Source organism: Pantherophis guttatus, chromosome 2, assembly GCF_059756535.1.
Source record: "Pantherophis guttatus breed Tessera chromosome 2, ASM5975653v1, whole genome shotgun sequence".
NCBI classification, from domain to species: Eukaryota; Metazoa; Chordata; class Lepidosauria; order Squamata; family Colubridae; genus Pantherophis; species Pantherophis guttatus.
The window spans coordinates 88582185-88654273 of NC_142064.1; the positions used below are offsets into that span (position 1 = coordinate 88582185).

The 72089-nt window shown below is 38.3% G+C and overlaps 1 long non-coding RNA gene across 1 annotated transcript; it reads left to right on the forward strand.

The window, feature by feature from the left end:
• Positions 1–7539: 7539 nt before the first annotated feature.
• Positions 7540–50889, forward strand: LOC117662007 (uncharacterized). The gene is made up of 6 exons (XR_015732301.1): positions 7540–7575; positions 22513–22581; positions 34586–34714; positions 35758–35906; positions 41141–41209; positions 50535–50889. It is a non-coding gene; the product is annotated as an uncharacterized LOC117662007 (long non-coding RNA).
• The last annotated feature ends 21200 nt before the right edge of the window (positions 50890–72089 follow it).

Consider the following 72089-nt stretch of genomic DNA (forward strand, 5'->3'; position numbering starts at 1 on the left):
ATCCAATATAGAAACCATTGTAACTATTTCTGTGCCAGAGGCCTACAGAATCTTCTACACTCATTCAGCCTTTGTTGGCTTCTGCAGGTGATAGACCCAAGATGATGTCAGATTTTGTGAGTATGGATTTTCTTAGGGCCCATGCTCCATCGATACTGGAGGGAACTTTATCTCAGAATAGTTTTTGATTCTACTTAGATGCATTTGGAGCAGACAACGCTTCTAAGAAATGTCAAAATGCCATTTCGCTACAGTACGCGGGGGAAGAGGCTTCAGATGTTTATGTTACAGGCCCTGAAGATATTGAATATATTCTTTTGAAGTTTAGGATATATTGCACTCCCCACTGAAATGCTGTGTTTGAACCTTTTATTATTTATTTCTTTAGTTAATTTATCTAGCTGCCCAACTGAAACAAACAAAATGTTAAAAAGTTATGATCTTGATGTAGTTACTTACCAAGCCCGTCTAAATTATATCAAAGTAGCCAAAATATCTTTACAATCCCCAAGGCATGTCACAACTTTTGAGCACCCCTCAATGTTTGGAAATTGAAAGTTTAAAAATTTGACATGCCCTATGTGCCCATCTCACCTCTGGGCGGCTTGCAATTAAAATATAAACAGGAACAGGAATAAAAAAATAAAACAGCTGAACAGACAATATTAAGCCTTAAAAAGAGTTAAACTATTAAAAGCCATACAGTACAATCACCAGGAAAGCACAGCCATTCAGTAACCGTAAGTTATTTCAAGGGCTCCGCACCTAAATTCCCAGGCCAGTTTGCATAGCCAGCTCTTGTGGCCTTTCTGTTATTTATTACTATTATTATTATTTCAGACATACTGTTGAGAGTTTGGCTTGTGATAATGACTCATGTAAGAGAGCAGACCGTATTTAGGGTACTAGATGATCAAATAAAGGAAAAGGAAGCTTGACCTTACTTTGGAAAAATAAAACCCTATTGACATATGTCGTGCAGCAGAACTAACTAAAGCACAATTTACAGGCCGTGGCAGTTACTTCATGACTTGTATACAGTATATGCTGCAAAAAAGGGATATCATAAAGCCCCAGTATGTGTGTCTGAAACGGAATTTAACATCTAAAGAGAAATACAACTCATGTCCTTTGGATGGAACAGTGCATCAGCCTTGGTGTTGTCCTTCATTTGGAATGGCTTATGGCATGAGAAATTGTTTTGTTAAAATGTATAGAAATCAGATTTCAACTGTGCGTAAAGAACAAAAGAACCACCAAGTTCATGACTGAGTTTGGGGAATCGGTGCAACACCCCTATTCATGCTGTAGGACATTTGTGCTGATGTGATTATAAAAGGATTAGGAGTGAAATTTAAATTGGAGATTGGGACAGAGATAAATGTCTCGCAATTCAAAAAGTCTTGTCAACTTTTAGGCAAGAACACACTAACTAAGACCAGTGTCTTATAGATATTGAAGAACCCCTATTCAGCGCTTAAGAACCATTCTTTCAGAATGTCAGGCTGCAAAGAAAAAACAAAATTGTTGTTTCATGGTACAGATTATTCATCAGTTCCAATATTGAGATGTGCAGCCTGAAAACTTTTACATCTTGTTCAGGAGATTGATACAATGAATATAGCCAAACCATTAAATCAATATCAATTAATTGTTGTTTATTTTGATATAAATATAATAAGTCCTATTTTTGAGGTCCTGGGTGAACTTGAAGGATCTCACTGTATTCACATTGATCTGGAAGTTATTCCTGTTATACATATTTGTAGAAAGGTTCCATTTGTTATATTGGATAGAGTAAAAGACACTATCTTATATGGAAAAAGTGGGAATAATATTGAGAATCATAGGACTCACAGACTGGGTTAGTATCATGTTTGGATTCTCATGATCTCATGAACTAGATAAGGCTGTATGTAAATAGAATTATACCATTTCTATGAGGTTGGGGTCATTTGGCAGGAATGATGGTATTTATCCTTGATAAGAAGGATGGATATTGGCAGGTAAAATTAGATGAAGAGACTTCATGGCTATGCACATTAATACCTCCTTGGGGAAGGTTTTGTTTCCATCATTTTCCATTTGAGCTAAAGTCTTCTAGTGAAGCATTTCAACAAAAACAACAAAAATGAGGAAATATTTGGCCATATAAATGGGATATATATGATAGCTGATGGTATGTTTATTGCAGCAAAGATTCCCAAAGAGCATGATCGGATTTTCCATCAGGTAATGAAGACTGTGTGTGGTAAAAATATTCAGCTTAATAGACTTAAGATCCAATTTAAGGTAGTCTCTGTTAAATATATGGGCCATATACTGATTGCTGTAGGCCTGATGATGAGAAAATGAAATCCGTAAGAGGCATGGCATTCCCACAAGATAGATAAAATGGTCCTTATATTTCTTGACTCAGTACAATATTTGTTCCAATATATTCCCAGAAAGGCAAAAATAGCAGCACCTTTGTGGGGTTTGTTGCAGGGGGGGAGTGTTTCAAGGGCTTCCAGACCATCAAAAGGCTTTTGATGTTGTTAAACAATGGTTGAGTCAGGAAGTAATCTTTCAGTATTTTGATATAAGCATATCAGTCTTTGTGCAAACTGATGCATCAAAGGATGGTCTTGGTCAGAGGTGGGCAACTATGGCAACTTCCATGAGCCAGCATGGAATTCTGGGAGTTGAAGTTCACAGGTCATAAAGTTGCCATAGTTGCCCATCCCTGATCTTTGAACATGTTTCTTCCAAGAGAACAGGGCCAGGCTTGATGCATCTGGATTCACTGAGATCTGTCACTGGAGTAAGCATTGACTCAATTGAAGTGGTGTTACTTACTTAGTAAAATGGCCAATGAACTGGTTTTACTGACAGTAATTAGCGGGCAACCAACCACTCAAAGAGCTCTGCTCCAAATAGACATGAAAAATGTAGTTCAGAAGAGAAGCAGAGAAACACAGGTTCAGATCCCTTTGAAACGGAGCCAGAAAATAATAGAAGGCAGTGTCATCTGTTTTTACTCTTCAGTCAAAAACAGTTGCCTGCCATTTTGGTGAAGGGGCAATTGGGCAAAGAGGAAGGGCCTGTTTGGTATTGTTCTCTGATGTTTAAAATTGTTTCCCTTTTTAAAACTTCTTTCTTTGAGAGGAAGGAAAACTCCTACCAGACAATGGCTGTGTCAACTGTTGCTGTTCTCTGCCTGCTGAGCAATCACATTTTTTTAAAAAAAATTCTTGTTTCTATCAGTTTTTCTCTCCAGAGGTATTTTATTGACAATGTTACTTTTTCATATTTTTCAGGAGCTTTAGCAATAAATAACTTCATCTTTAAAGAGGTAGTCAGATGGAACAGCCGTCTGAAACTTGTTCTGTAATTTTTTATCATATTGCTTCCCCGGGCACTAGGGAAATAGTACAATGCAAGAGAGCGCAACATTGAAAGATGAGCCAAAAGGCAGAAGAGAGATGTTATTTTCTATTTATGTTCTTGCATCTTAGATTGGATCAAGGCAAATATTTTCTACTGCTATTTTTTCCTTTCCTGATCAAATCAAATCAGGGCAGTCTCAAACCAGCTATAAACAGGAACCAGTTACTCTATTAGCAAGCCCCAGAACTCCTAAATATAGCAGCAAATGGTCATCCAATCCTACAACTTCGCATTGTACTCTCATTTTCAATTTAAACTTACTCTTTTCTGTAATAATATTTCACTTCTCTTTCTCTGAACTCTGAGAAAACTTTTTAAAATGTTTTTTTAAGGTGAGTTGCATTTATTTTGGATTTCCTCAAAGTACTATGTTTTGAATTGATACAACTGATTTAATGAATAATTTAATGGGGCACTCCCATTAAAATGGCATCCAAGTGAATGTTATATAAATATGTGTACAAAAATTCAATCAAAAGTGATTCTGGCATTTATTCATCCATATTACAACAGCTGCAAGAATGGCACTTGCCCAACATTGGAAAAATGTAAATACACCATCAGATCAATTTATAATAAACAAGATATTGAATTGTGCCGAACTGGACAAATTAACATATATCCTAAGAGACAAAAAAGAATCCATCTATTACAGCAATTGGGAACGCTGGTATTTATGGTTAAGGAAGAGGACAAATATAGAATAAATAACAGTATTAAATATATATTTAATTATAATGAGATAGCGTTTAGTAATAGTCAACGCTAATTGAACAAAAGGATTTACTGGGATGTAACTATGAATAATTTGGGGGTTCGATACGACCCCCGGTTTGTCCTTCTCTGTGGTTGTCTTTATGTGTTGTTTTGTATACCCATATATAACTTATATTTGTTCAAAAATTACACTATATGTTTTTTTATCTGTAAATAATTAATAAAGATCTATTTAAAAAAAAGTGATTCTGCATATTCTGTAAATTTGATTGAATTTTTGTACACATATTTATATAACATTCACTTGGATGCCATTTTAATGGAGAAATATACAAGATCAATATTTCCCTTTTGGGCAGGAGACTTTTTGGAAGCATGAAAAAAAGCCTTCACTTTTAGTCAGTTGCAGACTCCAGGCCTCACTGGATTTGTTTAAGGGCTGTATGTGGTTTAGGCTTTGGAAGCTTCCAAACTCCATTTTAATTGGATACTGAGCAAAGTCAAATAAGTAATTAATGGGGGAATGGGATAACTTTTTCTATTGGATGAATAAATAGTGAAGAAATCAGATCTAAATTGCAGGGATTTCTTGGCAAGGTTTGAAAGACTAGTATTTTCCATTTCTATGCCAGCAACATTTTAAGTCTGAGTGATTCAGCAGATATATTTTTTAATGATGCAAGGATAATTCTAACATAAATTTAATTTTGTTAATGCAATTTTTTTTAACTCCTCTTTCATATGAAGGAAGGCAGTGAGGACACCTTAGCTTAACGCTCGAACAAGCTACTTATTAGAAATTGTTCTTGACACTTCCCCCCCCGCTTCCTTTTTTCTTGATTCAAATTGGAGGATATGAATTATTGCAAATGATGCCTTTATCAAATAGGCTCAGAAATAAATACGAGATTCAGAAAACATTTGTCAATTTTGCTCCCTGAATAATTGAGGTCTTGGCAGGCTTAGGCTGAATCTATCCTCAGACCTTTGTTCTGAGAAGAGAAGTTTTGCAGACTGTTTAGAAAGAAAAGTTATCTTCTGCTGTGGATTCCAGGCAAACTAGAAGTCCCTGAAGGAGGAATCTTTCATGTCCTTCTAACCTCATAGAATCAAGCTCTAGGACACCATTAGAAGAGATTAAAGATCAAGAAGAGAAAGACTTGTCAAAAATCTATTTTATAGCTGAGGATAGATTTGAACATAAATCTCTCCTATTGTAGATTAACAACATATTCCATATTCTTAATACATTCCATATTCTGACATTGTCTACAGAGTCAAAAAATTTAAGCCAAACTTTTCTAAGTGAACAATTTGTGTACTGATTCAATAAAATGTACGTAGGTTCTCTTGCATCTCCTTTCCATATATGCTGTCCATTTTTTAAAGCTCATTTCCCTCTATTATATTTCTTTCATGATTATATTGGTATCATATCTTAACTAAATTTTTCCTGAGATTACTCTGATCTTCCTAAAGCTTGTTATTTTTCTCCACTTAAAGGTATTCTTGAGTGAGGTAATTTCGTCCTTTCTTATTTGAAATCTTGGGTATATCTAAATGTGTAATTCCCTCACCTACTTTTCAACATCTTTCCACCCATTACATCAATTTTCTATCCTGCTCCCATCCCAGTAAGTATGCCATGCAAACACTAAAAGGATACTTACATTCATTTTATCTCAGGGAGACACATTTTTCAGACAGAGGCCTCTATCAGGGAGACATATTGGGAAATGTATTCCACCATTAGAAACAGAAAAGATTTGGGTGGAACAAGGGCATCAGTAAACTACTTTAAATTTAAAGTAGATTTAAATTTAAATAATACAACTCCTCCTTGCTTAGCATGAACATACTTATTTTTCTGCTCTACCATAGCAAACATTCAGAAGCAACTTCTGGGAAGGATGGAGTCACATCCAATCCTTTGGACAGAAGATGTGGCCAAGATTCCACACATTTCATGTCTGCTGTAACAAATGTTTGTATTTGTGTTTTAATAGTGAATTTACCTCCCCCCCCCCTAAGAAATGTGCCTCTTTTCTTACTATGTACTCTCTCATCTGATGACAAGGTGAGGTCCTTTGAACATATCTTGCAAACAAACCTGGAATGGTGGATGAAAGCTCTAGTTCACTGAATGTAGGCATTTGTTTTCAACGCAAGTTACAGTTGTCCAAATACAAGGAAAAGCAGTGCCTAACCTTTTTGCAGTTCCCTCAGTCTGCTTTCCTGAGAATAAATATCCCAATTACCGCAAAGGAGGTCAATTCTATAAGAAAATTTTCTCATCATGAAAAAGTCTCATCCTTTTCTGAGGGACTCTACCCCAGAAGTGGGTTTCAGCAGGTTCTGACTAGTTCTGGAGAACTAGTAGCAGAAATTTTCAGTAGTTCGGAGAACTGGTAGTAAAAATTCTGACTGGCCCCACCCCCATCTATTCTCTGTTTCCCAAGTCCCAGCTGCTCAGGAGGAAATGGAGATTTTACAGTATCCTTCCCCTGCCATGCCCACAAAGCAAGGGTGAAATGCTCCCGGTTCGGGCCAGATTGCCCGATCGGTGGTGGCGGCTAGCGATGGTGGCGGGTAGTTCGGAGAACTGGTAGCAAAAATTCCTGCCCCCCCCACCATGCCCAGCTGAGCCGCAGGATCATCAGAGGCTTTTTTTTTTTAACTTTTAAAAGCATTTTTTCCTCTTCTGACGAAAAAATGCTTTTAAAAGTAAAAAAAAGCCTCTGATGATCCCGCGGCTCAGCTGGGATAGTCAGAGGCTTTTCAAAGCATTTTTTTTCTGCAACCTCTTGGCCGAAGAGGTGGTAAAAAAAATGCTTTGAAAAATCTCTGATGATCCCAGCTGAGTTGCCTGATTGTCAGAGAGGTATTTTTAAAAAAGCCTCTCAGACAATCCTAGCTGAGTTGCCTGATCGGCAGAGAGGTATTTTTTAAAATGCTTCTCTGACGATCCCAGCTGAGTTTCCTGATCGGCAGAGGCTTTTCAAAGTATTAGAAAAAAATGCTTTGAAAAGTTAAAAAAAAAAAAAGTTAGCCATGCCCACCCAATCACATTACCCCCCCCACAAGCCACGCCCACAGAACCAGTAGTAACAAATTTTACATTTCACCCCTGCCACAAAGCCACGCCCACAGAACTGGTAGTAAAAAATTTTGAAACCCACCACTGGCCTACTCCCTCCAGTCCCCCCCTTCCAGTTTTCCTTTCATATTATTGATATTATTTGTCAAGGACCCAGCCAGCAAAGCTGGAAGAAAGACTTTCAGATGTAATAGTATTCATTAAGTACAGATTCCGTGTTCCAATTAAGTAACTGCTCTCTTTTCTCTGCTCTGATTATTCCCTCCTGATTCTTTGCAGGTAAAACCTTGGTTTTCTATAGAAATGTGAAATATTGGTTTTCTACAGAATGTGTAAGTTGCCATTTAGCTACTAGATCATATGGATATTAACCTCAAAAAAGAAAGTTAACTTAAATAAGCAAGCTCTACCTTAAACAGATGTGTATAGCTTAATGCCAGGCTACCTATAAGATTTAATTTCTCCAGTAAAGTCAACCCTACCATTATATGTGTCAGGAGTGTAAGAAGCCCCCGCCCCCCAGAGAATGAAATATTTTGGGGAATAGTAAAAGAGACGGAATATTATATTTGGAGAAATGAAGAAATGGAGAAACATGCTCTTAAAGGCAGAAAGCAGCTCCAGTCTCCCTGCATAGTGAAACAGCCTCCAGAAGATGCTTGAAGTCTTTAGAGATGGATATTTTGTGCCCATTAAGAAAGACTGGTCCAATCTATTCAAAAACAAAACACCTTCAGCTCCAGTTTATGGGATTAAGAAAACCAGGACATCAAAGGATTAATCCACAACCATTAGAATAACAAAAGACACAAGGCTCAATACATTGCACAACCCCCTAACAGCATCTCTATACAAATCCATGTACTCATCAAAGCAATTTGTCAGCTGTCCCAGAACTACATGCTGTTGTTGGTTCTGCTCATCAATAAAATTCTTTCCTTGCAGCCAGTCAGCCTCCATTTTATTTCCAGCACCTTTCTCCCAGCTTGGAACTAGACTGGATTTTTCATCCAACAGGAGAAACTGACATTTGGGAAGTTAGGGGGAGCATCACTTGCTTTTTTTTGGTATGGGTGCCAGTTCTTTGAAATGGCCTCCATTTGAGGTTAGATTTATTCCTACCTTGGCTACCTTTGGGAAGAGGCTGATGACCAAGTTTTTCTGGAGGGCATTTAGATCGTGGTGCTTTTGTATTTGGCATTTTATGCTTTATAATTTTTCTATTTTTTTCTGTACGTTTGTAGTTTCATGATTTGTTTGTATTGGGGCTTCTTTGTGTTTGTAAGCTGTTGGCAATGCTAGATTGCAGTGGGGAAAAACATAATTATTTTACTTGCTACTATTAAATAAGTAAGTAAAAAAGTAAAGTTGCTGGAGAAATTTACCTTCTATTCTATGTCTGACACTCCTGCTCTCCCTTGATAGATCTATCTGCTATGGTATTTTGTTCTTGGACTAATCAAACCCAGTCTTTTTGTGAAGGAGGTAGATTGCGAATCCATAACTTTCATGCCACATGTAATCAAGTTGAAGCATGATGGTGTGATTAGGGAGAATGTATCATCAATGATTTAATGGGGACATCACTCTCTACATCTTATAAAGGGCAGCATGATCGTATCATTTTTTAAGAACCATAAGTATCTTGTTGAATTCTTAACATTTCTATTAATCATGAACATTTCTCTCTATTTGGTTCCAGGAATTTTGTTCCACAGAATTGTCTTTATTAGTAATAGACTTTTTGTTAGGAAAGCATAAACTGCTAGGTTGCTAGTCTGTGCATTACTAGATTGAGATTAGATAACGAGGTTGTTGGATTAATCCAGATTAGTGATGAAAAAAATGATCATGTGATATTATAGCGCTACGCTCCGCAACATGTTCTTTTTACTATGAAGTAATTATTTTCCGGTTTTGTTTTTAAAGTAGTATGTAAAATGTCATTATCAGCCTGATGGAAGGCTAAACAAGGAAATCTTTGGTTGCACTCCCCTTGACTCTAGAGCAGCGGTGTCAAACTGGTGGCCCACAGGCCAGATGTGTCACATGCAGGCCACGCCCACCCCAGGTCCATGAATGGGGAAAGCACTGCGAAACGTCATGTGATGGCAACCTGATGCAGCGAGTTTGACACCTGTGCTCTAGAGCTTTTATCTAGTACAGGGGTGGGCAAATGTGGCTCTTTTGCAATCTGTGGACTTCAACTCCCAGAATTCCTGAGACAGCTTGACAGGTTGTAAAAGGGCCACATTTGCCCACCCCTGATCTAGTAGCAATAGTGCTTAGATTTATATACCACTTCATAGTGCTTTACAGCTAAGTGGTTTACAGAGTTAGCATATTGCCCCCCTCCCCAACAATCTGGATCTTTGTTTTACCGATCTTGGTAGAATGGAAGGCTGAGCCAACGTGTGCCGGTCAGGCTCAAACTGCTGGCAATGGGCAGAGTCAGCCTGCAATACTGCATTCTAACCATTGCACCACCAGGGGCTCTTAGTAATTCCCTTTACCTGCAGAAATTGAACTCTAATAATGTATGATGATAGAAGCAACAGAAAACTATAAATATGTAACAATATTTAGTTCATGTGTCTGGAATCTACACAGCTAAGGAGTTTTAGACATTACAGTTCTGACACATCTGAAAGTTGTCGGGAGTAGGGAAAACTGGAACCGTAATACTTTAGTGGCACCAAGTGGCCCCTGTTATACTGTTTGTCCGTCTAACTGAGACAGTTGTCATTCCTTTTATAGATTCAAATGTCTGGCAAGGTTGCCCATGAGGTTGCCAAAAATCAGACACAAAAGCAGAACACAGTCAAAGTGATGATATTATTTTCTTTTTGCTTTTGGCTTGTTTCCAACAAAGCAACAGATGAAACTGTTTTTCCCCTTTTCTTGAGTCATTTTTTAAATTATAGTACATCTTAGCAAGGCACTTTCAAGTATCCTTCAACAGAACATTGGATTTTGTCTCCTAGAGCTATCCAAAGTATACACCACCAGGAATAGCTTATTTAGTGGCTGCTTATGTTTTTTGCCAGGTTTAGGAGCTGGCAAAAATCTTTTACAGGTAGTCCTCAACTTACGACTGACTGTTTAATGGTCGTTTGAAGTTCAAACAGCCTTGGAAGGGTATTTTACAGCCTGTAAATCAATTATGGCCATTGTAAGATATCATAACCCCACTTAACCTGTTGCAGCATCCCCACAGTCATGGGACCACGATTTCTGATGTTTTGTGCTAGTTTCTGCAATCACAACTTGAACTAAATCTCATCAAATTGGAGTGATAAAACAGAATTAGCTTTTGTTATATACATTTCTTTACAAATCGCATATTTAAAACAGGTACTCCTTGTTTAATATGCTTGAAATTATGATGGTACTGAATAAGGAGTACTTATAATAAGTCCTTGTAATTACAAATGTTGCAGCATCCATGGTGGTGCAGTGGTTAGAATACAGTACTGCAGAGCTAACTCACTGCTCACTCCAGGAGTTCAATTCTGAGAAGCTCAAGGTTGACTCAGCCTTCCATCGTTCCAAGGTCAGAAAAATGAGGACCCAGATTGTTGGGGACGCTATGCTGACTCTGTAGAGAGGGCTGTAAAGCACTGTGAAGTATATAAGTCTAGGTGCTATTGCTATCCCCATGGACAAATGATTCTGATTTAGGTGTCTGGTGATTGGCTCACAACTATGACATTACAGACTCCTGAAATTACATGATCACCATTTGTGACGTTCAGTGCTGAGTTCTGACAAGCAAAGTCAATGGAGAAGCTGGCAGGTGTGGAACAGGGGTGGGTTCTACTTACCTTTACTACTGGTTTGCAACAGGGCTGCGCGCAGAAGCTTCCTGATGACATCGGGGTCTGTGGGCGGGTCAGTGGGCGTGTCAGTGGGCGGAGCCTCCTGCCGGTTTTATTTCTGGTTCTTGCAAACTGGTCTGAACCAGGGGCAAACCACCACTGGTGTGGAATTCAGCTAATGATGCCAAACTGGGACTGCCAGAACTGCCACTGTAAATCAGTGCAATCACGCGATGCACCATGTTGCTTAGTGACAGAATTCCCAGTCCCACTTACCATTGGCAAACAAAGACTACCTGTATATCCCAAATCTCTAATGCATGCTGCATAAAATTATTGTTTATATGCCACCTTGTCAAAGGTTCTCGTTTATTACAGTAAAGAAAGAGTTCATTTCAAAGCTGATGAATTGGTGAGACATCAAATCAAAGAGATAGCTCAGTAACAGGAAAATGGCCCAGCATTTTTGGCCTTGTGTCACCTGTTTATTATTCCAAGGAATGAATGGTTCCTTGTGAAGTCATACTCAGTTTGGAACCACTACTCAGAATAAGGAATAGATGGTTAACCTTTAGGAAATGGCATCAATGCCTCTGGCATTTAGGTATCTTAGTAGGATACAATATTTGTTTGAGACCAAGATTTCCTGTTTTGATGGATTGTGTTTTTGTACATTAGGTAGAAATAGAAGGATCTCAATCTACTACAGTCTGAAACTAGGACTAGGAGGACAGAAATCAGTGCAGGATGGCACATCTTTCCTGAGTGTTTCCTACTAAACTAATACAAAAGGCTCTGTGGGAGTAGTCTATCACTGGCAATTTTCTAATGTGACAGATCCTAAATAAAGCATTTAGGGTAGAATAGACTGTTGTGCTAAACCAGGGGTGTCAAACTTGATTTCATTGAGGGCCACATCAGGGTTGGGTTTTGACCTTGGGGGGGTTAGGATGGGCGTGACTAGCTCAATGTCACTCATGTTGGGGGCGCCGGTGGCGGCCTGAGTGCTCTGCCAGTGAAAATGGGTTTTCGGCTGCGACAGCCTCCTGTAACCCTCTGCTAGCAAAAATGGAGTTTGGGAGAGGCACCGTGGGCTGGTCCTTTGCTATTTCCAGGGTGGCGCCGTGGGCCAGATTTAAGCACCCTGTGGGCTGGCCCATGGCCCTTGAGTTTGACACCCCTCTGCTAAACCAAAATTGTTCTCCCCTTGATATACCAATAGACCCTGGACTGAGTGTGAAACTAATATAGTGAAATCTCTCTTTTTTGCCAAATAATATACTGCTCTAGAAATTTTAGATCCTATTTAAATGAGAAGTAGGGTGGGGGCTATATGGATCTCTGGGGCAATGCTGTTCCAGAGGGCAGGTGCTACGCTAGACAAGCCCCTCTTCCTGGATCCGATCAGATGACACTGTTTAATTAATTGGAATAAAGCAAGTCAACAGGCTCAGACTTAACCCAGACAAGACCGAGTGGCTGTGGATATTGCCTCCTAAAGACTATGTCGATTGTCCATCATTGGTTCTGGGGGGGGAGGGGAGAAATTGTCCCCCTCAGAACAGGCTCGCAATTTGGGTGTCCTCCTAGACTCACAGCTAAGATTAGAGCAACATCTGACAGCTGTGGCTAATGGGGGCCTTTGCATAGGTTCGCCTGGTGCACCAATTGCGATCCTACTTGGATCAGGAAGCTCTCCTCACAGTCACTCATGCCCTTGTCACCTCACGGTTAGATTATTGCAACACACTCTACATGGGGCTACCCTTGAAAAGTGTTTAGAGACTACAGTTGGTCCATAACGCAGCCACGCGAGCTGTTGTGGGTGCACCTAGGTACACCCACATTACACCAATTCTCCGCGAGCTGCACTGGCTCTGGTCACAATTCAAGGTGATGGTTATTACCTTTAAAGCCCTACATGGCTCAGGGCCAGGTTATCTTCGAGACCGCCTTTTACCACATAGCTCATAGAGTCAAGAAACGCAACTATATTCTATTTTAAATCAAGTGTCAGTTGCTGTATACATATTGGCCTCCTTTTGGAAGACTTTTTTTTACATATCAATCTGATATGTATCTTTGTCTAGGACTGCTCCCATTTTGTTGTTATTATAACCCTGGACGAAGCAAAAATGGATTATATTTTCAGAGAGGTCTGCATTCTTCTGTAGTGGTAGATTTGTTCTTATATATGCTACTGCTGAATTTATCATTGTGCCATCTGAAATGAATAAGAATTTAAATTGCACTGTAAGAGGGAAGGAGGAGTGTTTTAAATCTGTGGAATTTCCATGTTCCTAAAGTTTACTGTTTTTTGTTTGTTGGTTTGTGTGGTTTCATTGTACCACGGAATATACTTCTGCAAAAAATACTTTTGCTTTCAAGGTTTTTATTTTAGTAAATAGATTCTACATCTTTGACAGATTAAATGTTAGGTATAGTTTTATCTTCAGGAAAGATTTGATCTCGCGTGTTGCACTTTCATAGTGAAAGGAAGATAAATAAGCATTAAACCTTTTACTGAACTACAGAAAATGAACATTTTAAGGGTCAGCCTTAATAATTATAATGTGCTTAGTGAACCAATATTTAATGTACTGTATATGGTTCAATAAAGAGCTCTGAATTAGTTAAAAGTCATATCGTATAATAATGGAACATAAGACAACATAACAACAATCAAAAGCTTCTTTTCTGTCACTGAAAGGATTTAAAATGATTATTCATTTGGAAATTATTTTTCTAGGGGCATGAATTTTGATTTTAGGAAATTTAGTGTAGTTTATTATTTAACTAATCATTCTTTATGTGTTTAGCTCAAATAAATCAAGACCCCTCTCTTTACAGCAAAATTCCAAACTAGATGGAGATAGTTAAACAGGAAAATGAAAAGATGCAGGAAAGACAAATACTATTTATATATTAAAATTATTATTTTTTAAACAAAGAGTTAAGTGGAACAGAACTTTAAGCTAGTCAAAGAAAGTCTTTGAATCAGAACAAAAGACAGCATGATAGAGAGAAAGCCCTCCCTACAATTAACTGCCGTTAACAAAATATCTACAGAATGCTACTTAGTCATATTATGCATATATAAATACAAAAGTTTTTTGTGAATTCAAATTATTCATCTATTCCCATTTGGGAGGTTCTGCTTATTTTTGACATTTATATCCCATCATCGGGTATTCCTAAGCAGCCCTTCAGGGACTTGACAGTACATAAAAGAATCAATAAGAAAGCTGATAAAATGCATCTCATTAACCCAAAGAACAAAACAAAAACAAAACAATAGGATGAAATGAAGTAAGATCTCTGTCTGATTCAGGAAAACTAATTAAAGTCTCAAAACACTAAGAAATTAGAAAAGTCTCTGTCAGATGTAAATGCCTTATTCTCCAATGTGTAAATAATGTATATATGGATCATCAGAGGTTAACTTATTCTTTGGACTTTAATGTATTCATAACTTACCACTCCCATTCCTAGCTCCACCCCTTGTATATATAAGGAGCCACCCTCACCATTCTCGCCGCTTCTACCTTGAATATTCAGTGAATATAGAATGCCTATCATAATTAAAAAGAAATATATTTAAAGCTTTAACTTCTATTATCTTTATTGAGTCTGATCCTGGAAATATTGCAACAAGCTGGTAGCAGAGGATGGTTAATTGACTCAATAAGTAATTAAAAATGTCCAAGAAAGATAGGCTCAACACCAGGGCCTACAGCAAAGAAATAGAAACTGATCAAGAGATGATCAACGAATACACCAATGCGATTTCGAGAGAATCCGAAGAATACACCACTGAAGAAGAAGAACTAATGAGTGAAAATAATGACCAGAAAGAAATCGAAATAGAAAATAACGAACTCAGGTCAGAGATATTAAAGATACTAAAAAGCCAAAAGAATGATGAAAGTCTCATCGCGGACCTCCAGGAGATGCTGAAGAACAGCGGAGCAGCGAGAGAGAAAAACGTCATTAAAGAAAAACCCAAAGATCAAAAAATCGTAAGTGAGATGACTACTGAGAAAATAGTTGTTAAAAAGAAAAGATGTGATCCCGCGCGAAATTTTGAATGGCAGCCATCTTGGTTTCAACGAACTTCAAAAGAGAATGGAGCAGAGCCAATCAAAACGCTCAGTTCAAAATTTCTGGCGCGAAAAACACTATCAGACGAAGAAAGTGAGAAAGAAGTCTCAAACTCTTCAGATGATCCAAAATCAGAAAGTGAAGACGATTTAACAAAATCTCAAGTAAAATCAGCAATGAAAACGCTTTTTGCTGCTTTTGGGCCAAGACTGAAAATTACCAAGACATCTACGAAGAAGCAAGAAATCAAACCGGCGACTCAAGACCTGCACGCTCCCATCCTGACTTCGAAAGCGACGACGCCCGAGCCCAGAGAGCCATGCCGATTTCGCCCTACACCACAGACAAAATCGAATACCAACGCACACAAAAAGAAGAAAAGAACCGTCACCACCACCAGAACCCCAAAAACCGAGCCAGAGACCGACTCATCTGAGGAGGAGCGGATCGAGAGAGCTGAAAGGGAGAGAACCTTCCACGACGCCACCAAAGAAGAAATGAACAACGCGCATGTGCGAAACTACGTAGACGACCCAGAAGGACTTGAACTGGCCAGAGAACCGCGCAGACTCATTGCAAGCATCCCAATGCCGTTCTGTAATTTCCTGCACTTGAGAGATCACGGACTGCCCCAGGTTGTAAGTAATGGACAGAATAATGTAGGTAACTTACCCAGTGACTTCCCAAAACTTAGAATTGATGGCATTAATTTACAAGAGTGGTATCAACAGCTTCAGGTTATTTTCATGAAAGAAAATTTACTATTCTTTATAACTAGCCCTCCAAGAAGACCTTGGACTTTAAAAATAGATTGTTTACATCATAGAGCATTTTTCATAATAATATCTAGCGTGTCTCCTGCAATGTATCATAGCATCAAACCAAACCTAACTGTATCAGAAATAATTCAATGCATGTTTAATCTATTTCACAGCGATAGCGTAGCTACAACCACAAGAATGTCTAAGGATTTCTTTTCCTCTAGAGTAAAACCAGGGGTTTCTATAAGTGAGCATTTGATAAATCTAAACAAAATAAGAGCTGAGCTACAATTGAGGGGGGAAGTGATTTCAGATCAAACAATGAAAAGTGTTATTATCAATTCACTTGATCCATCATGGGATAGATTTATGTCACACTTAGATACCATTAATTTGGGATATTTATCCATAGAAAGTCTATCTAACAAATTGATAGCAGAAGACAATTCAAGAAAAAATCGATCCAGTAACCAAACAGACCACAAACCTTTTAGGAAAGTAGTCTTTCAAGATAAACATAATGAGGCCTTTAGATGCTACAATTGTGGATCCAGGGAACATAGTAGAAGAGACTGCCCCAAAGTCTCAAGAGAGAGACATAGACCAGAATATAGGAGCAAATATAATTACAGACAATCTTCCACAGATAGACACAAATATAGAAGCCCACCAAATTACAAAGAAGGTAGAGGGGGTAGAGAAAATTCAAAAGAGAGGAAATCTGGGTCACTGAATGGGCTAAATAAGCAAGACAGCACCAGAACACAGCAGGATGAGAATAACAATTGGCTTATTGATTCTGGTGCAACAAATCACACCACCAACAACAAAAGTATATTATCTTCATTTATAGAAGATAAGTTTGTGATAAAGGTAGCTAATCAAGAAAAGGTTCAAGTACTAGGCAAAGGAAATGTGACCTTGCCTGGTCTAGGGAAAATAGAGGGGGTATTATTAATCCCAGAAATACCTCACAACATACTAAGTGCCATAAAATTAAGCAGAGAATCTGATATCAATATAGTTTTCTCAAAGGGGAAAGCAACTATAGAAAAGAACAAAACAAATGTAGGTACTGTAATGATAAAAGGAGGTCTACCCTATCTGATAACTAAAGAAAGATGTTTACATAACATTGATTCAAATATGGAAGATTGTATTGAAGCAGATGATGAAAATGTCAGTAACAGTGACAATGATGAGTGTAGAATAACTCATGATCACAAAAACACATACAAGGAAAAGAAACCAAAAATAGGTAAACCAATTCATGATGAGTGTGCTCACATCTTACACAGGAAGTTAGGACATGCAAGCTTTCCTGTAGTACAAAAAATGACTGAACACGCAGAAGGTGTCAAAATAAAAAATTGTGAAAATTATTTGGAATGCTCAGTATGTAAGTCCACCAAACTAAAAACCAGTCCCAGACCAAAAAAATCTAACAGATCAACTAACAATATTTTTGATTTGGTACATATGGACTTAGTTGGTCCATTAAGTCCCTCAATTACCTATAGAAAACGTTACTTCCTAACAATAGTGGATGACTACAGCCGATATGGTTTTGTTTACACATTAAAGCACAAGGATGAAACATTTCAGAAATTTAAGGAATTCTACAAACGTATAGAAACACAACATAATATCAGAATAAAGCAAATTATGACAGATAGGGGATGTGAGTTCATGTCTAAAGAATTCTCCCAATGGTTAAAGGATAGAGGAATGTTACATTTCACGTCCAATCCTTTTTCTGCATTTCAAAATGGAGTTGCAGAGAGGAAAAATTCCACACTACAAACCATGATTAGGTGCACATTAGAGGATGCTGGTTTAGGCAAACAATTTTGGTCAGAGGCATTACATTATTCGAATTACACTCAAAATAGAACCTGGTCCAGTATTGTGAATAAGACACCATATGAGGTGATGTACAATAGAAAACCCAAATTATCACACATGCACATATTTGGAGTCACTGCAGACGTACACATACCTAAACAATTGAGGAGAAAGGGAGAAAACGTATCCAGGAGATTAAGATTCATGGGATACGAAACTGGAACCAAAGGGTACAGATTTATTGATAGTAATAACAAATTTATAGTATCCAGAACAGCTGTGTTCCATGAACAGGCCAATTGGTCAAAATTGCACCTTAATGAAATATTTCCTAATAAATGTAAAGATACGATATCTTGCGAGGAAGGAACAACAGAAAATCAAAATATTAACAAAAGTAAGAACAAAACCAAAACTTGGACTAATAGTCAGCATAAAATAAAGACAGACACATTAACAAAAAAGGAAGCTAGATATTTGCATGATAACCATAGCAAGCCTGAAAGAACTATTAGAAACAATAGAAACCAAATACCAAATAAATACAAAGATTACATAATGCATATGAATGGAGAACAAATAACACCTAATACATATGAAGAAGTATTGAAACTTCCACATGAAGAAAGAGAAAAATGGGAACTAGCTATGGAAAAAGAGATGGAAAGTTTACAAGGATTAAATGTATTCACACCTGCGATCGCACCTAAGGATAAAACAATTATAGGTACCAGGTGGATTTATAAAATTAAGAACTTAGAAGGAGGCAATACCTTATACAAGGCTAGACTAGTTGCACAAGGCTATGCACAAAAATATCCAGAAGACTATACTGATACATATTCACCCACAGTGAGAACAGAGAGTGTCAAAACAGCCCTTGTAGTAGCATCTGCACTCAATCTGGACGTATTCCAATATGACATACAGACCGCATACTTACATGCAAAATTAGATAAGGAAATATATGTAAGAGCACCACACAGTCAATACACTAATAAGAACGAAATTTGGTTATTAAATAAGAGTCTGTACGGATTAAAGCAATCCGGCAAAAGATGGTACGATTGCTTGGTAAAAGTACTTAAGACCATGGATTTCAACGCCACTACTGCTGATAACTGTTTCTTTGTAAAAAAGAGTAATGATCATATTGAATTTGTATTAATTTACGTGGACGATATTTTATACATTGGAAAGCATAAAGAGAGCAGGGAAATCTTTGTAAATAAGTTAAATGAACACTTCTCACTGAAATCTCTGGGTAAAGTGAATAAATACCTTGGTGTGCAAATTAACAAAACTAAAAGGGGATTCAAACTTACACAGAAAGATAAAATCATCGAACTCCTAAACAAATGTAACTTAAATAATGCTAAAACCTGTGACACCCCTATGCAAACTGATTTTCTTAGAAACACTGATGAATCTTCCCCTGAGTTTAAAGACAACACATTTTACAGATCAGTTATAGGTTCACTCCTTTATATATCTAATTGGACTAGGCCAGATATTGCATTACCTCTCAATCTATTGTCAAGATATGTTAGTAAACCAACCTTGTATCATTGGGAAGCTGTCAAAAGAATTCTAAGATATCTGAAGGGTACATTAGATTTTTGTTTAATGTTGGAACCCAATAATGACAGAGAACCAAAAATTACTTGTTATGCTGATGCAGATTGGGCTGGTGATACATCATGCAGAAAGAGTACTTCTGGTTATGTTTTTCTATTGAATGATTGTCCAGTTTACTGGTATACTGGTAAACAAGAACTAGTAGCCACTTCTACTACAGAAGCGGAATATGTTTGTTTGTCCAAAGCTGCAAATAACCTTGTATGGTTCAATGATCTGATCACTGATGTTTGGAAGAAACCCACCTTACCATTTATTATGCATGAAGACAATAAAGCGGCCATTGAAATATCCAGATCCGATGCAATTGGACAAAGGTCCAGGCATATTGATATAAAGTTTAAGCATGTGAGACAACTGTCTCAAGACGGATTCATTAAAGCAATACATTGCGATACTTCTGAACAATTAGCTGACATATTAACAAAACCCTTACCTTCTAAACAACACAAATATTTAACTTCTAAATTATATGTATTATATTGTCCTGAATCAGAATGTAATTGGTGTTGTGTAACGAACCGGCATTTAGAGGGGGATTTGTCAGATGTAAATGCCTTATTCTCCAATGTGTAAATAATGTATATATGGATCATCAGAGGTTAACTTATTCTTTGGACTTTAATGTATTCATAACTTACCACTCCCATTCCTAGCTCCACCCCTTGTATATATAAGGAGCCACCCTCACCATTCTCGCCGCTTCTACCTTGAATATTCAGTGAATATAGAATGCCTATCATAATTAAAAAGAAATATATTTAAAGCTTTAACTTCTATTATCTTTATTGAGTCTGATCCTGGAAATATTGCAACAGTCTCTCTCTCTCCCTCCCTCCCCACCTCTCTCTCTATATATGCGCACACACACATATACACACATCTATCTGTATCTCTATATCTATCTATCTATCTATCTATCTATCTATCTATCTATCTATCATCTATAAAATAATAGATGACAGAAATGTTAAATCTGTCTGAGGAAGCAGCTGCCATATGGAGCTTATGACTGAAATAGCCCCTTGAGCTGTGCAATATCAAAATTCAGAATAAGGATATATCTGATTATATGCTGCACAGAAGACATAATTTGCATTACACCTCAGGAAAACCATTACAATTTTCTCTACAGGACCATGTTAAAAAAAATCCAGTAAGAGGTTAATCTCTTTCAAAAATTATCTGCAACTTGTACCTTCAAAATAATATATTTTTTAGAAAAGCCCATTATGAAAATTATTAAAAATATCATATTGCACTATAACACACAACACTATACTGTATATTTTGAGCAAACATAACATAAGGTATGTTTGCCTTGATGTCTTTCTGCAAATATGATGGCTTGGAATAGATATCTGATTTCTCAAAGTTGGGAAAACTCTAGGTTCACCTCTGAGGCCACTGTAGCTACTGAAGAAAGAGAGGTGACTGGGAAGAGATATAGATGGTACACCCAAAAAATTATTTGGTTTTGAACACCTCCTTGGTGCCCACATTCAAAACTGGAAATTGTCATCTGCCCGGGAGAGAGAATATAGCAATATGCTCCCTACTCCAGGAAGTCTTCCTTGCTACTTTACAGAATGATCAGATGAACGAAGAACACAGAAAAGAAAGATTCACTTTCCATAAATTTTATTTAGTCAGCTGAAGCATATACAGGCCAGTCTGACAGACCCACTTGGGATTAGGCTCTAGATAGCTCAATTTTCTCTGTATAGTGATCTGTCTTCTGCAGTCTTACCTCTTTTCATTTCATTTATTTATTTGTCAAGCATATATAAGATAACAGATAAAAGTATAAACATGATTTGAATACATGAAAAGAATGCAAGTAAAAAGGAACATTAGGACAGGAACGGTAAGCACTTTGGTGCACTTATGCACGCCCCTTACAGACCTCTTAGGAATGGGGTAAGGTCAACAGTAGACAGTCAAAGGTTAAAGTTTTGGGGGTGTGGGCAGGAGGCTGCCCATGTTAATAGTGAAATTAACTTGTTCACATGTGTGATGTCGTAATGTCATAAAAAACTCTTTACCCTCTCCTCATAGCATCATTGTAGCACACAAACTAATTAAAGCTCTCTAAAACATCTTCAGTAAACCAAATTAACCAATAGTCCAAAAAGAATAAAAGAAGAAGTCATCTGTAACATACAATAAAAGGACAGTATCTGCCACTATGTAAGATAGAAAGGCAGAAGACTAGCAGAGTACATCTGTGAACATCAGCTAGAAGTTGGAAGACAAGACAAAAACTCCCGAATCTTACAGTATGTGGACAAACTCAAGCATAGTTTTAACTGGAAAATGCTGAGCATCTTAAACCAAGCCAAATCCCAAAAGAATGCTAGCGAATTCCTGGAAAGTAAGCATCCAGACACATCAGCCTTCAATAACCACATTGAAATAAACCATATTCACACACAAGAGACAACTAAAAGGAAAAAGGGAAAAGACCACAACACATTCCCTCCAAAACTCAGAGAAACAGGTGGTTTCAGATAAATAATCAAATAGAAAACAGTATCGTAATCCATGAACTACCAAGGAGAAAAAAACATACTCTCACCAACCCTGACAGAGCAAGTTGCTGTGTATAAACAGCAAGGAAACCCTACACTTACCAGCATTGATGATGTTACCTAATTGGGTAATGAAACTCCTGCAAGCAAACAACAAAACTCAAAGGGCACCAAGAACTCCATAATCATCTCCTTTTTTAAACAGTTGCAGTTCTCCTGCAGTCCATTGATTTAAAAATGCATCACTTCTAACATTGGGCATTTAAATATTTCTCCTGTTGTGCCATTTTTGAATTATAATATAATAGAGTAATATAATACAGCAAGAATAGAATTATTAAAAATATTTAGAACAAATAAAGGCATTTCATATATCAGAAATATGAACTTTATTTTTTTATCATATTCCGTGGACATGTAAAAAGGCTAAAATAATTGGATTCAAAAACCGAAACTGATACAGAACATTTTAAAGATTAATGTTCAGTTGAAGCCAGAATTTGTCCTTTTTATGAATAAAAAAAAAGCCATTAGTTTCAATCCATTGTTTCTTGTCTTGTCTTCTGGCGCTTTAGAAAATAGGTTGACCTCCTCTTCTTTGTGGCATTTGACATCACAGACAATGAGCAGATGAAGCTTCAGAGGTAAATTTGTCATATGGCTGGTTTATTTGATAAAAGTTATTTTGGAGAGAATACTCTGCAGTACCCCTCCGCACACATACTGCTCTAGCCTTCATTAAAAATAAGACCCATTGATCCTAGAAATCCTGCTTCATTAGTATTGTAAGTGGATTCAGATGTATATGTATCCATTCCTCCAAGATTTCACTTATCTCTTTTCAAAGGAAGCTGAAAAATTGGCAAATCTCATGATCTATTCAGAAACATCTTATCTTTCCTATACTTAGTATGATCAGTGTGAGCACAAACAGTTATGCTAACAAGTCATGTTTCATTTTACAAATGAAGCAGATATTTACATAAGGCATGCTATATTTATATCAAAACTTGTAATTGGCAGGCTTGATTTATGCTCAATAAGAGCTTTTTCCTGGAAGATTTGTATCTGTGGAGAATTCCCAGGCACTTAATATGTATTCAATAGCATTTCAGACTTCCAATGTTTTTTATTATTATTTTCCCAGCATTTGGGGATTAGACATCATTTGTAACAAAGGAATATTATTGTCAATTGGGGAATGGCTACTTTCTTTTTTTAAAAAATCTGTTTTGATGTGGATTAGTGTTAGGTGTTATTCTGGGTTTTTATTGTCTTTTTATACTATTTGATATAATCCTGCTAGAGAACACTTGTAATTAGATGGATTTGTAATAGAATAAACTTGTAACAGAATACACAATTGGAAAGAGCTATTTAGGCCAAAAACTCTATTTGTATAGCCCAGGGATCCAAACTGAAGCATCTCTAACCTTTGACTGCCCAGCCTCTCTCTTCATATATCTTCAAAATTAAAAATTAAAAGAAATTAATCAGTACACCAACTTCTCAGTTAGATGACAAAATACTAATGGGAAACCAAGAAAAAGTAAAGCTACAAAGGACCTATGTGGGTTCAGTTTTGTCTGGAAAAGTGGGGTGCGTTTCGAAGGGCAGAATTAATACTTGAGATGGATTAAAAACATCAATCAAGCAATATTTTGAACAAGTTTAAAACCAAACAAAAATAAATCAACTGCATCCTAAAGTTCTGAAATAACTGAAATGACTTGACCAAATGCTTGTTTTATCTTTAAGAAATCCTGGAGAACAGGTGAGATTGGAGAAGAGTAAATGTTATTTTAGTTTTTTGAAAGAGAAGATCCAATTAACTTCAGATGAGTCAGAATGACTTTGGTACCTGAAAAGGTTTTGGAGCAGAACCCCTAAGATAGTAATGAGCAGGGATTTATGAAGAACAAATCTTGGCAGGCCAAGTCTTAATCTTTTTTGAATCTGTTAATTTTGATAATAGATGCTGGGGGAATTTTATAGATATCATATAACTTAACTTCAGTAAAACATCTGTCAGTGCTCCAATATATCCTGATCATCAGACCTGTTAAACAGAGACCAGATGGTTTAACAAGAAAATGGACATGGATTGAAAATTATACCTGTGAAAAAGATCTTGGAGTAGTAATTGATTGCAATCTGGATATGAGCCAGTAATTTGATGTAGCTGCAATGAAGGCAAATCTAATTTTAAGATGCATCAACACAAGCATATTTTCAAACACACAGGAAACTATCATTCCCCCTGTATTTGTGTTTTTGTATGTAGTGGTTGGCTAGAATAGAATAGAATAGAATAGAATAGAATAGAATAGAATAGAATAGAATAGAATAGAATAGAATAGAATAGAATAGAATTTTTTATTGGCCAAGTGTGACTGGAGACACAAAAAAATTGTCTTGGTGCATATGTTCTCAGTGTACATAAAAGAAAAGATACGTTTATCAAAAATCATAAGGTACAACACTTAATGATAGTCATAGGGTACAAATAAGCAATCAGGAAACAATATCAATATAAATCATAAGGATACAAGCAACAAAGTTACAGTCATACAGTCATAAATGGAAGGAGATGGGTTGAATTGAAAAATTACACTTGTGAAAAATATCTTGGCGTACACAACCTGGAATCAAACACAACTTGGAGCACTTTATCCAGTTCTCAGCACCATCTTTAAGAAGTATTCAGAGAAATTGGAACTGGTTTAGAAAAAAGACAGTGTTAGGGGACTAAAAAGCTAAACTTTATGAAGACATCTGGGTCTTCAGCTTTGAAAAATGATGGTGAAGGGAGATGTGATAGTTTTCTCCAGGGAAAAGAATGTCCCAAAGACAAAAACTAGACCTGTCCTCCTTTGGATATGAATTACAGGAAGGGAGATATCAATTGAATAGGGTCTAGGACAGTGGTTCTCAACCTTCCTAATGCTGCGACCCTTTAATACAGTTCCTCATGTTGTGGTGACCCCCAACCATAAAATTATTCCTAAAACCATTGAAAATATGTGTTTTCCGATGGTCTTAGGTGACCCCTGTGAAAGGGTCGTTCGATCCCCAAAGGGGTCATGACCCACAGGTTGAGAACCACTGGTCTAGGACAATTTGCCATGGCCAACTCACCACGGTCAACTCACTGCAGCCAACTTACTCCAGGACAACTCACCATGGGACAATTCAACAGCCTATTAATTGATTCATTCAGGTACTTTTATTATTGGTGACCACATTTTCGTCAAAATTATGTAACTCTTGTATTTCTGGATTGACTTTCTTTATTTTATTGGTTCCATGGTTCCATTGAAATTAGTTTAATTTTTGTATTGGTTGAAGTGTCCCACAGCGAGTTGTCTCACGGCAACTCATTCTGAATTGAATGTTAGAGAAATCTTCCTAATTTTTCATTAGGAATGAGCAGTTCCTGAGCAGTTTGCCCATGGGATCGATCTATGGAGGATTTGTGATGGATTCCCCTTCATTACATGTGTTTAATTCATGCTTTGATCTATGGTCCAACCAAGAAAAACTGGTAGGATCTGGATCTGACTAGTTAGATTAAGAAATAAAATAAGGAAACAAACAAAAAACAAACTTTCTGCAAGGGATCACTTTAATATACACATGCATTATTTGAGTTCTGTATTGCATTAAATCTCTTGTCCTGCCAGCTACTATAATGTAACTCTGGGAAACAAAGTAAACAATAGTTGGTCACGCTGGATAAGTTTGAGACTGTTCATGTATGTATGTATGTATGTATGTATGTATGTATGTATGTATTTATGTAATGGATCCAATCAGAAATATTCTAACAGCAGAGAAAAAGCCATGAGGTAGAAAATGTAAATGCAAACTGAAACTCAACAGACCTTTTCATCACTGCAGTGTGAAAGACATTTTGATTTAGATTTCATTAATAAATGCTTTTATAAGCATCCTAGTTATTAGCCTGGTAGATCTTCTAGGGCTGGCAAGCAAACAGCCTAATTCTATTGAGAAGTGAGCATGAGGTAACTAACTTCTGTTTTTCATGGAGATATGCACAAAGCAATTTTGCCGACACAATGGGATTGTTGTATTGGGTTAGTAGGAGTGTATCTCTACCTTCTGTATTGTCTTCCCCTTCAGAGAGGTAGCTTGCTACTAATATCAGCTAATAAAGATATGCCTTTAATACAAGGGTCCGCTTTGCTATTAGAGGATGTACTTACATAGAAAATCTTATAATTGAACTTGTTATGTTGCCTGGCAAGTCTCTCGATAGGGAACGTTTAACATTCCCGTTCCTTTCTGAAACGGAGGCATTCATTTGTTTCATTTCCTGATTAGGATTGTGCAGAGGGTCAATTCAATTTAAACAAAGAGCTCATTGAATCACCCCCACTGAAAGAGATTTAAGAATCAAAAGGGGGATCCAACTCAAGGTTGCAAATCCAAGCAGGTGGCAGCAAAGACTCAGTTGATTTTCACTGCCTGGAGTTGTTGCATAGAGCTTACACTGCATCAACATCACTTCCATATATGAAAAATACTATATCAATAGCACTTAGAGTTATATATCACTCCATAGTGCTTTACAGCACTCTCTGAGCAGTTTACAATGTCGGCATATTGCCCCCTACAATCTGGGTCCTCATTTTACCCACCTTGGAAGGATGGAAGGCTGAGTCAACCTTGAACACATCAGGATTGAACTCCTGGCTGTGGGCAGGCAGAGTCAGCCTGCAATACTGCATTCTAACCTCTACTGAGTGATGTGTTGTAATGGACTCTAGTATGATCTGAGTAACCGTCCAATGAATTTATCAGCAGTTTGGACTCTGCCTATCAGCGTTCTTTGCGGAGGACAAATTTGGCATTATTTTGGGCTTCATTCAATTTACCTAATTTTTTTAATATAGCCAGCCATACGTCTTCTCTCTCTTCTGTTTTTTTTTTTTTTTTTAAAAAGTTACTGGTCCTACCAAGAAAAGTGGAAGTTCATTTCTGCTCTCAGAACTCTCCACATCTTAAATGTTTTTTTGTCTTAAAATTAAATGTTTGTCTTAGAAAATAAAAAAAAAACTTTTTTTTTAAAAAAAGAACTCTCCACATCAACATACAGCTGACCAGTCTGGTTCTCATCCAGACTTATTTTTAATTCTGTGTGATTGGGGCAGATTTTTTTTTTAAATTTAGACTTCTATATCGCTTCATAGTGCTTTACAGCCCTCTCTAAGCAGTTTACAAAGTTAGCATATAGCATATTGCATATTAGCATATTGCATTAGCATTAGCATATTGCCCCCAACAATCTGGGTCCTCATTTTACCCACCTCGGAAGGATGGAAGGCTGAGTCAACCTTGAGCTGGTGAGATTTGATCTGCTGATCTGCTGAACTAGCAGTCAGCTGAAGTAGCTGCAGTACAACAGAGTGCAGTACTCTAACCACTGCACCACCTCGGCAGTTGATTCTTGATAATGATTATATGGATGCCAAAAGAAAATTTGTAAGTGGCGAGTGCTTTTTAAGGATGGAATGTTGCAAGGCTATGAATACTACATTTGCCCTCACTTCTTTCTCTGCAGCCTGCCTTTCTTGATGATATCTTATTTGTTAAACAAACGGTATTGCCAACAAGCCATATCCTTGATGCAATTGAACTACATGGAACTACATTTTACCAATGGACCTTGCCGAGTCTGGTACCCCACCAGTGGTTGGTTGCTACCAGTTCACCCCGGATCGGGTGAACCGGTAGCAGCGGTGGTGGGAGGCTCCGCCCACGTGCCTGGACGTCTCTGCACATGTGCAGAAGCTTCTCTGCATGTGCAGAAGCATCACGCACACACGCACGCAAGCGTGTGTTCGTCCACGAGCGAACCGGTAGGGATGGGATTTGAAACCCACTACTATACCCCACCAAAAGAACCTTGCTAATTTATTAACCAATTACCCTAATCCCCCTGGCATCTCAGAAAAACTAATCTCAGCCTAAAGGGCAGATTAGAGAACAGTCTGCAGTTTGATGTCAAGCTTGGAGCAGAGTAGAAAAAATAAAAGATTGCTTTTTAAACATTTTTTTAAAAAAATATAGTTAATACTGGAGGAGAATAATATTTTATATGGGATCAGCATAATTTTTCTGGACAAATTGGAAACTGCTGGGCTGTCCTTTCCTCATTCCTATTATCTTTCACTTAAAAGTAGTTCAGGGAGATTTTTTTTTTTTTTACAATGCTGATATTTCAAACCATTGAAACAATCCAGGTGAAACTTGGCAGGGCTAGTATCATCTAATAGCTTCATCAAATGTGGAAAAACATAAGAAGCAGAAAGCATTTGGTGCTTTTTTAAAAAAATCTTAAAATAGGCATACTTTTTAAAGCTGAATATTGAACGATGCCTTAAATCAAACTGATCTGCCCTTGAATGAAACAATTTCCTCTTTGAAATTCAACCTTCCAGTTCAAACAGAGCAAAGTGCTTATTCATGTATACAATATTACCCAGTTTCATACTTTGGGGCCCCAAATTGAAATTTATAGTTCTGTGAATTTTGCAAAAAGGTGCTCTGATGAATACAAAACTGCTGCAGTCTTGTGGGGACGGGAGTAGTGGTACTCTTCAGCAGCACAGAAGTAAGGAAGAGGGCAGCAGATGGGGAAAAAAGCTGGGGAATTGGTTGTTTGGAGAGAGAGAGAGAGAGGGAGGGAAAGAGAGAGACAGAGACAGAGAGAGAGACAGAGAGACAGAGACAGAGACAGCAAGCAATGGGATGGGAGGCAACAGTGCATTGCACAGAGATTACTGGTGGGAATAGCAATCTCATGAAAGGTGTTCCATGAGATTGATCTTTCCCTTATTTTCCCTTATTTGCCAGGAAGATTCTGGTCTTTCCAGTAGCCAAGGAAGAAAGATGCACATCTGATGGGTGTAAGGGAATGAAATTAGGATTGCTCTCTGCATTCTGGAAAAGCAGCTGCAGCCAGGCAGAAACGCTTCTCACCCACCCTGCTTCCTTCATGCGTCCTTACATTCACTCACAACTTTACGCACAAACATCCATGTTGGTGTTCCGACTGCCTGTGATAATTGAGCCACACCTTGGTGTTTTCCAAGGATGTCCTTGAAAATGTCCAGAAGGAGATAAGAAATGGATGGGGAAGCAGAGTTGATTTCTGGAGACTGTCATTTATTACAGGTAGTCCTCAATTTACAACATTTGGTGACTGTTCAAAGTTACAAGGGCACTTTAAAAAAGTGAGATCCATTTTCACATTTATGACTGTTGCAGCATCCCCATGGTCTCATGATCAAAATTTGGATGCTTGGCAATGGTTCATATTTATGATGCTTGCCATATCCTGGGGTCATGTGATTACCATATTTTTCGGAGTATAAAACGCACCGGACTATAAGACACACCTACCTTTTTTGGTGAGGAAAAGAAGAGAAAGAAATCTGCCTCTGCCTCTGTGCAATTTTGCCTCGTTGCAGCAAACAGCAAACAGTCTGCTTTACTTTCATTTTCGTTTTCAGCATAGCTGGATTAGCACAAGGGGAAAAAAAATCCGGTCCAGCAATTTTCTTCCTTGCAGCAAGCAGCAGAGGCCTGCACAAAACAGCTGAGAGCAAAACAGCTGAGGGCCGGGAGGCCGATCCAATCAGCTTGTGCTAATTAGGCTGTGCTGAAGCTGAAAGGAGCTGTTTTTTCTTGCAGTTTGCTGCAAGGAGGTAACTGCTGGGAGGCAGAGGCCAAAGGGTGGGGGCCAGTGGGTGGGCGGGGCTACATTCAGTGTATAAGACGCACCTAAATTTTCACTCCCTTTTAGGGGGGAAAAAAGTGCGTCTTATACTCCGAAAAATATGGTACCTTTTGCAACCTTCTGACAAGCAAAGTCAACGGGGAAGCCAGATTCACTGAACAACCATGTTACCAACTTAACAACTGCAGTGATTCACTTAACAATTGTGACAAGAAAGGTCATAAAATAACATAAAACTCAATTTATGTCGCTTAGCAACATAAATTTTCAGCTCAATTGTGGTCCTAAATCGAAGACTATCAGTACAAGCAGGCAAGAGAACGACCATTCAACTTCCAGGACCACAGGTTACATGCTGAGCAGCCTATCCTGGTGGGACTTCTGCTTGGAGCTTTGTCAGGAGCTCAGTAGCAACTAAAAAAGGAGCAACCACACCGAATCAGCATCTCATTCTAACTAGCATAAAAACTTTTGAAAAAAAAACCCCAAAAGGTTGTATGGCACTTTATAGACCTTGAGACTTTTGTCTGAGTATTAAAAGACTGAGTAAAAAGGACCATTAAAGACATATTTTATGTGGCAACATCACCTTGAAAAGCTTAAAAGGGCGGAGTTGACCCAAAGCAATAGCCTGTTGTTGGGGAAGGTGTGTGCTGCAAAAAAGTGTTGTGTAACAGAATTGTTGTTCTGTGGAAAACAAAAAAGGCAGTTCTTCTGTGGTCCAAATGGTGCCCCTGCAAGTCAACAACATCCCTCATGTTCTTTCTTTGTTTGACCTGGAATGTTCCACATTGTTTCATTTGGCAATTCAAAACATTAATTTCTTTCACTTGGATCTGGCTTCAGCTTGTTCCAGGCATATCTCCAGCAGATATTAAACAGACTGTCTCTGCACTAGAGCTAGGAGGGCATGTGGAGGAGCTCTTAATTACAAGATTACATTATTTCTGAATTAAATTGACTTTCTAAACTTGATTTGGAATGTTGAATTGTTAAATCAGATATGTCTGAATCCATTTATATAAGTATCCGTACAGAATACATACACACACACACACACACACACACACACACACAAACACAGACACGCATGCACGCACACATACTCACACATTTCCTGAAGCATTTTAGTAATCTGAATGGATGTCACCCAATTTAATAATTTGATTTCACTCCCTAACTTCGACCAGATTGGTTTCTCAAATAGAGTTGAATCAGAGAATCAGATTTATTTTTTGAGCACATTAATATGAATCAAATTTTGCCTGAGCACAGAGCCTCAAAAATCCTTTAAACTGTTCATTTAGAACTTATTTCATAGGGAGATTTTTTTTTCTCAAATGCATTGGGAATCAAGGTAAACCAACCTTGAAGTTGAAATAAAAAATAGAAAATAATAATTCCAGATGGAATGGATAGAATTCTCTCCTGCATTTAGTGGGACATAAAGGCTTAATCCCACCACTATAACCTCTTTTCTAGTTCCTTTACTGACCCAGTATCTATTTTAGATAGAAGTGCTGCATACTTATATTTTGGCAATATGGAGGAAGGGGCTAATGAATGAGGCTCTGTAATCTTTGTATATGTACTTAACCTGATAGGTGTTTCATCTGAATTTTTTTCTTCTTCTGATTTGAACAGAATGTGTTTGTTTAACATTGGTTGCAGGTATTCAGAAAGAAGAAATGACATATGATCCCTTTTTAGCAGTAGTGCTATGTCTGAATTGAGGAAATATACCCAGCAGTTTTATATTTGAGTTGGAACGATAAGGAAGTTTCGCATATAAAATGTATTGTCACTCTCTGTTAGAAAATTTTCCAAGAGAAGCTAAATCTTGATGTTTCTGCCTTTTGCCTCACTGTAAATAATTGTGTCCAGGTGTACATGAAGATCAGAATACAGTAATCAAAACAACCATCATTGAATGGTTGGCCACTGGATTATGATTATGACCAATGATATGCAATTCCTTTCAGTTTGTATATATTTCTCTCTGACTTCCTGTCTGCAACTGCTGTGCAGTTTGGGGAAAGGATATGCAGATCACTTCTGGTGGAGCGTCCCACTGGTTTTACTACCGGTTCTGCGAAACGGTCTGAACTGGGGGCAACCCACCACTGGTCCACATGTATTTTATTTACTCATTTATGAGATTGATATAGTTGCCCATCTCACAAACATGATTCTGGGAATATACAATAAACAGTTAAAAATTGAAACAACAGTTAAAGCACACAACAGTTACAAATTGTTGTGACCCAGGCCCAAGTAGTTAATATTAAATACAAACAGTTCGAAAACAAGCAGACTTTATTAGAACACCTGAGAATTAACTCATTCTCAGATTAGTCCAAACTAAATTAAAGCAAATTCTTCAAAACACCATTCCTCAGTTTATCACCAACCTTGGAATAATCAGGCAAACTGCCAAAGGCTTTTCTTGGCAAAAGTTCAGAAGCAGAAGACGCCGACAAGAAATGAATACAGTGAAACAAGAAGCAATTCTCTCAACGTTGCTTTCCGGCAAAGAGGCTAAGAGCTGTTGCTGGTCTTTTAAGCTTTATGGGAGGGGCCAATCATCTCTTGGTCCTACTCCCGAGTCATCCTTTCTGCTTTATCTGCTCCTGCCTTCTGGCAGCTCTTCTCATACGAGCACTAGGAATAGGCTCCTCCTGTTCCTCTGTCTCTTTACTGTCAGCCTCTGGAGGCTCCGAAGTCCACACATCACTCCCCGATGGCCCTGGCCCCATCTCTGCCTCCAACGCAGAGCCCTCATCCAGGCCTACCCCAGTCTCCAGGACTGGCCCATGTTCTTCCTCAGCCTCATCGCTGTCCGACTCCACTGCCAGCTCCGCAGGCTGCTGGCGGACCACAACACAAATGCAAACAATTTTTTTTTTAAAAAAAACATGGTAAAATGGACCAACATTCTACATTCAGTGTAACCATTTTGCAATTTGTTTGGCGGGAATTTTCTAAATGCCAGTAGGGTCAAGGCTAATATCCACTTGGAGGGTGTGGGGTGTGGGGAGAAATGATATTCCAAAGAAAAGGTGCCACAGCAGAAAAGTCCCACTTCCTGGGTTCCATTAGATGAAACTCTTAACCAGAGGGGACCGGTAATATGTCCCTCTTGCCAGACCTGATAGGACAAATAGGTGTGACTGGAGAGACCTCAAATAACCTGGTCCAATCTATGTAAAGTTTTCAGGGTCAAGACCAGCACCTTTAATTGAACCTGGAAGCATACCAGCAACCAATGCAGCTTGCAGTGTAGAGGTGTACTGCTTTAGGATCATACATAATTGCTTGCTTTGCATACTTTTGCACCAGTTGAAGATTTCAGATGCTCTTCAAGGGCAGCCCTATGTATTGCGTGTTTCTGCATTGTATTTTTTTCTCTTTGAATGCAGATCTCGTCACTGCCCTATTAAAAATAGATCGATATTAACAAAGTCATCAAAAGTTGCAAGTGAGTCTCCTGAAATCAAGGCTTTCAGACAATATGTGAGTCTCCTGAAGTCAAGGCTTTCAGACAATATGCCATTCAGAAGTTCTTTTAACAGCTGAGAATATAGCATGCTTGAACAAACTTCCTGCTCTTGAATTATCCAAACAGCTTGTTTGTTGACTCAATTCCAACTACCTCTCTGAGGTATCAGCCATGGCTGGTGTCTTCTTCCTGCCTTGTAACTAAGCCAAACGAGCATAAGCTACAAGGGCTCAGACTAAAATGGAAACCATTCCAATCTTCTCTGTAAACATTATTTAATTGACCATGTGGGAAGAGTAGGCTCTCCATTCTCAAATAATTACCTGTGAATTTGTAGGATGGAGAGAGAGTCCAGCATTTGCCTAGAATAGTAAACACTGTTGGTAAAAAACACACATCACATGGACAATAAATAGCTACATATTTCTCTGAAGATACCCTTTAAAATTATATGGGAAGAAGAACAGAATTTCTTCTACTACTAGTGAAATTGTTACCACTTAAACAGGAGTTCTTTGTTCATTTGTTTATTTTATTTCTGTCACAGACCAGCATAAAAGTAATAACACTGCACAAGAGAAGTAAAAATAAAAAAAAAAACAAATTGAGAGAATAAAATGAAATAAAATACAAATAGAATTATGAACATAAAATTGCAGAGTTTAGCGGTTAAAGCACAGGACAGATCTATAAAATAACCATCAATTGTCTAATCAGTAGTCTGAATGTTATAGAGAATTAAGATAGATACCTATCGGAGAACTTAAATATTAGGATTTGTAAAATGTGGTGATATAAAGCTAGGCTTCCTTATATTGAGTCTAATATTTGTTGAAGCTGAAAACAGTTTGCTGGGATTGTGACGGTTATGATCCAACTGAGTACAACAAAGAAATAGCAAAATAAAACATAGAATGGTATCTGTATATTTAAAAGGAAAAGGAAAAAAAGGAGGGAGGAAAGTAAAACTATTTAAAAAGGAGGGAAATATTACAGAATATGTTGCGTTGCACGAACTTAGGTAAGGCTCAGCACTAATTCTCTTGGAGGAGTTGGGTATGCTTGAACATGGCTTTGACACAGAACTGGACTTTGTTGTCTGAAACCCATGCCACCTGGCCTAATAAGAAGGTCAGCAGCCTTCAGCCTCGCTGGGTATTGTGTTCTACATGGGAAAATATACATACCTTGTAGGTTTCTATATAAAAGACAGCACAGCAATACATGACCCATGGATTTAATGTCCCCATCACCACAAAGACACATCTTTTTTGTTATGTTGCAGAACTTTCTCTCCAAAATGAGGAATTCTTTGCCTTTCTTCTTCTTTCCCTTCCTCTTACCCCATCTTCATCCAGCATTGTTCTTTTTCTTTCCCCTCTAGAGAGAGGCAGAGATAATGAAGAAAAGTGAAAGAAAAAGAAACAGTAAGTGAAATCTCAGCCCCAAGGAATGATAAGAGACTCAAAACAATCTCATCTTGATTCTGGATGAAGAACATGGAGGCTGGCAGGTTTGCTGTCATACCTACAACAATAGACTTTGTGGTGTCTGCTTCCTGAAGTGGCCTACTTTGAAGGGCTGACTTCCCATTCACTTTCAATGCAAATACCCTTTTCTTTCCCCCAGCTCCATTATGTTTCCCAATGTAAAGTGGATGGGCCAAGTGAGTGAGGAGATTTTGTGTGAATTTTTTTTTTCTTTATAATTAATATTTCATATATTCTCAGTTTGTAAGTATTTGATAGCACAATCCTGTACATCAGATCAAAAGTAATCGGAAGAAACTTTATTTACAAATGCAGATTAAATATTTAATTCACCAGCAACTGTATTGCAATATCTGGAAAAATTCAACCACCAGAGAATTCCAGTGTTTCAATATCCTATTTCTTTCTTTACCTTTTCATAAAATACTAATTGGAGGACCCAGAAATCTATATGGCTTCTACCCTGATGGTGCTCTGGAAGGCTGGGTTCTCTTGGGCCTTGGGCTAATCTGGATGGCTCCTCTTTTTGGTTGTGGCTTGTATAAGTTTTTTTCTGTGTGGCTGGATGGATTTCCCAGCTTGTTCATTATCCATTTATTGTAGATTCCTTTTAAATCTCCATTTGTCATATTGTGAGTTGCTCAGAGCCATCTGGGGTCATATGCCACTAAAACTACCTACCTACCTACCTAACCAACCAACCAACCAACCAACCAACCAACTAAAATTTTAGTTTTCCAGCTGTTAAAATCCTTTTCACTTTTCAGTATTCTCGGTTGCAAATACTTTTCATTTTTAGCTGGGAGGCTGGCCAAAATTTTGGAAAGAATGCCAGTGAGCCTCATTTAATGAATGATTGCATGTGATAGATATTGGGCTTGTATGTTATCTGTTTGGTCCTATATTGGCCTTCTGAAGAAGCAGTCCAGATAAACAAATTGTAGCAAACCTAATCTAGGCAATGCCAGCTCTGCATAAGGCATGCAACTGAATGCAAATTGTTCTGTCTCTGCTAATCATTTGCAACATTCATTGTGTAATTATTTAACACTTATATTCCTGACAGGCATATTTGAATGGAACACTTTTAGTCCTGCAGCGTGGTTCAAAGCATCTACAATCTACCCATTTCTGAAATATTGATTTATACAAAAACTGAAGTTGCAAAAATCAGTAAAGCAACAGGATCTCTACCTGTACATTGGCTGATTACAGGTAGGATTTTTATGATTTTTATGCACACAGAACTACACATTACCAGAATTCATCATGCTCTTCCAACATCCCAGTGTTCCTTTTTCATTGACTTCAGTTGAATGTTTGTATGTACCCAAGTCCAATTCTATCCTTCTGTAACCCAACATTTCTTGTGACCTTTGTACATTCAGCAGAAAGGAAGATCTGGAAATGGTTGCTAAAAATCTTCATGGTGATTTAGAATCCAGAGCTCTTTCATCTGGTAAAATTGTTCTATGGAGGAAAAGCTGATAGACAGATGAAACAAGTTGCATTTTTGGTTAATTAGGGGACTTATTCCTAATTCCTAAGGAAATCAACCCTGGCTGTTCTTTGGAAGATACTGAAGCTGAAGCTCGAATACTTTGGCCACCAAATGAGAAGAGAGGACTCATGAGAAAAGTCCCTGATGTTGGGAAAGATTGAAGGCAAAAGGAGAAGGGGACAGCAGAAGATTTGATAGTGTCATTGACACAATGAACATGAATTTGGGTAAACTCCGGGACACAGTGAAGGAGGGGAGGGGGGCTGACATGCTATGGTCCATGGGGTTGGGAAGAGTCAAACACAACTTAGCGACTGAACAACAGGGGATTTTTGATTCTTTGAAGTGTTCTTGGAATTAAAACATTAGTTCTTATCTGATTCTGAAAAGGGAATTAAACTACTATCCAATCATAGAAAGCGTATAGCTTCAGTGATTTGTGACCAGGCAAATAAATGTTCAGAAACAGAAGTAAATTGTTTTCCAGATATTGCTGAATTACAGCTCCAATATCCTAAACCAGCATAACCAGTTTTGAAGGATGTTGGTAATTACAGCTTAGCAAAATCAGAAAAGTCACTGGTTCCAATCCCTAAGCAATAACAAACTGTAGATTGAAGTCATTGTGAGTAAGAAGTAGAACATTTTCACAACTCATGTGGCCTAAATCTAAGCCACAGGAAGATTTTGGAAAATTTATCTGTCAAAGTCCTAATCTGGAAAAAGTTAATTACAACCTGAGTTCTCCACTCTCATTCCCCAGCTGATTATTAAGATGAACTAGATTTTTCACTCTACTATCTTACAAAACTGGTATTTTGTTAATCTCTTGCTCTTCTGTGGCTTGAACTGATACAGTCTGCAGTCCTCAGAAAGTTAAAGCATTGGAAAATCTTGTGTTATGGGAAGCATAGATTCATTTATGGAAAAGAATGCCTAGTGTGTGCAGTGATCATCATTGTGCCATAAACAAACAAACAAACCTGGTGAAATAACTTTCTTTTTCTTCTTAAAAACGTCCAGGGAAGAAAAAAAAATCTGAAAATTTGGACTTCAATAGGGTACTACAATAGACTGCTCTATGGTCTCTATCTTACATCTGAATACTTTTCCTTAAACAAAATCTAGGTAGGTAGATGCAACATGTGCTCATAATTTCTGATTCCAGTTTCTGTGGTAAAGGAGAATAGGTCTTGACTATCTTTGATGACCTGAATACTGATACGTTTTCTTATCTTTTTTTCCAGATTAAATATCCTAGTTCTTTCAGTTTCTCCTTATAAAGCATATCCTCAAGTCTATCATAGTTGCTGTTGTCTTCTGAACCTGTTTTAACCATTTCAGTGTTCAACCAGAAATGTGAAGCCCAAAATGTCCAGAATTGTTCACAATACTCCAATGTGGTCTTACTAATGCAGAGTAAGAGGCAGAGGTGGTATTCAGCAGGTTCTGACCAGTTCTGGAGAACCGGTAGTGGAAATTTTGAATAGTTCGGAGAACCAGTAAATACCACCTCCAACTGGCCCCGCCCCATCTATTCTCTGCCTCCCAAGTCCCAGATGATCGGGAGGAAATGGGGATTTCGCAGTAACCTTCCCCTGCCACGCCCACCAAGCCACGCCCACAGAACTGGTAGTAAAAAAATTTTGAATCCCACCATTGGCAAGAGAGGAATAAGAATGTTACACAACGTTGATATGATGCTCATTAATCCCTCTAACAGCTGTCTGACACTTGTCCTTCTCCTATGTAGTGGTTCCAATCCATTAATTCTTCATTTTACAGGTCTGCCTGTATTTTTCTTCCCTTCAGCATTTCCCACATGTCAAGATTAGATTATGGTTTCATTCCGTCCTCTTGGGTTTGGCCATACCTCCCAATTTTGTGTGATATACAAATTCAATAAGCAGCATATCACCCTATTATCCAGTCAGTGATTTAAAAAAAGTTAAATAATACTGTCCCCAAGATAGATCTTAACATTATACCCACCAGTCACTAATTTGATGAAAACCCACTAATGCTTACTTAGTAAGTACAATTAATCATCTCTTTTGCCCCACCATACTGTTGTATTATGTCAATTACACTGTAAGAACTTGTTAATGAGAATATCATGTGGAGACTTATCAAAGGTTTGCTGAAATAAAAATGGATTATATCCACAGTATTACTTTCAGTAATCATGGCATTATCTACAAGAAGCTTCTTTCCTCCTCTAACAACTTTCCAGACATTGATGGAATAATGATGGATAATTGGGATCTTCTTTTTTTCCACTCTTGAGAGAGGATGCATTTGTTCATCTCCATTCTTCTGGCACTTCTCTAGGAATGGCACATTCCTCCATTTGTCTGGTAGTTCTAAGACTGATTGAAAATAAAAATTCAGATAAATTTTCAGCCAGTTTTTTTTTTTTTTAATTCTAGGGTGCATTTCATCAGCGTCTGAGGATTTGAAGACATTCATATTAGCTACAAGTTCCTTTACCTCATCCTTTCTCATATGCATCTTGTGTTTGTTAACTGTCCATGGTATCGAATCATTTTCTTTGGCTTTAATGATAGAAGCAAAAGGAGTTGAGTTCTCCTGCTTTCTCTTGACTTAGTCATATGTTACTTTTCAGTTCCTTCTCAGCAACTGAGAATTATTCTTTTTTCTTCGCTCCACTGTTGGCAAATTTGATGGAACCTTTCATGCTGTTATTCTACCTCTTTCTTGTCTCAGCTCATTTTCTGCCTTTTCTATTCTGACTTTCCTCCATTTCTGATCAGGAGTTTTGTAACTTCCTTGGTAATTAGCCCTTTTTCCGATTTCTAATAAGCATCCTTCTTCTGTCTGAACTGCTTCAAAGGATGTCTCCTAATTTTCTTCCTCATTAGTATTGTTTGAGACTGCACTTGGTTTTATTTTCAAGAAAGCTCGGGCAGCTATAACACTTTGCCTTATTATCCTTCATATTTATTAAAATCAACTTTTCTGAAACCCAAGGTTTGTGTTTGACTATTTTTTTTACCAGACTTTTCTATAATCAAGGAGTCTAATAATGCATGGTCATTTGCACCAAGGTTCCCACTCCTTTAATAGCTTCAGTCAATTCTTCCCCATTAGCAAGGACCAAATTCAAGAGCCTTAGAGATCTTGCACTACACAGCTTAACCTTTTCAAAGAGAAAATTATGACCAACATAAGCCAAGAATGCATTTGATATTTTGTATCTGGCAGAATTAAACTTCCAGAAACTATCTGGATAGTTGAAAATGCCCACCATAACTCATTTATGTTTTTTGAGGCTTTGATTATCTTCTTAAATAAATTTTAATGGTTAGAATAGTTAGAATAACAAAGTTGGAAACGACCTTGGAGATCTTCTAGTCCACGGGTGGGCAAATGTGGCTCTTTTACAACCTGTGGACTTCAATTCCCAGAATTCCTGAGATAGCCAAGTTGTCTCAGGAACTCTGGGAGTTGAAGTCCACAGATTGTAAAAGAGCCACATTTGCCCACCCCTGTTCTAGTCCAACCTGCTGCTCACGGAGGAAACCCTATACCATTTCAGGCAAATGGTTGTCCAATCTCTTCTTAAAAACCTCCAGTGTTGAAGCACTCATAACTTCCGGAGGCAGGTTGTTCCGCTGATTAATTGTTCTAACTATCAGGAAATTTGCATTGAATTTATATTTTACACTCTCTCTCTCTCTCTCTCTCTCTCTCTCACACACACACACACACACACACTAGTTTGTTGCAAAAGCGACTGCCTGCGAAGGCTCCTGGATTGGGGCTGAAAGGCAAAAGCAGAAGCAGTATGTGCCGTCCCATATTTGGATAAACCAGGTTGCCCTGATAGGCCAGTTTCACTAGAAAACAACACTCAGGAAATTTCTTCTTAGTTCTAGGTTGCTTCTCTCCTTGATCCATCCATTGCTTCCTGTCCTGCTTTTGGGTGCTTTTGAGAATAGCTTGACTCCCTCTTCTTTGTGGCAACATCTGAGATATTGGAACATTGCTATCCCCCCTAGTCCTTCTTTTCATCTACTTCTTCTCCTGGGTTTGGTAGTCTGTAGCAGATTCTTTAGCAACATGTCCTTCTTGTTGTGTTGCCTTTTAATCTGAACCTAAATGCTTTCAGTGTTTATGTTATCATCAGTTCAATGGAACCTTGGGTTCATTCCTGATATGCACAGCTTCTTCCTTGTGCTTCCTTGTGTTGTTCTCAAGCAAATATGTAAGATACAGAGGTTAGATTTGCATTTGTACTTCTGATTTTGCATTGGTTTAGGTATAAAGGAGAAGTGTATTCATTGGCCACAGTCTCTAAAAGTTATTATACTCAATGACCATCCTTCCTATTGGCTGTTTCTTCAATGCTAATGAAAGACGAGAATTTATTATTTGGGTTAGAAGGAAATCTGTAATTCCTTAGGCCGTATACACAATATAGGATGCAAAAGGAAGATCGATTTTTTGTGATGTTGTAGGGTAAATATTGCATGGAAGTCATTTTTATTATAAGGATAGATAGGTATTTGGTTGTATCAAGTATCTTGATGATTGGTTCATTTTATTTTATAGCATTCAGATGATCATTATTGGTGTCATTTCACTGTGATTGTGGTCAATAATGTAGTTACATGATAACTTTGCCCCTCTTAGCCTTAATTAAACTGTATTTACTGTTTAAACTGATTTAGGATGCTTTTCTTTAGAATCAATGTGAATTGATTTGGGAAGGAAAGTTTCCTGGCAAACTTAGAAATATAGCTTGTCCTCATAAAATCTGGGATGCTGGTCCAGTCATATGCTTAAATCTAGAATTTGTTATAAAAGGCTAAAAGGAAGACTCTGGTCATCTTACATGTCCTTCTGTGTAACTGATCAGTATGGCTGTTTTCACTGAGTTTTCTGATAACTCCTCTTCTTTTTTTAAAAAATAATAATAATGCAGGACTTCTTTGATGCGTGGTGAAGAAGTCTGAAATATAAACAGACAAACAAACCAACAAACCTGATCTGGGTGAGTATGAAGAAATCCCAATTTCTGATCATGTCTTCAAAACAGTGTTTCTCAACCTTGGTTGAGTTTAAGATGTCTAAACTTCAACTCCCAGAATTCCACAGCTGGCTTGCTTGCCATAGGCTAGATGCTGGCTAACCTACACTTGCAGTTTGCTCTGCAAAGTTAGATTGCCGAAGAACACTCTTTGCGTACAGATTAGATCATCCTACTCCCTGTACTAAAGGAAATGCTACCCCGGCATGGCAAGGTCATAGCCAAACTGGTAGCCCAAAGGGACCTGTCTTCTTAAGGAGATAATTTATTTGTACTCATGAAAGAACCCTGGAAGAGAGTTTGGGCGCTAACCCTAACCTAGGAAAAAATAATTTCTGGTTGCTTTTTTTTTGGCTGGTATTTTTTTTAAAATTTGATTTATATGCCGCCCTTCTCCAGTGACTCAGGGCGGCTTACAATGCGTTAAGCAATAGCCTTCATACTTTTGTATATTTATACAAAGTCAATTTATTGCCCCCACAAACTGGGTCCTCATTTAACCTACCTTAGAAAGGATGGAAGGCTGAGTCAACCTTGAGCCTGGTGAGATTTGAACTTACAGTAATTGCAGACAGCTGGTGTTAATCACAATGCTTTTAGTCTGCTGAGCCACCAGGCCCTATGAAAATGGATGGAGAATTGAAAAAAGTTTGATCTGGGAGTGAACAATAATAGTAACTAGCAAGGGAAGATAAAATTGGAGGCATAATTTGATCATTGTTGAAAAAAGATATAAACTACAAGTTAGGCCTTATAGTTTTGTAGTGACTGATCCAAGGTCACCCAGCTAAAGCAAGACTAGAACTCACAATTTGTCAATTTTTAGCCTGGTGCCACTACTCCAAACTAACTGAATGTATTTGTGAAGGCTTTTATCAAGATAAATAAGAAATGTCTGCACTGTTTATCTGTTGGTAGTTGAGTGTCATGTAAAGGTGCTGGGTATTGACCTTAAAAGTCTTAAGTGCTACAGGCTGCTGTAATCTGCCTGGTTACTTAGATGAGCAGGGAAAGACGTATCTCAATTTAAGAACTTGACAATGAGAGACACAAAGAAAGGGCTTCTCATAGACATTGGAATTGTTCTTTAAGGAGATGTACCTGTATTTGTCTCTCGTTATTTAAGAAAATGATAAAAGGACACATTTTACTATTATTTAAATGTATTGGCTTGCATTACAGTCATTATATTTTATATTTAGCATTAAAAAAAAACCTAATTGAATCCTGACAAGTGTGGGAATGAACAGAAAGTCGGGATATAAATGTAGTAATAAATGCACAAGAGAAAACAGATACATTTTCTCAAAATCATGTCCATTCCTTCTCACCATGGCAATTGCTGTTGTCTTTGACAGAGGTAAGCAATTATTGGATGGCAAACTTGCACTGACCCTTTGATAATACGACTGAGACTGGGTGGGTTTTTTTCCCCCGACATCATAAAGTTGTTGGCAGAATTATTTTTGCAGCCGACAAGATTACGAAGGTGTCCTTGTTTGTTTAAAAAGTGCTACTTTGCAAGGAGAAGTCATCATGCTCTAAATGGTTGTTTTGTAAAAGCCAATGACAAGGTGTGATTAAGTGTATTTTGCATCAGAAAAGCCATAGTTAAAGATTGATCGATGCCTTTGAGTGGCATGGAAAGGTTATTAATATAATTGCCTGTAAACAGTGTTGCATATGGAATTGGTGAATTATGTCAGGTTACAAAGAGAAAACTGTGAAAGGCCATAATCATCTCCTCAATTTTGATACGAAGGACTTGGCTTGAATGAGATTGAATTATTGCTTATATTTGAATTAAATATATATCTTTATCTATCTATCAAATTTATATAGCCCCTCATCTCACAAGAAATGATTCTGTGTGTGTGTGTATGTATGTACAACAAAAAAGTATAAAAATAATAAACATATTAAAATACAACACACACACAAACACAAACACACACTGTCTGGTCCACCATCGTGTTCTGCCATTCTGTTGGAAGTGGGGGTGGAGGCTTGCTGGCCTTTTTCACATGCTTTTGCTTTTGCTGTAACAGCTTGGGAATTAGGGAGAGGGGATTGTCTTCAGAGACAGAGCGGATTCCCTCCCAGCCAGTTCCAGCCTGGTTTCAAGGCCATCATGCCCTGAGAATGACCTCTTTTCTGCCTAGCACCTCAGTGTTCTCAAAACAACCTTGTGGCATCACATCGACTGCCAGTGGACTGGATCAGAGGAGTTGGGTTTGGGGAAACAGAAGAATTGCTTTGTGCTCTGTGTGGGACTTTTCAGATTCCACCTTGCTCTACTGCAACCATTTTCTCTCAGTAAAAGTTCTTTTGATTCAACTTAACAGATTCAAGAGTTTTACTTTCCTCAGAGACTAGCTAGGGCAGGTCCTTACACACAAACACACACACACACACACACACACACACACAGAGAGAGAGAGAGAGAGAGAGAGAGAGAGAGAGAGAGAGAGAGAGAGAGAGTTCAATTGACAATGGAGCCACCTCAAACTGTCACCAGTCTCCTGAGGCCTGATGATAAAATCAGTTCTTGATAGGCTTTTGGAAAATAAGGAGGGATGGAGTTGACCTCACTTAATGGGAAGAATGTTCCATGGCAGAGAAGGCCAATCTCCTTGGATCTGCCAAGTATAGAGCCCTGAGAGAGGCGACCTGCACCAGGCCTCTCTTCCTGGATCTGATAGGATGAGCAGATATAACTGGTGAGAGGCGGTTCCTCAATTATTATTATTTGTATCTCTCAAAGGCACTTGCCATGAACTTGTTACCAAATGACAAGTTTCTTTAAAAAGATGTACTAAAGGTATAGGGACGCAGTGGCTCAGTGGCTAAGGCGCTGAGCTTGTTGATCGAAAGGTCGGCAGTTCAGCAGTTCGAATCTCTAGTGTCATGTAATGGGGTGAGCTCCAGTTACTTGTCCCAGCTTCTGCCAACCTAGCAGTTTGAAAGCACGTAAAAAATGCATGGGACCACCTTTGGTGGGAAGATAACAGTGTTCCTTTGGCGTTTAGTCATGCCGGCCACATGACCATGGAAACGTCTTCGGACAGTGCTGGCTCTTCAGCTTTGAAACAGAGATGAGCACCACCCCCTAGAGTCGGGAACGACTAGCACATATGTGCGAGGGGAACTTTTACCTTTACCTTTACTAAAGGTATAAATGTGAGACTGCAGGAAGGATCCACGTTTGAAGTGCACTCATGAACGAGTATTCCCCAGGAAACCTAATTACTTATTGACATACATGTGTACATATTCATACATACAAGAAACAATGCTTGCAAACTAACCAAGGAGAGAAGCAACCTAGAACTAAGGGGAAATTACCCAAGGATGAGAACCAGTGGTGGGATTCTGCCGGTTCTAGGCAGTTTGGCAGAAACATTTGTTAAATTGCTGGCTTGCCCCGCCCCTTGGCCCGCCCCTCCACACCACTATTTATTGTCAATAAATAGTGGTGGGCGAGGGGTGGGTAAGCCAGCAATTTAACAAACGGTTTGGTGTTTTTTTGTAATTTTATTGGCCCGCGGAGCTTCAGTATAGGCTAATTAGATCGGCCTCCCGACTCTCAGCTGATTTGCTCTCAGCTGTTTTGCTCAAGGCTCTGCTGCTTGCTTGCTTGCAAAGAGTGCTGGAGCAGATTATTTTCCCCCTAGCTATGCTGAAAAACGAAACTGAAAGTAAAGCAGGCTGTTGGCTTTGCTGTTGCTGCAACGTTGGAAAATTAGGCAGGCAGATTTCTTTTCTTTTTCCTCACCAAAAAAGATAGGTGCAAACAATGGGAAATTTAGGGGAAAAGAGGAGAGTTCAAGATTTTAAAACACAAAAGAAAAAAAGCTCTATTTAACTAGGGAATTATAATATTTTTTTTATATATTTTTATTTTGATTTATATGCCACCCTTCTCCGGAGACTCAGGGCGGCTTACAGTGCGTTAAGCAATAGCCTTCATACTTTTATATATTTTATACAAAGTCAGCTTATTGCCCCCACAAACTGGGTCCTCAATTTACCTACCTTAGAAAGGATGGAAGGCTGTGTCAACCTTGAGCCTGGCAAGATTCGAATAATAATTGAGATACTATTAATTGTATATTGTGTTGAAAGCAGAAATGGTTAAGTTGTGGTTTGGAGGAATATATGGGGGAAATTATTTGGTTTATTATTATTGGTAAATATAATTAATTGATTTGTAAGAAATTGGATTGCATGGAAATAATTGGAATATTCATGTTCATATTGATTAATATACAAAAAAGATAGTTATATAACTAATTGATTTATATTAAAATGTTGAATTTATATTAAACAACTGTAATATTACATAATTAACCAATGTGAGGATGGATATAAAAATAGATGACAATGGGAAGGGGTATAATATAGAATAGAAGGGAAAAATTGAATTTGATTAAGATTAGAGATGAGGATGAAGGGTAATATTGGTTTTTTAAAAAAATAGATGAGGAATAAATATGGCAAAAAGGAAATATAGAAATTGTAAATTTAATTGAAATGACTAAACACTGTTTAAATTTGTGAACCGGCCAAATACTCTGTTCGAAGAAAATACATTGTATGTTTGTATGTGTGTTTCTAATTATTGCTATTTATTCATATTTGTTCTCTTTTATTCTTTAAAGTTTAACAATTCATTCTTTATCTTAATATCTTTATATTTGTTTGGGGTTGCCTTTCTTCCATTTCATCTTTTTTACTGTACAGCAATCTTTCTCCTCAAATTTACCACCTCTCTCTTTTCTTTCCTTATTACTTTCTTCCCCCTGCCCGCTGCTTCTCCTCCCTACTTCCTCTTCCTTTCTCCTTCTCCTCCTCTCTTCCTCCCTTACCCTCACTCCTACTCTAATTTCCTTCCCCTTCCTTCCTCCCTTCTCTTCCTTCCCTCTCTCTCCTTCTTTCTTCCATCTCTCTTCTCCTTCCTTCATCCCTCTCTATTGCTGTATCCTTTTGTGCATATGGATTACTCAGAGGGCTGAAAAAGTTATTTTTGACTGGTCCTTGCACTTTTGACCACTCCTCGAATTTACGACTGTCCTCACATTTTACGTTTTTCGCTCTATCTTGTCACCATGGTGAAGAGAAGCAGTGTGAAATGAGTGACACGGTTGTTAAGAATGCTACAATGGGCATAAATGATGACTAGTCATAAGGGTGAGGACCGGTCAAAAGTGCGAAGACCTGTCAGAAATCACTTTTTTCTGCCCTCTGGGTAGTCCTTTTGTGCATATGGACTACTCAGAGGGCTGAAAAAGTTATTTTTGACCGGTTCTCGCACTTTTGACCAGTCCTTGAACTTATGACTGTCCTCACATTTTACGTTTTACGCCCTATCTTGTCACCGTGGTGAAGAGAAGTAGCGGTGAAATGAGTGACACGGTTGTTAAGAATGCCGCAACGGGCATAAATGTGAGGAAGGTCATAAGTGCGAGGACCGGTCAAAAATGTGAGGACCAGTCAGAAATGACTTTTTTCAGCCCTCTGAATAGTCCCTATATGCATATGGACTAGTCAGAAGGCTGAAAAAGTTATTTTTGACCGGTCCTCGCACTTTTGACCAGTCCTTGAACTTATGACTGTCCTCACATTTTACGTTTTACGCCCTATCTTGTCACCGTGGTGAAGAGAAGTAGCGGTGAAATGAGTGACACGGTTGTTAAGAATGCCGCAACGGGCATAAATGTGAGGAAGGTCATAAGTGCGAAGACCGGTCAAAAATGTGAGGACCAGTCAGAAATGACTTTTTTCAGCCCTCTGAGTAGTCCCTATACACATAGCCACGCCCACCCGGTCACATGACCAGCTAGCCATGCCCACCCGGTCACATGACCACCAAGCCACACACCCCAACTAAGCCACGCCCACAGAACCGGTTGTTAAAAAAAATGAATCCCACCACTGGTGAGAACAATTGACTAGTGGAATGGCTTGCCTTCAGACATTGTGGTGCTCGAACATTGGAGGCTTTCATAAAGAGATGGGATAACCATTTGTCTAAAATGATATAGGATCTCCTGCTCGAGCAGGGGGTTGGACTAGAAGACCTTCAAGGTTCCTTCCAACTCTATTATTCTATATTCTATCATGTTATTTCCTTTCCTGCAGGACATAGACAAAAAGTAAGCAGTTATAAACAATATAAAGATGTGAGATATGAGAAAAGTTATTATGCATTTCAGCTTTTTTAAACCTATAAAGCTTCAGTATATAATTGCTTTTGTGACAACAAAATGGTAGATTTATTTCTTTGACATTCTAATTCAGGATTCCAACCCAATCTGAGAAAGCCAAGTCAGTTTCATCCAAAATTTGAAACGAACCACAGGAGGTCTGCTATAACGTTTCCCTATGTTTCATAAAATCTAATGTAGCAGTCAATCAAATTTTTGAATAAAGATAAACTCCTCTTGTGGAAGTATGCTAAATTATATGGATATAAAAAGTAACCCTGATTGGATGGGGGAAAATGGCTCTTCGAAAGTGGGTTGGTAATTACTTCAACAGATTATTTTGATATTACTGTATCTATTGGTTTTAGAAGTATATTATCTGGTATGAATGAGTGAGAAGTATTTTCCTATAACAAAGTAGCTTTCTTAGTGTATACGTTAAGTATAGAGTTAAGATTTAGCAGAAGATGTGCTTCTAGACAATGCAACAGCTACAGGATATACTAGTCATGTGACTGTCCCATTAACAAGAATGTTAGGACTTTTCCAACATTTGTTTTCCTTCTCCCCTTAATCTTCATTAGATCTGCTGTAGGATGAGAGGAAATGTTTAATTCTGATTAAAATCATATCCGTTTTGTTAATCACATTTGCAAAAAATACAGGCAAAAATTACTGATTGAAGTAATGGCATGAAATAAATAATTGGGTGTCTATGGAGATTCTTAGTCATCCAGGTCATGGTTGTCCCAAAAGTACTTTTTCAAGAGGCAACTGGACTTTCTGGTTTTTCTTTGAAGATGTTTCGCTTCTTATCCAAGAAGCTTCTTCAGTTCTGTCTGAAAAATAACTGGTGGGGAATGGAAGGATTTATAATCCTTGCCGACAGCTGGTCATTTGCATTCTTTTTAGAGAGTTGTTGAGGCCACCTGGAGACATAGGAGAACAAACCCATCAGGATGAGTTTTAGCAGTCCATCTACATTTAAAAAACAAAGGCCATTCTTTTGAAGACAGCAAAGTCCACATTTTGGACAGAGAGGACCACTGGTTTGAAAGAGGAGTCAAAAAGGCCATCTATGTCAAAATTGAACAGCCCTCTCTCCACAGAGTGGCAGGGATACAACATCATCTATCTCCAGTCTACAACACAATCCTTTCAACAGTTCCAAGAAGGCTCCACACCATTTGCACTACTTAGGTGACCCTGATGACACAAATAAACCTCCAGGTGGCCTCAACGACTCTCTAAAAGAATGCAATTGACCAGCAGTCTGCAAGGAGTATAAATCCTTCCATTCCCCACCATCCAGTCAGAGATGAAGAAGCTTTTTGGATGAGAAGCAAAATGTCTTCAAAGAAAAACCAGAAAGTCTAGTTGGCTCTTGAAAAAGTACCTTTGAGATAAATAATTGGATAAAAGCACTCTGGCTTAGTTGACTCTGGCTAGTTTCAAATTTGTCTCTTATATCACTGATGTGCAATAAAAAAACAACTTCTGTCACCTGGAGGATTTTAGTTCAGCAAAGCTTCAGAGTGAATGTAAAATTGCTTCTAAAGGACCTTTCAGAATAAATGAGGCTTTCCTGCCCAGCTGTTGTGATTTCCCATCCACCCCCCACCCCCACCCCACGTGCAGAATTTATCAATTCATTTTGAACAGCAAAATGTCAGAAGCAGATTGAAGTCAGCAAACTATGACAAGGAGAGACTCACAAGATGAATTGTCATTTTAGAATTAAGACATTTCTTCAAAAGATTTCCGGAACATTCAGCAGCGATTAGCCACTTTACTTACTTTGTTTACAAAAGATACACATGGGTTCAACAAACAAACAGCAATTGGAAGAAAGAAAACAACAGACCATGCAGATTGTTCCATATGTCAGTTCAAGCAAAGAGGAAGCAATAGGTTCATTTGAATATCTCAGATTAGTGGCATAAGGAAAGAACAAATAACATTATTCATTGTGTTTTGACACGTTCGGATAAGAATGCACCTTAAGCAGGTAGGTTTGTTATCTGATAGAAAGTAAGAGCTCTTGGTGGTTAGCACACAAATACAGAGTCATCCATTTATCTGGGTGATATTTTTGAGCTTACTTTTTGTGGAAGATAAAAAAGTGCTACTGCTATCATTTTTTTCTAATACATGTCTTTCCCTTATTTTGAAATTTCTAGGCAGCCTACATTCTCAATGTGAAATAATAATAATAATAATACAGAGGAGGTTCATGTTATTTTCCCTTGGAATTGAATAGAGGTTTGGAAGAGATTCTCATCAGTTTTTGTAGCAATATAGGAAACATTCATGTGATATATATGGTGCCTATGGTAAAATATATGATTTTGTGGTCATGTGGTTATGCCCCATGCTGAACAACATCTCTTTAGAACAGGGGTGTCAAACATGCAGCCTGCAGGCTGGATCCTGCCCGCGATAGGCCATGGAGTTGGCCTGTGGGCTGTCCTGGACATAGTGAGGGACTAGCTAGCCCCTGCCACCCAGGGCCCAGACACCCCCACCCAGTTGGCCGAAATAGCCAGGCCAGGCCAGGCCATGCCCACCTCACCTCCCAAGGGCAAACAAAATTCCAATACGGCCCACGATGGGATCGAGTTTGACACCCCTACTTTAGAAACTGAACTTCCTTGTTTTAGAGAAGAGGTGAGCAACTATGGCCTCTTTTACGACCACTGGACTTCAACTCCCAGAATTCCTGAGTCAGCATGGCTAGCTCAGGAATTCTGGGAGTTGAAGTCCACAGATCATGAAGGGACCATAATTAGCCATCCCAGTTTTAGAGAAACAATTTACTCATGGAAAGCCAAAGGACACAGGGGCAGCAGCCTTAAGAAGATTTGAGAAAGTTGCATGAAATACTAATCTTTCTTCAGTTGCATTTTATGCTAATCCCCATTCTATTTCTAAACTAATGGATTTAAAACTACGTATGTAAAGTGTCCTTCAAATCAAGCTCTTAATAAGCTTGTGAACGTATCCTTGAGAGTTTCTTAGCAACAAGATGAAAGTGGGCTGCCATAGCTTTCTTTCAATGTTTGCTTTGCTTATTTACTTTCCAGCTTAGACCCTGAGACTTCTTGGTGAACCCCCACGCAAGTATCAAGCACTTTACACCCTAGAGAGCTTTTCAAAATCAGCCAAAGTGAGTTGAATGCTGTTGCCTCCTACAAAACACCTTGACTATTTGTTTGAATAGGAAGGCAGGATAAAAGTTGTACAAGTGAATTCATCAAAAGGAGTGTCGGCGGATATCTACAATTACCCTTTTATTCTTAGCAAAATCAAATAAAGGGATCTATCAGGTGCACTTGTAGAAACCATTATGGTGGGCTTTCTATAAATGCATCTTGTCATTTTATTGTTCCAAAAATTGTGATTACGGCAGAGTAAAAAAATAAATATTTTACTATTCGCGCCCCTTTTCTGGAACTGTTTTTCCTCCCCTAAAGCATATGTTAAAAATGTCAAACTATTGACTGTTGAATAGTTCCCTATAGTAACTTCAGACTAAGTGGGCTTGAGGACTGAAGCATACATAATTAAGTATATTTGGCTTTTAGATGGGAAGATATAGTTTCAGTCAACCATTTTTCCTTCTGAAAATAAATTCAGCAACAATGAAATGTAAAATGCAGAGGAAATAAATAGGGGCAAAGCAGCACATTTCACTGGCAATGTATCTTCCTTCCCTAGGTGACTGCATGAAAATGCCCTCCTTATCCCTTGTATTTATTTATATGTCTGTTTTATTTAAGAGCAAAAAAGCTTTTAGGGCATAGATTTGATGAAAAATGTATCAATAGAACCGAAGATATAAGGTTCAATTGGTATCCTGACTTAGTATCCCATACCTGGTTTATTAATCTCGGAGGTAACCTAGAGAAACATATAAGCTACTAGCTGGGCCATCTATTAAGCAGAGTATCCAAAAGGACTATTCAGTGTTGGGAGTAAAGAGATCTACCAAGCAAAAATAAAGGAACTTCTTCCATCAGATCAATGCAGGCATTTTGATGAGCATATGAGAACACAAGCTGCGGAGGCAGTACAGCATTATACATGACCCTCCAGTATTTCTACACATGCTATCTCAAGATTTTTCACTTTTGTCCTTTGTGGGAAGCCCCCCTCCCCGCTTCTAGAGAATGAAATATTTGGGGAAATATGGGGAAAAGAGGCAAAGTATTATATTTCCCCAAAGGAGAAATGGAGAAAAATCTTAACAAAGGCAGAAAGCAACCCCAGTCTTCCTGCCATAGGAAAACAGCTTCAGACGAAGAAGCTTCAAGAGGCTGACCTTTAGGAATGCCGATTTTATATCCATTCAGAAAGACTGGGCCAATCTAATTAATAAACAAAGCATTTTCAGCCACAGCTCCCACTGGATCTGATGGGTTTAAGAATTTACATTCCCCCTCCCAAATTCTAAGGACAGGACATGGCCTTTAGGACATAATAGGATTAACTCACCACCATTGAAATAGTAAAAGACACAAGGCTCACTACATTACACAACTCCCTGGAGCATCTCAATCACAAAACCCCAAAATCCTATAAAGATCTATCCTCTCACTCAACCATTTTGTCAGCCACCCCAGAAACAGGCTGTTGTTACTGAAGTTTCTGGAAACCAAATAAACAGAGACCTTCTTTCTTTGTAGCCAGCCTCCATTTTATTTCCAGCATTTTCCCCCCAGCTTGGAACTGGACCGGATTTTTCTTCCCACAATTATCATACACACAATGAACATACTACCAATAAATGAGAATATTTGTTGCTCAGGGTTGAAATGAGGGGTCCTTGGTGCTCTTTTGTTTCATAACATCTAGACAGATTTAACCATAGTTTCAATTGGGAAAATGTGACAATCCTAGATCAGGTCCAAAAATGCCAGGGGATTTCTAGAAGCCTGGCACTCTGACAAATCAGCCATCTAGAGACACATAGATAGTAACAACATCTATAGACTATGCAAAAGACACAATAAACCAGCCCAAAAGAGAACAAAAAGACTCTAGCACCTTTCCACCAGTAATCAGCAACCAGATCAGCATAGATTAACTCCAAGGTTAACTTCAGACCAACAATCAAGTAAGCAATACCCCAATCTAGAAACTGCCAAAGAGTCAACAGTAAACTGCCTAACCAAAGAATCTTTAAGACTGCTACCACCCACACAGACAGGCAAGTCACCAGAATATAAACTGACAGAAGTGGTGGGTTGCCCCTGGTTCACACCGGTTCTATAAAACCGGTAGTAAAACCAGTGGGAGGCTCCACCCACCGACCCCAATGTCATCAAAATGCTTCTGTGCATGCGCAGAAGAGTGTGCATGCATGCGCAAGAGCGAAGCGCGTGTGTGCGGCCCCATTGCGAACCAATAGTAAAGGTAGGTAGAACCCACCTCTGACTGACAGCAAACGTAACTCCTTACTAGCACTGATGAGGTTACCTAGTTAGGGTAATTAAATGTCTGCAAGAAAACAAGCAAGCTCAGAGAACACCAAGGACCCCTCAATAAGCATAATAATCTGAATGTTCTATATTGATGTGCTATAAGACATTTTGCACCAGAACAAAATGAGACTGGACTGGTACCTTAAAAAGTTAGTTTGCTCCTGGTCAGTGCTGTGGGTGGCAAATGAGGAAAGTAGTGTTGCATCAACTAAATGCAAGCTCTGCTCCTTTTGTATATGTGCTGTGATGTTACACATCCATATAAAAGGATTGTGAGCTTATCTCTATAATACCGCAATGATGCTATTGCCATTTTGATTAAAGTAGTGAGTCCTGCAGGATGCCTGAGTGGCGTAGGAGGCTAATGCCTCCTACTAAGGCAGCATTTAACATCCAGCTGCCTGCAATTACTGCGAGTTCAATTCTCACCAGATTCAAGGTCGACTCAGCCTTCCATCCTTTCTAAGGTGGGTAAAATGAGGACCCGGTTTGTGGGGGCAATAAGCTGACTTTGTATAAAATATACAAAAAGTATGAAGTATGAATGCTATTGCTTAACGCATTGTAAGCCGCCCTGAGTCTCCGGAGAAGGGCGGCATATAAAAATTAATTAAATCCAATGCCTGATATAACTACTTCTCTCTGCCTAATGGTAGGACTGTCCCTGATTCCCTGCTGGTTCAACTAAATCTCCCTGCAATCATTGCATTATCATGCTTTGAAGTCTCATAAATAGATTCAAGAATAGGCATGTTGACTCCTTCTTCAGAATTTGAGCATGTAAAGTCGCCAGCAGAAAATGGAACATTAAAAACTGGAATGGTGCCCTTTTGATTCCCCTGCTCTCCATGTTTAACAACAAAATCTCGAACTTGCTAGACTCCTACAGTTGATAGAGAAACAGGAATGAGAGAGAAAGAGAGGGAGGGAGGGAGGGAGGGAGGGACTATATGCGGTAGTCAAGGGTTTATTTATGTTAGGTAGCATGCTTCATTGAGATAAATAAAATCTGGAAAGTATAGATACTAATTTTGCAATCCCTTAGGAGGCAGGCTCATGAACTGTTTCATAATAGTGTTTAGGCATGCTGTAGTAATTTTATGTATGTAGAATATTCTATTATCTGTCATCATCATATTGAGGTATAATAATTAAAATACTTAAAACGTTCAATAAAAACCATTGGAGCTCCTTTCACGATCCACATCACTGTGGATTCCTAGAAACAAAAAGTGATTCCCCAACAATGCATTTATGCCTAATTTGCTATGCCTGCTGATTCGTCACAATTTTTTAAATGGACTGCTAACTGTCAAAGATGATCGGTTAATATTTCTCAATGGGTTCTCAAAGCATAGATTTTTTGTTTTTTCTCTGTCTACGTTGTACAGATATTAGGCTCTGCAAGACGGTGAGAAAAAAAAGCAGATTTTGGTATGGAACAGTTCAGTGGTGGAATTCAAATTTTTTTACTACCGGTTCTGTGTGGCTTGGTGGGCGTGGCATGGCATGGCTTGGTGTGCATGGCATGATGGGTGTGGCAGGGGAAGGATACTGTAAAATCTCCATTCCCTCCCCACTCCAGGGGAAGGTTACTGCAAAATCTGTGCTCGTCACCTCCCGGATCGACTACTGCAATGCTCTCTACATGGGGCTGCCCATGAAGTCCACTTGGAGGTTTCAGCTGGTGCAGAATGCGGACGCCGGGATAGTAATGGGAGTGTCCCGACACTCTCATGTTACACCTCTCCTGCAGGACCTGCATTGGCTACCGGTTGCCCTCCAGGTGAGATTCAAGGTGTTGGTAATTACCTATAAAGCCCTACATAGCTTAGGCCTGGGGTATCTGGCAGACCACCTGCGGCCAGCGACAGCTCCCCATCGCCCAGTGCGTTCCCACAGGGAGGGCCTTCTTGGGGTGCCATTGGCCAGACAATGTCGGCTGGTGACCCCTAGGGAGTGGGCCTTCTCTGTGGACGCACCTACCCTGTGGAATCAGCTCCTCCTGGAGCTCCGGGTGGCCCCTAACCTTCGCTCTTTCTGCTGTGACCTTAAAACATGGTTATTTCGCCTGGCTGGTTTTGACTAAAGGGGTCTTAAAGGGGATTTTAAAGGTCTTTTTATAATCTTATTGGGTATTTTTAACATTGATTTTGCTTGTTTTTTTTGTTGTGAACCGCCCTGAGTCCTTTTGGAGATGGGGCGGCATACAAGCTCAAATAATAAATAAATAAATAATAAATAAATAAAATCCTCATTTCTTCCCGATCAGCTGGGACTCAGGAGGCAGAGAATAGATGGGGGCAGGGCCAGTCAGAGGTGGTATTTACCGGTTTTTCGAACTACTCAAAATTTCCACTACCAGTTCTCCAGAACTGGTCAGAACCTGCTGAATACCACCTCTGGAACAGTTACAGTCAAAGAGAGAAAGAGGCATTTTTAGTGGGCCAGGGTCTCAACAATTCCTTAGGGCTTGATATTAGTTGTTCAACACCAGCACTTCCTATCATAACAGCCATTTAAATTCATATCATATCATATGGTCAGCATCTCAGCAGATTAGGCAATTCCAGGAGCAATAACTTCTGAAAGTAGCTGTGTGCTGAGCAGAAAGCATATTAATACACTGGTCTTCACTGTTGTACACTTTTCCTGTTCGTGTATTTTGCTGTCTCTATTTATTAGGTGGATATTTCATTCTTTTTTATTAAAAAGTTTTAAAAAGTTTTACAAATATTTTCCCCTCCCTCCTCCCCCCTCCTACCCCAACCCTCCCCCCCCAGACTTCCCAGAGCAAATACAGAGTATAGCATTTAACAAACAAACAAACAAACAAAAAAAAACCCCATGCTAACTATCTATAGATTTATCTCCCTCTTGCACTTTAACTCCCCTTTTTCATATCTAATTATGACTGCTTAGTCCGGTTATTGCTTGAATATAATCAGTCCATCTTCATTCCTGTCCATTCTTCGATAATAAGCAAATCTTCCTTCTTCCAACTTTACACGATCAAAGTCCAATTACAATTGACCATCACATCTCCAACCCTTATATTTATATTAATACATTAACAAAACATTTTAACCTATTCTTTACAAATCTACTGTATATAATTTCAAATAACATCTTCACTATTTAATATCTATAAAGAGTATTGTAAAAACCTTCCCTCAACCATTGCACTCACTTATATTTTCCTTTTAACCCATAAGCTTATATTAATTCTTCAACAAAACATTCCTTAATATAACATTAATGCCATAACAATTCATCAGCAAAACATTCCTTAATATAACTTTCCAAAACAAATCATATCCCTAAATACAGATATAATCATTCATTTTACTGTTGCTATCCTCCACCCCCAGAGAGAGCTACGGTTTTTCCATCTCCATTTTTTCCTGGCTTTTTTGCAGACCTTCTTCTTCAGCCTTTTTCCTCCCCCTTCTTTTATTTTAATAAATTCTTGAATTTTCAACTGGATTTGCTGTGCCTTAAAATCTTGATCTCTTCCTTTCAGTAAAAACACCTCTTGACCTGCAATTTGAAATCCGTCTTTGTAAAAAAATTGTAAAGTTCTATTTCGAATCTTCCTTCTTATACAATAAATCCCAACATCTCCTGACAATTTTCCAGTTGTCTGTGTCAAAACCTCTGGGGAGATCTCTCTCAAATTTTTCTGGTTATACTCTTTCAAACCTCTCGGCCTTTCCCTCTTGGTCTGGAGAACATCAATTTTATTTTCCAGTGTCACATTAAACTGAATTATTTCTTCCACCTCTTCATTCAGCAACTCACTATTGTTTGGCAAACCCTGAGATACCAATACAGTATCATCACTTGTCTCTTTATTTTGAGTTTGAACAAGTTCCTTCTTCTGAAACCTCTCATCCAAAATTCCTTTAATTCTTTCCACTAAAGCGGAGGTAAATAACTCTAAAATTTCTTGTAAGAGGTCCACAGTCAGTATTTGTAAATTTGCTGATGTGTGTAATAGAAGTCCTTCAGTGCTTTCAAAGGTATCAGCCATTTTTTTAAACTTTCACTTTATACTTTTCCAACGACTAAATCAATTATTCTAGTCCTTACGTGCTACAAATCCTTTTAGATATAATTTTTTAAAAAATCTTCCTCCTTTTAAGATAGAATCCACTTGTTTTAAACAGGGGCTATCAACGCTACGTGATACTTTGTCTCTAACTTTCACTTCTCCATGCCCCGTTAGAACTCAAACGCCATCTTACTTTCCCTTTCTTTCCATAAAGTTTCAGAAGGAAGTGATATACTTTTCGGAGTTAAGGTTTGATACTTGCAATTTTAGTCCCTCCTGTATTTGCTCTGCCAGCTTCCAAGTCCAAAATCTTTTATTCTTTAAAATTGAGTTGCTGGGGTGGTTGCGGCGTCTGGTTCTGCTTAAAGCAGAAACGCCCCGGATCCGGAGCGGTGACGAGCTTCCCAGGGAGCTCTCACCCTTCAAGCCCCAGATTTTAAAAAAAATTGGGGCTCTTGGGGAGCTCTACCCACACCCGTCTGCTCTCTTTCCCCCCTTTCCCAGGGGGAAAGTTTTCAAGCCGCTAGACAGCTGATTTTCGCTGTTCTAGCGGCTCTTACGAGATCACGGGGCTGGTGCTCACAGAGGAGCGTCTTTCGGCGCTGGCGGAGCCACCAGAAGTCCAGGTGGATATTTCATTTTGTGGTATGCCCTAGAACAGGGGTGTCAAAATCACATCATCATGGCAGCGTCATGTGACATATCGGGACATTTTCCCCCTTTGCTAAACTGGGCGTGGGCGTGGCCAGCATGTGACGCATCCAGCCAATGGGCAGGAGTTTGACAGCCCTGCCCTAGAAAATCATTTTTTTCTGTTGTGTCCCTATTTATTTAAGACAATGTACATATATATGTACTAAGATCTTTAAGAATCTGGTCCTTTAGTTAAGCAAAAGCTAAATCTCTAAACAAGGATGGTAGTTGATTACTTTGGTTACTTCTGATTCTTTGTGACCCAAGGGACATCATTTTAACAAGATTGTATGTCTGTAACTATCTCTTTGAGTTCTTGCTAGTTTCTGCTTATGTCATAAGTGACAGTTTCTAGCCACCTTATCTTCTGTCAGCAGGATAAGTTACATCTTTTTTTGAATAACATCCTTTATACCTCTGGGTTATCAGCTGAACAGATAACAAAAGTGGTTATATCTGTTCTGAGTTGAGATTATTCTGTGAATGTGTTATGTTTGCCGGGAATTCTGATCTGAATTGTCCTGATCTAGATTAACTAGATTCATGAATAGACTGGAACTTAATTATCCACCCAATTTTATATTTCTCTATTGCAGTACAGTTCTGATTCTAGAATGTATGGATATTTAAGTCTGATTGCATTGGCCTAAAACATTTAGAAAATGGTGTTTGGCAAGAATATATTTTGAAATATTGTATATATTTAAAGATGTAATTTAGCATCTCTTGATACAGTAATGGGATCTCTTCTGATGACTTTTAAGATCAACCATGTCTATAAAAATGAAGACAAATCAGTAAGTGTTCTACTTTCCAGGTGTTTAAGAATCACATGTGCCGTATCTAAAACATTGGCTTGGTAACATAAAGAAGCCATAGTGATATTAAAATTACATGCTATGCATCATCATATTTTTGAAATGATGCAAGTAAGTAATCAGTGTCATTTGTTTGATGAAGTCTTGACACACCAAGCATCTCTTTAACTCTCTGTGGATGTTTATGCTCAGTAGCTAATTGGCATTCAATACAGATACTTTGGTAAATATATAATGTGAACATTCAGGTGTTCCACTCAGCAATCTTTTCCATTCTGGGCAAGCTGCAGCTACCAGTCCAAGAAAGGTATATTCACATAAATTATATTGCAGTAGTTTAAAGATAAGATTATCTGTGCATGAACTATTGTAACCTGACTGTCCGTGTTCAAGGAAAGACACAGCTAATATTCAGCTGCAGCTGGCAATAAGCATTCCTAGCTACAGCAGTCACTTGGATTTCCAGCTGCAATCAAGATTCTAAAAACACGGTTAAAATGTGTATGATTTTAGGTTAAAATTATGATTATGATTTATCATTTGTTGCTTGTATTTACACTGAGAGCTTATGACCAGAGACAAATTCCTTGTGTGTCCAATCACACTTGAGGAATAAAGAATTCTATTCTATTCTATTCTATTCTATTCTATTCTATTCTATTCTATTCTATTCTATTCTATTCTATTCTATTCTATTCTATTCTATTCTATTCTATTCTATTCTATTCTATTATTGATATATGAACTACTTCTTTCTGAGGTTTAGAACAAGTCAATTCCCCAATTCCCAAACCTGGAAACTATCCATTCTAAAGTCTTAAGACAGAATCTGGCTTCAATCTTAGTTTATAAAGAATTTGAATCTGAAGTTTAAATGCACTTCAAAGATAGCACCACGTTAATTACAATACTATAAATTAAAGTGCTGAAGAAGAGTTTTAGTCATCCATACAATGTGCATATTTTGATTTATTTGATAATCACAGCCACATACTTAATGGAGACGAAATTTTATAAGACTAGCTGCTCTAGGAGAGCATCAACTCTCTTTGTCATTTCTGGTACAATACTACAGAGAACTCTTATGTACAATTTGAAATTGTTTCAAACTGAATTGGGCCACTAGTCCATTCAGGACTATGCTGTCTGCAGTAATAGGCAGCAGCCTTCCAGGAATTAATTCAAGGAGTTGTTAAGCACAATTGGGAATTGATCCTCAGAGTTTCCTCTATATAAAATACTGGAGAGAGAATGGCAGAGAAATAATGCGCCATTGTCCTAATTCCACTGGTTGCTCAGCATTGGAGCTCTTGAGTTTATTGGGTAAGATCAGGCCTTCCTCCCTCCCTCTCTGTCAGAGTTTCTTGCAAAAATCAAATCCAGAAGCACACAGAGATAACTGATTCATTAACTTCTTTATATTCATAATAACACATAAAGTATATTTACAATACCAATAGTGGTTCTTCAGCTCAGATCAGCAGAAATGTTCACACACAGAGTACAGCAGTAGAGAGCTTAACACACACACACACACACACACACACACACACACACACACACACACACACAGGTTTCAGTTTCTCTTTACAGACTCAGAAGCTGCAGACTAAGACACTCCCTGGCTCCAGTCTCTCTAAGCTCCCAATTGGCTGACTTAGTTGCTATGCCTATTCATTGGCTGACCTTGTTACCATGTCTTCCCAATCATGAATATTCTGACACTTCCTTCCTTCCTCCTTCTTTCCTTCCTTCTATTCCTACCTGGCATTTATAGCTTCTGCCTAGTCAACATCTATTTAAATAACAACAGCCATTCAATAGTAGTTTAAGACTATCCGAACTTCAGGTTTATTTTCAAATACTCATTTTTGGAAGGATTGCTTCCTAAAATAAATTTTCTGGCTGTAATTGTTCCTTTACTAGATAATTTGAAATATTCAACATGATTACAGCATTATCATGACCTAAAGCTGAGTGTCTAGTCAGCTTCATTTTTCTGTCATTGTCCTATTAATTGCTCTTTTGGAACATTTTAGCCTGCCTTTTTTTTTTTTAAAGGATGCTTCAGGGATTTGACTCACTGATGATTTCATTATAGAGATCTTCAAAGGTCTCAAGAGAAGACCTGAGAAGTGTTTTGGTTTGATTAAAGCTTTAGTGTTTCAACTTCACAAATCCAACTATGAATCTTGAATTTGTTCATGTATATCTCGGCTGGGATAAATATGTCTAGGGCAAAGGAGAAAAGTCTGGCTGGGAAGGGAGAAACAATAAATAATGGAATAAGGGGGAATATTTAGATGTGTTTGTTGGGTAATCTTGATCTTCTGAACTGGTAACTTTTGAAGCATTTAGAAACTACTGACTTACTCAATAGGGTCTGTTAAGATTAGTATCCAATATCTGCTATTGAAGAATATTACAGGGATGAGTTTCAGGTAAAGGACTTTTCAGTAGAACTCACTTCCTCAGGAAATCTGCATACCTTTAGCCTTTATCTCAAGTCGGACTGTTTTGTCATATTCCATTTTGTGTGACTTTTGAACTGTACAGTGTATAGGTTTTGCATGAGGACAATGAGATGTTCTGGGATTCTCATTTTCTTAAACACATTTCAAAACTTGACGTGGTGTCAAGATTGAACCGCTGTGCTTCTTTCAAACCTTTTCAATTTGCCAAAGAACGGGGGGGGGGGGGGACTGTGCTTCTTTCAAACCTTAATGCTTTTCAATTTGCCAAAGAACGGGGGGGGGGATGGGGATGGAGGGAAGGGAGAATGGAATGTGGAGAATGTATGTAGATATTGTGAAAGCATGGAAGCCATCAAGGTCACCACTGCAGATGCTTGAGAAAGAGATGGATTGTTCCCATAACAAAAGAACATTTCATAATTGGACAATGTGATCACCCAGGATGGAGAGAAGGGGAAGTTATTGTTTAACTGGGCAAGCATTTGCTGGGAAAACCAGAGTTGGCTTTGTTTCTTCAGTACCAACATGGTGTATTCAATAAAGTTCTACCTTTGGGAATTCAATTCTCCCGAGAGTGTTTCCTTGTTTTGGGTTCGCTAATTGGACAGTTGACACATGGTCAACACAATCAAAGGCCTTTCTATAACCAATTGTAACTGTATGTCAATTACCATCCTGTACCATACCAGATACCTTAAAATTGCTGTTGTAATCTTGCTTCTTCTTCTAACAGCCTCTGAAACTTTTGGTTATATTGCCCCCTGTCTTGGTTTTGACTTTTTTGGGGGGGTTTTGTGGGTAGGTTACGGGCCAAATGACAAATCTTTCACGACGATACTATCATGCAATTGCTGTGATGTTGAAGTGCAAGTACATAACAGCAGCATTTATGTGGTAGTCCCAAAGGTGCTTTTTCAAGAGGCAACTGGACTTCCTGGTTTTTCTTTGAAGACATTTTGCTTCTCATCCAAAAAGCTTCTTCAGTTCTGTCTGGATGGTGGGGAATGGAAAGATTTATACTCCTTGCAGACAGCTGGCCATTTGCATTCTTTTTTAGAGAGACTTGGATGACTGAGAATCTCCACAGAGATCACTGTAGTGCAGGTCATTATTTTTGTGTCTTTGTGGGTTGTCACAGATACTACTGCAATTTCCCAAAAAAATTCGTCCCTGAAAAAAAAGGCTTCTATTTTTTTTTTCTGCCTCATTCTCAGCATGCTTTAGAATTCCTTTGGATGGTGGTGTTTTTTTTAGTATAATCTATTGTTGCAAGATGGCCAAATGTTCTAACATAGTTAGTGTCTTGTTGCATGCTTTGATGTTTTCTGTGACATCATCCTTTTAATCACTTTACTGCCTTACCAGTGGTGGGTTTCAAAAATTTTTACTCCTGGTTCTGTGGGTGTGACTTGATGGGCGTGGCATGGCTTGGTGGGCGTGGCATGGCTTGGTGGGCGTGGCAGGGGAAGGATATTGTAAAATCTTCATTCCCATCCCACTCCAGGGGAAGGTTACTGCAAAATCCTCATTTCCTCCCGATCAGCTGGGAGGCAGAGAATAGATGGGAACAGGGACAGTCAGAGGTGATATTTATCGGTTCTCTGAACTACTCAAAATTCCGCTACTGGTTCTCCAGAACTGGTCAGAACTTGCTGAAACTCACCTCTGTGCCTTACTTGAGAAAATAGCACCAGAGAGATTGATGATGTCTTTTTGTTGGATTTAACAGAATGCATGAAGTCAGGGAAGCTGTAGTCATTTGGAGAGACAATTGCAATATGAAAGAGGGGACATCTGCAAACATCCTTCGTCTACCTTGTTAGTAACAGAACTGCAAAACCCAGTTCAAAGGATGTCACTAAAATGTACTTCTCATATGTAAACCCGGTCCCAAAAGCAATTAATTTTTTTCTCAGACTGAATAAGAATTGGGGGAAGGAAATGCAGATGAAGATTTTAGCATAACACTATGTGAGAGGAGGCCTTCTCTAAATCTTTTAATTCACTGTTACCTAACAATGAAACATGGCTATTTAATTGCAGAATAAACTCCAGCTCTGTCAATTCCTGCCAATAATTGGAATCTCAAATGTGTAGCATCTGCATTTATACAGATGCTGAAAACTTGATGTTCAGAGAACACATTCCAAGACTAAATGAAAGCAGATGCCCCAGGTGGATTCACCTCTGAGTGAATCCATCCCCTCCCCCAAATGTTTATTTAGAAAACAAATAGTTCAGAGACCAATTAGGAAGGAAACCTAGCAATGCAAAAAAAAAATGTTGAAAAAGATTAAATACTATTATTTTATATGCTGTAAAAGAAATCAGTTAGCAATTAATTCAAATACAGACTATGCAAATAATCTGCAGAAAATGCAGGTACCAATTCAGGTAATGATTAAAAAAAAAATCAGCAGAGAGGAATGTCAATAGATGAGGTGTAAATAGAGCATTCATTTGTTTTCCTATGTTACACCAGAGCACATATTGCATGCTTTTGATTTGTCATGCTATCTCTTGGTTGGTTTAAATCATACTCTAAGAATGCTGGAGTGAATTGCTAGGGGAAGTGATAGAATCAGAATGCACCAGCTTCATGCGTAGATAGGAATTCAGATATGGGTATAAATGTTTGCATAAAAGAAAAAGTTTGCTTGATACATTGTGAATTTACATTTCCTTCCTGTTGGGAAAAGTAATCTAGCACCAAAATACAGCATGCATATTTGTAGCTGGTGTTATCTGTAAAAAAAAATTACAAGCTCAGTGAATTAGGTATATAAATTCCAAATAGCATTGTGCTCAATATTTCTTCTGTCTTTTTTTCCTTCATGTGATGTTCCCATTCAGTTCATTCAACATTGTTTTAAATGCTTTTAAAAGATCATTTGGATAAAATTCATATAAAGGGATATGGAGTTCTACTTTACTCTTGGGTTCTGGTGAAAACCTTATCATTTGTTTATTTTATTGCATAATCCCCTCTTCAACAGCAACTCTCTTTGGCTTCCCCTGCTTCAATACTTCTCAAGAAGGTGAACATAAGGAAGGACTAGTTCTTGTTCTGAAAGGATGATCATGTCATCTTGGGGGTCTGTTGAAGCTGAAGTCCAACAAACCTGGAAGATACCACATCTGAGAAGAATACCATAGCGTCTAAACAAAAGAGTTTGACTGAATAAAACTGTGTTTTGGAAAACTGTAGGATAACATTTTGTGCGTTGATCTGTATTTCTATCAGTTTGATCGACTAGGGAGAAAATAGTGAAGGTAGTTTGAGCAAAGATCTTGCAAATGTCACTAAGAAGCAAAATGAAGAAGGACATCTTGACGCATAGCTCAGCTCTTGTTTAAGAGAAAGACCTTGCTTATCAGCTCAGGGTTAGCACCAGCAATAATAAGAGAACTGAATGTTCTCACTTGACATTTGTTGGCTGAGGAAAGTGTCCTTTGAAATAAATAAAGAGTTAAAGGCATGTGAATTAAAGTCAATGTACTGAAAAAGCATGCCTTAAAGAAACACTCTCCAAATGTTGTAATGTCAAAGAATTTCCCATGAAAGTTCCCAATTGAAACTGAAAAAGGACTAGGTAGACAAAAGTACCACCATGCTTTTGTGATATAAGCATCATCCTTTTTGTATGCATGTACACAAAAGAAGAGATGGAGTTTAAACATGCTCTCACAATAGCGTTTTTACCATTTTGACCAAAGTCCTGTGGCCCTATGGATACTTCTTTTACTGGGGTTCAAGCAGGGGTGAAATGCTCCTGGTTCGGACCGGATCGCCTGATCCAGTAGTGATGACGGTGGGTGGTTCGGAGAACCAGTAGCAAAAATCCCTGCGTGCTTCCCTCCACCATGCCCAGCTGAGCCGCACGATCACAGAGGCTTTTTTTTTTTTACCTTTAAAAGCATTTTTTCTACAACCTCTTCCGATGAAAAAATGCTTTTAAAAGTAAAAAAAAAAAAAAGCCTCTGATGATTGCGCGGCTCAGCTGGATCATCAGAGGCTTTTCAAAGCATTTTTTTCTGCAACCTCTTGGCTGAAGAGGTGGTAAAAAAAATGCTTTGAAAAGTCTCTGAAGATCCCAGCTGAGTTGCCTGATCGGCAGAGAGGCATTTTTTAAAGAGCCTCTCTGACGATCCCAGCTGAGTTCCTGATCGGCAGAGAGGCTTTTCAAAGCATTAGAAAAAAATGCTTTGAAAAGTTTTTTTTTAAAAAAAAGTTGGCCACGTCCACCCGGTCACATTACCCCCACCACCACCAAGCCACGCCCACAGAACCGGTAGTAACAAATTTTATATTTCACCCCTGGGTTCAAGTGGACATCTCAGTTCTCCACGGAACGAGTGTACAAGGTATCTCTGAGCAGTACCACAGCACAAACCTAAGTATAAGAAAATGAAAAAGGAGAATATTTGTAGCTCAGGGTTGAAATGAGGGGTGCTTGGACCTTTCTGAGCTTGCTTTTCTTCTTACAGACATTTCATTACCCTAACGAGGTAACATCATCAGTGCTAGGTAAAGGTAAAGGTTCCCCTTGCACATACATGTTAGTTCTTCCCAACTCTAGGGGGCAGTGCTCATCTCCGTTTCTAAGCCGAAGAGCCAGTGCTGACCGAAGATGTGTCTGTGTTCATGTGGCCAGCATGATTAAACGCCGAAGGTGCATGGAACGCTGTTACATTCCCGCCAAGGTGGTCCCTATTTTTCTACTTGCATTTTTACATGTTTTTGAACTGCTAGGTTGGCAGAAGCTGGGGCAAGTAACGGGAGCTCACCCCATTACACGGGGACTAGGGATTTGTACCGTCGAACTGCCGACCTTTCTGATCAACAAGCTCAGTGTCTTAGCTACTGAGCGACCGCATCATCAGTGCTAGATTACCCTTAACCCCTCAAGACATTCTTTATTGTGGTTTTTGTGTGTCTCTCTCTCTCTTTTCCTGCTTTTGATGGGTCCTCATATTCAGGATCAGGGACCTTTTGATTCTTCTGTATTGAAAGTTCTTTCTGTATTATCCTTTCATGATAGCATCAGCTTTCAGAATCCTTTTTCAAACTCTGCTTTTGACAGTGACTCTTCTCTCTTTTTTTGAAACTCGGAGCTAGAATTCTTTTTTTATATATATAAAAGTTTTTTATTTGAAAATACAAACTACACAAAACAAATCATGACAAAACATACAAAACATGTAAACATATAAACAGGAATTCAAATATATATCAGGTTTATCGTAACTGTACTGTATGTTCTTATTTGTGTTTTCGACTCCTTACTGCTATTGGTCTTTCTCTTATATCTATTTTGTTAGTTCATTGTTAAGCCATGTTCGTAAGTTTATATTCATATTACTCTATTAAGTTATTTTGCTTACATGCTAATTTTTCCCTTTTCTGCCTTCCAACCAGGTGTACCACTTTTCCCATACTAAATAGTAATCGTGTTCCTCTCTGTTTTGTAGTTCCTTTGTGAGTCTGTCCATTTCTACACAATCCATGATTTTGTTAATTACTTTTTCTTCCTTTGGTATGTCACTTCCTTTCCAATTTTGTGCAAAAATTATTCGCGCTGCTGTCATTATATGAATAATTAAGTATTTGATTTCCTTTTCATATTGTCCATTTATTATGCCTAGTAGAAAGGTTTCTGGTCTCATTTCTATTCTTTGCTGAATTATTTCTTCTATTTGTTTTCTGATCAGAGCTAGAATTCTTAGGGTTTATCTATCCAGAGCAGTTGCTCCATTGCCAGAATGGGTCAGCAACCACTTTTTGAGAGCAGAAAAGGATGATGTTGCTCTGTATTCCCACATTCCCGTTGCAGATATACTGTATTTTTCGGAGTATAAGACGCACCTTTCCCCCCCAAAAAAGGGAGTGAAAAGGGGGTGATTTAGGTGCATCTTATACACCAAATGTCCCCCTACCCGCCTACTGGCCCCCACCCTTTGGCCTCTGCCTCCCAGCAATTTACCTCCTTGCAGCAAGCAGCAAGAAGAAACAGCCCATTTCAGCTTCAGCACAGCCTAATTAGCACAAGTTGATTGTTCGTTGGATTGGCCTCCCGACTCTCAGCTGTTTCAGGCTGCAGGGCAATTGCCATTGCCTATTGCTGTGCAGGCCTCAGCTGCTTGCTGCAAGGAGGTAAGTTGCTGGGAACAATTTTTTTTTCTTGTGTTAATCAAGCTATGCTGAAAACAAAAATGAAAGTAAAGCAGGCTATTTGCTGTAACGAGGCAAAATTGCTGGGAGGCAGAGGCAGATTTTTTTTTCTTGTTTTTCTCACAAAAAAAGGTAGGTGTGTTTTATAGTCTGGAGCATCTTATACTTCGAAAAATATGGTAACTTTCGGTCATATTTTCCTGCTGGATGCATTTTTTAAAAAAATACTCTCTTTTCTCTTTATGTTATTTTGGTCTTCCTGCTTGTTTTGGCTAGCACATTTTTTTCATCACAAGCTAACTCCAACTCTTCACCGGCTACTTTGCAGAAGCAGGAACGTCCTCTCAACTTAATAAATGGTTTCTGTCATTTTTAATGTTTTCTGGAGCTGCCTTTACAAGGTATGCTGTAATAGCAAAACGTTTGTAGCACTTTGCCTTGTAAATGGAAGATTCAGAACTTTCAGAAATCTTCTATTTTCAAGTCTTGTGTAATAATCAGGCAATAACAAAGGAATGTTGATTTTTAAAGCTGGTTGTTGTGCTTGCATGCATGTGCCTTTTCACACCCACACACGTGTGTGTGTGTGTGTGTGTGTGTGTGTCTGTCTGTCTGTCTGTCTGTCTATTTCTCTCTCTCTCTCTCTCTCTCTCTCTCTCTCCCTCCCTCCCTCTCCCTCTATATTTCAATTAACTTTGTTATATATGTATATACATACATGCACATACATATATAAGAATATGTATTTCATCCCATTTCACAAGATCTGTCAAGGTAGGCATGCTTTGGATTTTGTCCACTAAATAATGCATCTGATGGATCTTAGGAAATAATGCCTTCTCTGTCCCTTCATTTGACATACCCACTAAGTATGTATCCTACTCTGATGGCCTTTTTAAAGGCTTTATAAACCTGTCTTCCCCCTCCCCAGGTATTAAGCTAGAAAGTTGGGGGGTGGGCGGTGGCAGGAGACAGCAATGGTGGAATTGGCATAAAGTAGGACACAATACAGTAGCATGCAGTTTGAATTGAGTAACTTGCAAGGTAACTGCTGCCAATGTCTCAAGACAGGACTTGCCTAAACTTATTTATAGTCAAAATGGTGTGCGTGCAGGCCAAAATCAGCCTAAGGATATACCCTTAATTATAATTTATGATGTTGTCTGATGTAAGATTCAACATTCCTTCTGACTAAGACTAAGACTTCTGACTAAGACTACTTAGAATGTCTTAGAAAGAGATGTAGTTACACGTAGGTCACGATTAGTGTAAATTGGAATAGTTCAACTTATTATTACTATAGTGTCAGCATTCTGATGCTGCCATAAAAAGGAGGAGACGAGGCTTGACTTTTCACCTACTTATTTTCTGTGTAGATAATATCCCCTAGGAGATGGGATGGGAGGGGGGACATTCCTGTGGGTTGAGGTCAGAAGCTAGGGAGACTGACTTGGAAGATAGCCAATGAGAAGATGAGAATTGGGGAACGGAAAGGGAAGGGTTTGGGGGTCAGAGGGTTAGTATCGGCTACGACGAAGTCGGGGCCAGATCTGTCGTACTCAATAAATGGAATATTTCAGCAAAGATTAATTGTTTGGGAGTGCAATTTATTTGAGATGACATTGAAACCTGACATATAGTTTAACTTGATTTAGTGTGACTGATAAATTGAAACTTGGTGACGTTCAATGAGAGCAAAACTATAGTTAGTGCAAGGCTAGCACACACACCAGTGGTGGGTTGCTCCCGGTTCGGTCCGGTTCTATAGAACCGGTAGTAAAACCGGCGGGAGGCTCCGCCCATCCACCACAACGTCATCATGGGTGATCTGCGCATGTGCAGAAGCGCGTGCACATGCACGCTCCCGTTGCAAACCGGTAGTAAAGGTAAGTAGAACCCACCCCTGACACACACATTGTTGAGGATAGTACACACTCAGTTAAGATTAGCACATCCACAATTGTCAGGGTTTTAGATACTGATTATTTGTGCAAAATGGAGAAAGGGAAAGTTCTATTTGAGGGAAGCTCAAAAAAAAAAGAAATAAAAGAAAGAGAAGAGGCTCATTTTGAAGAACTGCAGCAGAATGGAGGAGATAGCAGGCACCATTGGGATATGGATTTCTCCACTTTTTACTATTGTACAGTGTTTCATTTATAAGTATATAAGAAATTATGTTTAAAAATTTTTAATTGCCTATTTTAAATGAGCTGATCTGCCCTCTTTTCCAAAAAAATATAACTTCAAATAGTGTGGATTTGAATAATGCGATTGTTTTGTGGGATTCATTCACTATTCACCATGCTTATCAATCATGCTACCTGTATATTATAAAGTTTATGGGTTAAAATTTAAATTTAAATGTAGACTTTAGATCTAGTGAATTAATCCTCATAGTGCTTTCTACAGTCCGAAATATTTAAAACTAACTTTAGAGCTTGATTAAAGATCAAGATTTATCCATTCATATATTGTCAGGTTTACCCTTCATATATTTTGCATAATGTGATCTTTTGCAGTCTCGTAGTTGGTAAAATCAGAAGTAAAATTATATAATATTTTTTCAGCTTTTGAAATATGAATATAAGAGGAACTTGGGAGGGCAGATAATTTATATAGTGTAACTATAATCAAAGACCTATTTTATTTGCTAATTTACTTGCTATCTTTATCCTATAGCATTGCTAATTGCAAGTGTTTAAGATAATTTCACATATATGTCAAATGTCCTTTTCTGCTGTCACAGTAATTATAGAGAAGCTTCTAAATTATGCTCACATAACAGTTTTTGACACATTTTCACATGGCATATGGTTTCAAGTTCTGTATAATTTTTTTTGTTGGAATTATTGATTCATATAATGACCATGCCAGCAATACACTTTAATTACATAAAGCTTTTTAATTAGATTTCCCCCCAAATCCAGTCTGTAGTAATGTTTTTGTCTCCATTTGAATCTGGAATCAATCCAAATGATGTTTCAGACTCAACTATCCAGATTCTGTAAAATAGCAATCGCAATAGCACTTAGACTTATCTCTTCACAGTCAGCATATTTCCCCCAACAATTTGGGTCCTCATTTTATTTACCTCAGAAGGATGGAAGGCTGAATCAACCTTGAGCCGGTGAGACTGCCAAACTCCTGGCAGCCTATGATCAGCAGAAATAGCCTGCAGTACTGCATTCTAACCACTGTGCCACCGTGACTCTTAGAGGGATGTTAGAGGGATATTATGGAAGAGATAAAGGGTAAATCTTCTGGAGCAGAGAAATATCATATTACTCAACAAAAATGCTAAACTTGAGAAAGTTTATTTGATGTTGGGCAATGAGCAAAAGAGGCTATATAGCATCATGAAGACAGTCAAGAATACCCAAGGGTTCTACAGCCCATGTAAGCTATGTTCTACAGTATTAGATCAGAAGCTACTCTCTAGCAATAATTTATCTTTCAGAGAATTGTCTGGATTAATGAAAGATCTGAATTGTACCCTGTTGAAGAAGGTCATATGGAAGTTTGCTTGCAAAATGTTAGCCTGAATCATTTAGATGTTTTCTTGCCAATAGATTTTTGTGTGTTCTGGGGAATTCTAGGAATCAGAGGCAGTCATCACCCTCTAAAGACCCTTGTTGATCTATGGAATGGGGAAGTACAATGGACAATTGACATGATTTCTCCAAATGTTTGGAGATTTTTCCAGTTTTCAATGGTTTTAGGAATAATTTTATGGTTGGGGGTCACCACAACATGAGGAACTGTATTAAAGGGTCGCAGCATTAGGAAGGTTGAGAACCACTGATCTAGAGACTTGTGATGCCTGTCATGTAGTAGCGAGGGCTGCTGTAAAGATTTAATTTGTGCCCTTTGCTGCAAACTTGTCACTGTCCACTAGTTAAGGGCATATTGATGACTACCCTAAAAAAACTTTGTTGGGACTCTCAGAAGCCTGCTGTGGAAAATTTGGAAAGCACATCAAGGATGAAATCATTTGTCGTCATGCCTATTTTAATTAAACACAGCTTTTGATATACAGTAGTAAGTATTGAGGTTTCTGAGGCAATGCTTGGTTTATTTATTTATTTTATTTATTTTTTATTTTATTTCAAATTTATATACCGCCCTTCTCCCTGAGGACTCAGGGCAGTGTACAGCCAGATAAAAACATATAATACAAACATTAAAAACAATTAAAAGAAATATCTCTGTTTGGCCCCAAATTTAAAAAGACAAAACCAATTAAAATTATTAAAAGAATTTGTTTAACTGTAGGATATCACTTTCAGTTTTTGAGACCTGGGATATGGACAAGATGTTTGTAGTTATCCAACCTATCCTAAGATCTCTTACCAGTTGGCTATTCATGCTATCTCAAGAAAGGATTTGGTTGGGTGTATTTGGGAAGCAGGAATTCATATTTCTAAAACGAAACAGTGGGACGCATAACAATGTAGCAACTGCTTAGTCGCTATTTTATTTTTTATATAGAAAGTCAAAAATATCTTGCAGTCAGGATAAATTACCCCTTCTGTTATAGAACTGGACCATCAGTCCAATCTTCAGAGAAGATCTAGTTGAATGTGTCAGAACTTAGAGCAGGATTTTTCAAACAATGTTCTCAGGAACCTTTGGGTTCCAGAAGACTTTGGCAATGAAAATCTGACTTCTCTCCAGGCACTGTGGCCAGAATGTGGATGTAACTGGGATAGTTGATTGAAGCATGAGAGTTTTATCAGGACCTAAGGATTGCTTGTTGTTTATTTTTTTTTTAAATGCACTGTGTTTATTCTGTTCATCAATTTTTGCTCACTTAGTTTCAATGAATGACCTTGAATTCTAATATTAAGAGAAACTGAGAAAATATTGCATGCCTACGTTATCTATCTTATGCATGATTCTATGCACTTCTACCTTGTCTGTACATGTCCTGTTTGTTCTAGGCAA